This window comes from Gossypium hirsutum, chromosome A10, assembly GCF_007990345.1.
Source record: "Gossypium hirsutum isolate 1008001.06 chromosome A10, Gossypium_hirsutum_v2.1, whole genome shotgun sequence".
NCBI lineage: Eukaryota > Viridiplantae > Streptophyta > Magnoliopsida > Malvales > Malvaceae > Gossypium > Gossypium hirsutum.
The window spans coordinates 19,510,826-19,582,248 of record NC_053433.1 but is presented as its reverse complement, the minus strand read 5'-3'; the positions used below and the strand labels follow the sequence as shown (position 1 = coordinate 19,582,248).

General features: G+C 32.4%; 6 protein-coding genes across 14 annotated transcripts; 2 read left to right on the top strand and 4 right to left on the bottom strand.

Moving 5' to 3' along the window:
- Nucleotides 1-11,700: 11,700 nt before the first annotated feature.
- LOC107916323 (GTPase ERA-like, chloroplastic) lies at nt 11,701-17,255 on the bottom strand. 6 transcript variants are annotated; one of them, XR_005903393.1, is made up of 11 exons: nt 16,728-17,245; nt 16,121-16,266; nt 15,776-15,916; nt 15,590-15,703; nt 14,759-14,884; nt 14,348-14,446; nt 14,153-14,254; nt 13,672-13,752; nt 13,024-13,132; nt 12,667-12,728; nt 11,701-12,097 (listed from the first exon to the last, which is right to left on the bottom strand). XR_005903393.1 is itself a non-coding variant. In XM_016845565.2 (10 exons), the coding sequence occupies exons 1-9, from the start codon at nt 17,098-17,100 to the stop codon at nt 13,046-13,048; spliced, it is 1,269 nt and encodes a 422-aa protein (XP_016701054.1). In that variant the 5' UTR covers nt 17,101-17,245; the 3' UTR covers nt 12,555-12,728; nt 13,024-13,045. The 6 variants fall into 6 exon arrangements, 4 of the variants coding, with proteins under 4 accessions (XP_016701054.1, XP_040934884.1, XP_016701053.1 ...); XR_001689463.2 differs by lacking the exon at nt 11,701-12,097 and adding an exon at nt 13,411-13,471 and having other exon boundaries at nt 12,555-12,728; nt 16,728-17,247; XM_016845565.2 differs by lacking the exon at nt 11,701-12,097 and having other exon boundaries at nt 12,555-12,728.
- A 707-nt stretch (nt 17,256-17,962) lies between these two features.
- LOC107916324 (uncharacterized) lies at nt 17,963-21,191 on the bottom strand. Its single transcript, XM_041078949.1, has 4 exons — nt 21,012-21,191; nt 19,288-20,075; nt 18,521-18,949; nt 17,963-18,420 (listed from the first exon to the last, which is right to left on the bottom strand). The coding sequence occupies exons 2-4, from the start codon at nt 20,069-20,071 to the stop codon at nt 18,224-18,226; spliced, it is 1,410 nt and encodes a 469-aa protein (XP_040934883.1). The 5' UTR covers nt 20,072-20,075; nt 21,012-21,191; the 3' UTR covers nt 17,963-18,223.
- A 10,164-nt stretch (nt 21,192-31,355) lies between these two features.
- Nucleotides 31,356-34,284, top strand: LOC107916325 (transmembrane protein 53). 2 transcript variants are annotated; one of them, XM_016845571.2, is made up of 4 exons: nt 31,356-32,118; nt 32,231-32,333; nt 33,427-33,608; nt 33,780-34,284. In XM_016845571.2, exons 1-4 carry the CDS (start codon nt 31,505-31,507, stop codon nt 34,039-34,041), a joined length of 1,161 nt encoding a protein of 386 aa, XP_016701060.1. In that variant the 5' UTR covers nt 31,356-31,504; the 3' UTR covers nt 34,042-34,284. The 2 variants fall into 2 exon arrangements, with proteins under 2 accessions (XP_016701060.1, XP_016701059.1); XM_016845570.2 differs by having other exon boundaries at nt 31,360-32,118; nt 32,225-32,333.
- A 362-nt stretch (nt 34,285-34,646) lies between these two features.
- LOC107916326 (laccase-11) lies at nt 34,647-37,133 on the bottom strand. Its single transcript, XM_016845572.2, has 6 exons — nt 36,927-37,133; nt 36,694-36,845; nt 36,368-36,612; nt 36,159-36,287; nt 35,156-36,079; nt 34,647-35,065 (listed from the first exon to the last, which is right to left on the bottom strand). The coding sequence occupies exons 1-6, from the start codon at nt 37,032-37,034 to the stop codon at nt 34,935-34,937; spliced, it is 1,689 nt and encodes a 562-aa protein (XP_016701061.1). The 5' UTR covers nt 37,035-37,133; the 3' UTR covers nt 34,647-34,934.
- Nucleotides 37,134-54,589: 17,456 nt separating this feature from the next.
- LOC107897628 (tubby-like F-box protein 2) lies at nt 54,590-58,030 on the top strand. Of its 2 annotated transcripts, XM_016823142.2 has the most exons (5): nt 54,590-55,220; nt 55,439-55,822; nt 56,424-56,511; nt 56,814-56,943; nt 57,026-58,030. In XM_016823142.2, exons 2-5 carry the CDS (start codon nt 55,478-55,480, stop codon nt 57,690-57,692), a joined length of 1,230 nt encoding a protein of 409 aa, XP_016678631.1. In that variant the 5' UTR covers nt 54,590-55,220; nt 55,439-55,477; the 3' UTR covers nt 57,693-58,030. The 2 variants fall into 2 exon arrangements, with proteins under 2 accessions (XP_016678631.1, XP_016678632.1); XM_016823143.2 differs by having other exon boundaries at nt 54,590-55,822.
- A 1,063-nt stretch (nt 58,031-59,093) lies between these two features.
- LOC107897627 (U-box domain-containing protein 5) lies at nt 59,094-63,230 on the bottom strand. 2 transcript variants are annotated; one of them, XM_016823140.2, is made up of 6 exons: nt 62,437-63,230; nt 61,944-62,006; nt 61,642-61,827; nt 61,413-61,520; nt 60,163-61,322; nt 59,094-60,037 (listed from the first exon to the last, which is right to left on the bottom strand). In XM_016823140.2, the coding sequence occupies exons 2-6, from the start codon at nt 61,989-61,991 to the stop codon at nt 59,263-59,265; spliced, it is 2,277 nt and encodes a 758-aa protein (XP_016678629.1). In that variant the 5' UTR covers nt 61,992-62,006; nt 62,437-63,230; the 3' UTR covers nt 59,094-59,262. The 2 variants fall into 2 exon arrangements, with proteins under 2 accessions (XP_016678629.1, XP_016678630.1); XM_016823141.2 differs by having other exon boundaries at nt 61,642-61,763; nt 62,437-63,229.
- Between the last annotated feature and the right edge of the window lie 8,193 nt (nt 63,231-71,423).

Below are 71,423 nucleotides of genomic sequence, written 5' to 3'. Positions count from 1 at the left end.
ACCCTTATTACCATCTTTAACCTTAAAATCAAACCCTAAACCAAAAAATCATTAAACTTTAAACCCCATTACCATCCCTAAACTCAAAATCATCTAAATCCCAAAATCATTGAATCTTAAATCTCTATTATGATTCCTAACCCCAAAATCAAACCTTAAATTCTAAAATCAATAAACATTAAGCCCCCTTCATCATCGCATTTCATCAATACCCAAACAAATAGTTGGGATTGTAACACTCCCTACCCGTATTCGTTGCCGGAATAGGGTACGAGGTATTACCGGAGTTTATGAATTAATTTAATTTTTTTTAACTCAATATAACCCCATATAGATATCTAACATTCCCTGCAATTTTAAATCAAGACCAATCCACATCAACCAATCCAATTCAACATATTTTCAAGATAGATTCATGTATATTTATAAGATAACCTCATTACCTACCAAAACCAATATTTGTTAGACATACCAATAGCTGACCTTACAATCATTTCACATTAACATTTACTATATTAGTTTATACATGCCATTGATTTCCAAAGTAAAGTTTCTTTATATACCGAAATCTTGAGGTTGATAGTGTGATATGTCTCCGACCGAATCTGACCTCTGAGCTCTTAACACTATAAAATAGGGGAAAAAGAAACAAGGTAAGCATTTTGTGCTTAGTAAGCACGTGTAACAAGAATTATACTTACCTAACATTTTCAATACAATGCAATAAATATTCAAATATCCATTCAATGCATTATTACCCTAACATGCACAAACTCAACATTCAAGTTAGTCCAATAATTTTCATATGACAATAATATATATACCATGATTGATGAGCTCATCAATACCATGATTTCCATTCCCTTATTATTTTTCCATATTTATCCCTTTGAATTTCTCAGAATTTTTAATGGATTCTTAGAGGTACACTTTTAGTGTACAATTTCTGGGTCCATTAATTCATATTCATGTGCGCACATTTCCATTTCAGAAAGCACACTCCCGCGAACCTCATTCTTACAACGGGATTACCAGTCCATGCTAAATCCCCTGCAACGACAATTACTCTAATGAGCTTGGATCTGAATTACCAGTCCAGGCTAAATTTAGACCCTAATTTGGATTACCCATCCAGGCTAAATCCATTTCACACATATTCTTTAGGAGGGCTATATCAGGATAGGATCATCCGTTCGGGCTAGATCCTTTTTACCGTCAATTCCTTTTCAGAGATCCATCGAATTTTCCTTTCATTCAACCGAGATTTCTTCCACTTTTTATCAAATATATCAATGTTACATCAATTTTCATACAATGAACATTCAAATCATATTCACATCAATAACATACATTTCAAGCATTTAAGAATACAATTCAAGTTACACGAGCTTACCTCGATACTTGTTTGTATACACAAATCTATTAATCCCGAACTTTTTCTTTTCCTCGATCTAGCTTCATATTTGAATTTTCTGGATCTAAATAAATAAATTTAATCATCAATTTAATACATTTCATGTTTATATGCACCATTCTCTATAATTCCACTATTATTTGTAGTTCATTCAAAGCTATCTACTTGAGTTATAGTCACTAAATTATTTTTATCTTGAGCTACAGAACTCTAAATTAGGATCCCCTAATTTTTCCTGAAACTAGACTCACATATCTTCTTACCATAAAATATTTAGAATTTTTGATTCAGCCAATAAGTACAGTTTATTCTTTAAATTAACCTCTGTTCTGTTGTCTGATAGTTCTGACCCTTCTTCACTAAAAATTAATTATCTCTTCATACAGGATTTGGATGATGTTCCTGTTTATTTCTCTTGAAAATAGACTCATTCAGGATTCTAAAAATTAAATTTAAGCCCATAATTATTTTTCTTCAATTTTTTATGATTTTTCAAATCCAGAACAGGGGAACCCGAATTCATTCTGACCTTGTCTCACAAAATTTATTATATCTCATGATTTATAATTCCATTGCTTACACTGTTTCTTCTATGAGAAACTAGACTCAATAAGATTTAATTCCATATTTTTTTCATCTTCTAATTTGATTTTCACAATTTATGGTAATTTTTCAAAGTTAGCCTACTGCTGCTTTCTAAACTGTTTTAGTGCAAGATGTTTATTACCATTTTTCCCCAAGCTTTTAATAAATAATAATTTTGTCCCTACTCAATTAGCCTCTCAATTGAGCTGATTTTTCTCAATTAACAATTTTTTATATCACTTTAAACTACTTTATAACCTTTGGGAATCAGAATTTCAGCACTAGACTTTAATTCCAAACATTTTCATAATTAGGTCCTAAAAATCAATTTCTATTGAAATTACCTAATAAAATCATCTCATAAACAAATTAAAGCTTCAATTTCATGCTATTTCATCATAAACTTACAGCACTCAACCATGGTGACTTTCAATTTCATTCATGAAATAAAAAACTAATGAATTTAATAGTAGTACCTAGTTGTAAAAGTCTTAAAAACACAAAAATTATAAGAAAAAGGCAAGGGTTAACTCATTTGGTGCAAAAATTATGGAATACCAGCTTAAATAACACCTCCTATGGCGTTTTGGCTGATGAGAATGAAGAGAAATCTAGATATTTCCTATTTAGTCCTATCTTTATTTAGTTAATTATGCAATTTTCTAATTTTGCCCTTAAATCATCAATTTTCCTGTTGATTTCATGCCCTTGCCGTCCAGCCCAAATAAATTTTGGGTCTAATTGTCTTTTAAATCCTTTCTCATTAGACACTTAAGCTATTTAATCATTCTAGCAACTTTTACACCTTTTCCAATTTAGTTCTTTTCATTTAATTGACTACCCAAACATTAAAATTTCCTAACGAAATTTTAATACCACATCTATAATATTTCATAAATATTTATAAAAATATTTTCGACTCGGTTTTATCAGATCGAGATCTCGATACCTTATTTTTACCCAATTTCTTCAATAATTTCTTTTTCTAACTAACCACTAAATCAGTAAAATTTTTCTATCGATATTTTCATACGATTTTTCTATTATATTAATATTAATGCAATAATTTTTAAAATAATTTATCTTTAAATTGGATTTGTGGTTACGAAACCACTGTTTCGTAACCTTGAATTTAGGCCACTACAGGGATGTTAAGGAAAATCAAATAAATGCGATGATAAAGAGGGTTTAAGGTTTAATAAATTTGAGGTTTGGGGTTTGATTTTGAGGATAAGGATGATAAGAAGGTTTATAGTTTAATGGTTTAGGGGTTTAAGGATTGATTTTAAGGATAAAGATGATAATAAAGTTTAAGGTTTAATGATTTGGGGGTTTAGAGTTTGATTTTAAGGTTAAGAATGGTATGTAACATCCAGATCTGACAGGTCTAAGTTGGCATGTAGGTATGAAGTAACCTATTGGCAAAGTGTTGTCCACCAAAATGTCTCTTTTTGGTGAATAGAATGGACGTATAGGAATTGTCAAGATTGTAAGTAAGGACTTTCTTTCAGAAATTTTGCTATATGAATAGGAGGATTTTATTTCAGAGTATCGATGATATGAGCTATAGCCAAAGGTATAGTACGTCCAGTTAGTTTGAAGTATTGTGCTAGTTAAGTTGTAAGGAAATCTAGTTAGGAACCAATTGGACAAACTGATCTGATATTTATTATTAAGATCCTCATTTATGTTCTCTTTAGAAACTATAGACTGTTAAGAAGGACAAACTCTGAATTCAAGTGACACTTGTTGAATCTCTATAAGTGAGTTAAGGTTATATATATATGTGTGTATAATAGTTTCGAGGGGAGAGGTTCCTGATTATTCTATTCACTAGTTCCCCTACTGTGATTTAATAGTATTTCTACCTCTATAAACTGAAAGGTAAGGATCTAAATCTAATCAATGATTATTTCATCTTTGGGCAAGTATTATAATTATGCATGTTAAGTTTGAAAAGAGTAAGCCTGTAAAAAGTGTATGAACAGTATGATGTAAGAAAAAAGTCTTACATGGGGGTTGTCAGTGTTTGAGATGATGGTAGAAAGTATACAAATAAGTTTTAATAGTGTTTTTATGTTCTGTAAGCAGTTGTTTCTGTTGGATCGTGTTAAATGTCCAAGTATGGAGCTTCGAAATACAGTTTAGGTAAGTCTTTACTCTAACTTTCTTGCATAAACTTTTTAGGTAGAAGGATATATATAAAGGATGTTGGTATCTATAATAGTTGGTAAATGTATGATAATAGTAAGGATGAAATGAGTGTTATGATGATATGTGAAAAGTTCTATTGAGAAGAATATTGATCGGTAAGAATGCATATATGGTTGTGATACAAGAGGAATGTCAATTAAGAATACGATTACATTTAAGTAAGTAGATAATGAGAAATGTCTCATTGTGTAGCCTCTGGTAGGGCAGTTACAATGCTAACCAGACTAGCATATCATGAATTGAAAATGAGTGTAAGACTATAAGGTAGAGACCTATGGCAGCTTAGTATAATCTGGAACCATTTATGATGTAGCCTCCAGTAAAATGAGACTAGAAGGTAGAACACAATATGTTAGACTTATGCAAAAATATTCAGAAAAGAAGACTTTCTTACTTTTTATTATTTCTTATTTAATGCATGTAGAAGTCTCATGCATTTATAGGCATACGTACAATAAAGAAACTGCTAGAACAGACTAACTGCAACTGATAACCATACTAACAGTCTTAACTACTTTGATAACTACTCTAACATTCCCCTTGCTTATTTGTTTTTGTAGTACAAAGATCTTTCGATGGCAGCACTCGAAGAGCACGTCTGAAGGAAGAAAATTGCTTAGGCGTGATTGGTTTTGTAAGGACATCTGCAATTTGTTGAGTAGAGGGAACAAAATTGACTTGTAAACAACCAGCAAGTATTTTTTCACGAACAAAATGATGGTCTATTTCAACGTGTTTCATTTTAGCATGATGAGTAGGATTTTCAGCAACAGATACTGTAGAAGAGTTGTCGCACCAGATGGTTGGTATCTTAGACATTGACATTCCAACTTCATTTAGCAACTGTTGAATAGATAGGAGTTCAGACACGCAGTTAGCCAAGCTGCGATATTCTGCTTCAGCAGAGGATCGAGAGACTACAGACTGTTTCTTTGAACACCAAGCCACCGGATTTGATCCAAGATATACCACATATCCAGAAGTGGAACGCCGATCTTCAATGGAAGAAGCCCAGTCAGCATCCGAATATCCTACCAGTTCTAGTTGTCCTGCTGTAAGACACAAACCATGGTCCATGGTGCCAGCTAAATATCTTAATACCCGTTTGACTGCTCTCCAGTGAGTGTCACTTGGTGCACTCATGTATTGGCTAAGTTTATTGGTGCAGAACGACAAGTCAGGCCGTGTAATACAGACATATTGAAGCATGCCCACAACACTTCTATATAAGTGCACATCAGCAAATGGAGGACTGCCATCAGAAGCTACTAGCTTAGGCGTGCTTACCATCGGAGTTGGTGTGGATGCTGCTCCAAGCATTCCAGTCTTCTCAAGTAGTTCAGTAACATATTTCTTTCGACTGAGCATCAGCCCCTGTGAAGTGCGTCGAACATCAATGCCCAAAAAAAAACTGAGTGCTCCCATGTCCTTGAGAGCAAATTTGCTGTGAAGACGCTGCACAGTATCTTCAATGTCTTGATCATGACTTCCAGTAAGGACAATATCATCAACATATACCATGAGTAGAAGACACTTCCCATCAAACACACGAATGAACAAGGAGGAATCAGCTTTAGATGCTTGAAAATCGAGTTGAGTCACGAGATACTCCTTAAGAGTCTGAAACCAGGCACGAGGAGCTTGTCTCAAACCATACAGTGCTTTATTTAGTTTGCACACCAGTTTCTGACCAGAGGCACTTGGGACTTCAAAGCCAGGAGGTTGGTCCATGTATATTTCTTCAGTAAGCTTACCATTGAGGAAAGCATTGTTGATGTCGACTTGGCGAAGAGACCACCCCTGCATAATTGCAAGTGAAAGAACAGTGCGGATGGTGGAAGCTCGAACCACTGGACTATACGTATTATGAAAATCAAACCCAGCATGTTGAGAAAAACCTTTTGCAACTAACCGAGCCTTGTATCTGTCAATGGAGCCATCAGACTTTCTTTTTACCTTAAACAACCATTTGCACCCTACTGCCCTCCGATTCTCTGGAAGGGAGCACAAAGTCCAGGTATTATTTCGTGCCAAGGCTTGGAGCTCACTATAAACTGCTTCCTGCCAACACTCAAACATCATTGCCTCATGAATATTGGAAGGATCATCTTTTGGGGAAGAAGCTGTTGTACTAAGATACACCTTTGGCTTAAAAACTCCAGCCTTGCTTCTGGTAATCATGTGATGATTGTTGAGTGTCAAGGGTTGGAGGGTTTGCTCCTGTTGTTGAAGAGAAGTCGACACAGGTGCAGATTGTGGGGATGGTACTGTTTGTTGAGAAAAAGGTGGTAAAGGTGATAAAGTAGGTGTATTATGTATTATATTATGGGAAGCAGATTGTGAGTGAGACATTGAATGGGATGGAAAAGGTGTAGTGGAGGTAGGTGTTGAATGTGATGGGATAGGTGTAGTGGAGGTAGGTGGCGTATTTGGTGGAGGTGTAGGCAAAGTGCTAGAACACGACACATGAGGTGAAGGAACAACTAAAAGTTTAGCACTAACTTGTGGACTAGAAATAGGTGATGTGACTGGTGAACAATAACTTTTGTATGGAAAAGTAGTTTCATTAAAGGTGACATGACGGGTGACATAGACTTTGCCATTGGGGTCTTTACATTTATAACCTTTATGTACTGAGGAGTAACCTAGAAAAACACAGGGTATTGAACGAAATTGTAACTTTGTTTTGGTAAATGGCCGAATGTTGGGAAAGCATAAACAACCAAAAGTTCTAAGGTAAGAGTAATCGGGTTTTGTTTGGAATAGTTTTTCATATGGTGAGACATCACCCAAGGGATGAGAGGGTAACCTGTTAATCAAGAATACGGCACTGCAGAAGGCTTCATTCCAAAACATCAGAGGCATTGATGCATGAGCTAACATAGAAAGACCTGCTTCAACAATCTGCCTGTGTTTGCGTTCAACAAGGCCATTCTGAGCAGATGTGTAGGGACAAGTGAGTCGGTGCACAATACCTTGTTGATTAAGATAAGTTTTCAATGCCTGAAACTCTCCTCCCCCATCTGTCTGCAGAGACTTGAGCTTTGTTCCAAGTATTCTTTCAGCTTGGCGATGAAATTGTGGAAACACAGTTTGAATTTCAGTCTTGTTCTTCAGAAAATAAAGCCATGTATACCTAGAATAAGCATCGGTGAAGGCAACGTAATATCGAAAACCATTGGAAGCAATCGGAGCTGGTCCCCAAACATCAGCCACAACCAGTTGTAGAGGTGACGTATACACAGTTGCTGATTTTGTAAAAGGAAGCTTACATTCCTTACCAAGATGACATGCAACACAATCAACAAATTTATTACTATCAGTAAACGGTATATTACATCGTATAAGTGCTTTTGTAAGATTAGCACGACAGGGGTGTCCTAGTCGATAGTGCCAAACACTAAGAGGAAGTTTGACACTAGTCGAAAAACAATGAGCAGACTTAGAAGGCACATGAGCTCCAGTAGACTGATTAATATGAAGCCTGTATAACCCATGATGAACGGAACCACGAAGTAAAATCTCCCTTGTCTTCAAATCACACACCTGGCACTGATCAGGGAAAAATTCAAACATGACCTTATTGTCTTTGGCAAACTTGGAGACAGATAATAGATTTTTAGTAATTCCAGGAACCAGTAACAAAGATCGCATGTACAGAGGTCGAGAGTGAGTAAGCAAGGACGACTGTCCAGCAGACATAACAAGCAAAGCCGAACCATTGCCAACAAATACCTTACCTGGGCCTTTGAAAGATCCAGCATCACCAATGGAGCTGGCTGAATTTGTTAAATGATGCGTGGCCCCTGAATCCGGATACCAAGAATTATCAGCTACAGTTTCAGGGGTTGCTACATACGCCTGAGGTGGTGTTGGAGCTGTGCCAGAGGACGGCATGGGAACCTGTTGTGGAGGACTACCAACAAACGGATTAGTCCAAGTAGAAGATGGAGAAGTGGAAAAACACCAACCTGATGAATTCCATTGAGGTTGAGAAGAAGTGAACCAAGGCGTAGTAAAAGGACCGGAACCAGCCATGCTGATGTTTGCTTGTGGAGGAGGCCTGTAGTTGGTACTCTTATAAGAAGAGTCAAACCGATGATAACAGCGATCAACAAGATGACCAGCCTTCCCACACAACTGACATTGAATTTTCGAGTGAAAAGAACGCCCTCGCCCACGCCCCCGACTCATAGACGATGGTTGATAAGAAGGAATGGAATCATTAGAAACTGTGGAGTCAGACGTTTGATGCGACACCACATTAGCTGAACTAGAAATTTCAGTACTCACAAGCTGTTGTCGTGCTTCAGCATCAAGAAGCATAGACACTACTCCTTGAACCGTGTAGGGAACTTGGCTGGAAGTAACAATGGTAATAATAGATTCATAGTCTGGAGGAAGTCCATTGAGAATTGCAGTGATGTGCTTATGCTCACTAATGATTTCACCACAACTGGCAAGATGATCACAGCAGCCTTTAATCTTGACTAAAAAATCTTTCATGCTCATTTCACCCTTGCGCTGAGAGTGCAAAGTCCGCCGATAAAACATCAACTTGGAAGTGGTTTTACTCCCATACAAGGCGACAACCGCTTTCCAGATCTTTGCACTTGTATCCATGCCAATAAGGTGAGGGAGGACGGACGGACTGATAGAAGATAATAGCCACGAAGCAAGTGCACTATCTTGTTGCTCAAAATGTGCAAACTCTGGATTTTCACAACAACCCCCACTGTCATCGGAAATAAGCTGAGTAGGAGGATCTTGATTCTCATCCAAGAAACGCTGAAGCTTGTGTGCTTTGACTGCCAAAAGAACTTGTTGTCGCCACAACAAATAGTTGCTATCATCAAGAAGAATACTGATCTTCTTTGATGAAAACAACTTACCTCTGATACCATGTTAGACTTATGCAAAAATATTCAGAAAAGAAGACTTTCTTACTTTTTATTATTTCTTATTTAATGCATGTAGAAGTCTCATGCATTTATAGGCATACGTACAATAAAGAAACTGCTAGAACAGACTAACTGCAACTGATAACCATACTAACAGTCTTAACTACTTTGATAACTACTCTAACACAATACATGAAGGTGAGAAAGACCATGTGGTTAAGACCCATGACATGATATAATATGTTTGTATGTATGTTCATGGTGTAGCATTCGATAATATGTAAATCGAAATGGCAGATCACAATACATAAACCTCTGTATAATTTCATGAAAAAAAAACCATGACACCATATGTGAAGTTTGTCAAGACAGTAAATACGAGACTTTGTATGATGCTTCTATGGTATAATCTGTGTAATGCCTTTATGGCGCGTTCTATTTGGCCCTTGTGGCGTGACCTGTTATGTATGTTTGCAAGATGTGTCTATCTATTACTAGGTGAGTTATGGATAAATATGTTTGTTCTGAAATAAGTATGACTCAACTAAAGTACTGTTATGCTCACAATTAAAGGTTGAGTAAGATCTGTGAATTAATGGATTAAGTTATTGAAAACAAATGTGTTTCTACATGATGATAAAGGTATTCGCCATGATGATTTGAAAAGGTTGAGTATATATATATAATTGTATCTATGCGAGATTTAAGGATCTTTCATTATGAGTTTGTTTGGGTTAAGAAATGATTGAATCAAAGTTCTTGGAATCTATCATATTGAGGTTATGTCTGGAATTTAATGACCTTTCCTAAAATCCTATGAAAGCTGGAATATGGGTATTCTGAATATTTGTGGTTTCTAATGAAATTGATGTGGAATTCTTCTGATTGATATATGTAGTATATCATAATCATGGATTTGTGTGATGATGAACTAAGGAATGATTTGAATAAGAGTTTGTGGTAATCAGTTATGGGTGAATAATTTCCAAATGTGTTGTAATCGCCTGTAAACATGTCTTTGAACAATTAACTAAAGCAGAGCGTAAATATTAAAATCTAGTACATATGAAACAGATTTTGAAGGTATATTTTGTAGGGTAGTACTTAAGCAACAAGGAAAATCAAGTAATGTATTAAAGAATCTTCAATAGCCAGATAAGTTAGAATTGATATTTTGAAGAGTATGATTTCTAGCATACATGTGTGGACAAAACTGTAGTGGTATCCATTGTAATAAATGGTTTAGAATAATGGTTGCGCACAATGGCTCATACCAGAATGCAAAGTATTCATCAAGGTATTTTTGTAGTAAAGCTCACTTAGTACTCTAGTGCTTACAATGTTTGTTGTTATGTCACCGGTATTTGGGAAGAGTTTATGCCAGAGGGACGTTGTTAGGTGTGCGTCTAAGTTTCGGCAAAATAGGCTATTATGCATACAGTGGAATTGTGACGTAGTCTTGAAATACGCATGTCGAGTCTGATTTTAAATAAACTTCTATTTTGTAAAGATCCATATCAAATTTAATGTAACAGGTTATTGTATAATACTTCCTTTGTTCTTAGATGTTAAATTTTTTAGTGAAATTGTTATATAAAATAATTAGAGAATTGGAATTTTGTAAACTATTTTTTTTTAAAAAAGGTTTAAGTGATATGTGAGGTAACACTAGAGATCCAGACGCGGCTAATCGTGCCAAGTTAAGAGCATTACATGGTAATGGAGTTTATAATTAATTTTTGAAATATTTAATTATATACACAATTAGTAGAACAGTCGGTAATACATGGCATCCTAGTTAGCTTTTCATTTGAGTTTTAATATAACAGTGACCAAAATAATAATACTTACTAACGACAGGGCTATATTTCAAAAAAAAAAAAAGAATAATCAAAATAAGAATGATGTAATTTTAAAGTGGCTATATGAATAATTTACCCAAAAACTACCATTAATTATTTGAACTTGAAACCGGAAGCTATTAATAAAGAAATTTTTAACCAATGCTCTAAGGAAGTGTAATGTATCATATTCTCATAATATATATTTTTTTCACCATAGGTGTCATATGATCTAAGTAAAATATATTATTATCAATCTATAAACATTAAATATTTAATAATTTATGTTTTAAAAAAATAGAGGTCCACAAAGTACATGTCCCATGAAAATACTTTTCTTTCTAATTCTTTGCTTTTCATTTTTTTCATACAATTTTTAAGTTACACATCAATTTCAATCCTTAATAGACACCTTCCAAATCAAATCTCCCAAATTCTTGCTTCCCTAGTTTTGGTTTTATTAATCTAAAACTTATTTTAGAATTAAATTTATTTTTGTAAAGAGTTTACAAGTTACAATCACAAATATCATATCAACTTATTATAAAGCACAATAAATTAAAAACCCAAAAGGTATCCAAATCTTTTTATTAAAAAAATATATTCGAATGTATATTAAAATAAATCGAAACAGTCCCATACAATAAAACTTAAACTCAAAATAATAATAATAATATAACTTGAATATCACATTTACGACGCCTATACCAATTCAAAATTTCATCAAGATTTAAATTCGTTGAATGGATTAAATTCGTTTTGATATTCATGTCAATTATTTTTTGCGAAAAAAATAAAAGGTACTAATAATTTACCATAAATCCTGCTTATTTTCGGGGTCATCCAATCATTTCTCAACACGTGCATTAAATATTTCTCCCAACAAATCGTTCGATTCCAGTTGAAAGACGAAGCGATTGTAAGCCGATTCCTACCATAAAATTTATGTTTCCCCAGTTTCTCTTCATCTTCCTCAATTGTTTCCTCCAAATTCGAGATGTGGCTTTGCTAAAATTAGCTATAAATCCATTGTTCATGGCATCGGCATTTCACTCATTACAATCCATCCAAGTTCATATCGCACTCTGTTTCAGCTTTGAGAATAACAATGGTGGCGCCCAGCAAAAGCATCAAGGAGGAGGCTTCCAAACCAAAATTGAAGAGTTTGAAAGCAAGGATCCAAGGAATTAAAAAAGTTATGGGAAAGATAAGAAAAGATCAAACAAGCATAAGAGAGGATCAAATGAAAATAGGAGAAAGGCTTAGAGCTGTTAAACGCAAATGTGACGAACTCAGATTGGAAACTCAAGTGATTGCGAGGCAATCGGCTTTCAACCGGATTCAGCTCGGTATGCCAAGTTGGTCACTTTTATAAAGCTGCGGCCCTGAAGTTGTTTCCTTAATTCCGTTTCCAATAGAAGAAAGTTATACTTAATTTATTTCAACGACAATGTCGGCTATCACTAATCTCAAAGGATGTAATATTACAATCTGTTTATTCTTCATAAGTTTGTCTTGTCTCACTGTTTTTCTCCATTTGTTCTTGGGACAAAAGATGGTTTTTAAATTGGAATTGAAGATAGTTCAAACACAACTTACTAACAAATCAACTAGAAAACCAAATTCATATATAGAGATTCGAATTTGGAGTTGCTGTTAATAACTACAAGAATGTAAGAAATCATTTTAACAAATGAAGGAACAAAATTACCTTACAAGTAGTCAACCAACTGGGCAAGCGGCCGGTCAAGCTTGGTCCAATGAGCCCATGCCCTATCGACCACAGACACCGGGAAGTTGAGAAACTCAAGGCAGGAGGCAGATTTCATCATTTGTTCAACAAAGGATATTAACATTAACGGCAAACAAATGTTAGTATAGAAATAATTTAAGACATTTCAAGAAATGATCTGGAAGGGTATATCGGCATAATAATTCACGATATGGGTGAAAAACAAAATTGTAAGATGAAATCTGAAACAAAACCCACATTTCTTGAGCCCCTACTTAGTCAAAACTGATTCAAACATTTTCATAAAACTACTTTTTAAAATTACACAAAAGTGACCTGTATGAAATGGGGAAAGACGCTATAGTGCTCGAATTTGCCCTCCATAACCATAATATCTCAAAAGCCCTTCATCTTGCCGCCAATTCTCTTTTACTTTCACTTCAACCTGTATATAGAATTTGTTGCTTCAGATTAATATGGCTGGCAAGGGCTAACCATGCTTGACCAAATCACTAGGATCAATGAATTTCCTTAATGCAGGCGTTTTGGTTATAATGACAGTGAAAAATGCTGTTAATGACGTGTTAAAAGGAAAACATCTCATATCCGCTAATCAAAGATTGGACTATGACTTGATAAAGTGAGAGCCTTTCCTTATAAGGCAAATTTTCCTCGAAAGATAAACCAAAAAAATAGTCTTTAGACCTCCAAAATGGACAATACCTCGTAATAATTCAGTCCAACAACCCTTGCATAAACAATGGCGCCTCTATGGGATCAAACCCTGGGGAAAAACAATCCCACATCAACTACCCAAGAATTGGACTGTGGATTTTAAAGGCAGGGCCAACCTCAGCCTTTTTTCAAAGGAAACTGTGAGGACTGTTTTTTGACCACCAAAGTAGACAATACCTTAAAAAGAAAGTAAACCATGCACATTTCACCATATATAATTATGAGAAGCATAGTGATTCAAGTTCACACCTCGAGGAAGACTTTTTTCTGTAAGAAATCTTCTATGTCAAGCCGAGCAGCTGTCGCAAGCGTTTTCAGAGCTTTCCCTCCCTTCAATAGTAGAGGGCACAATGCATCACATGGAAGGCTTAGAATATATCATGGACATGCAAATGTATGTTATTTAGATTAGATTATGGCACACCCATGATGTGGGTAAAAAACAAAATCATGGAACAAATATATTTATAAAAAATATATATAAATATAATTTCCCTTGTAAAATAGGGATATTTTTGTTATTGACCAACTAAGTTGGTGCCCAGTTGACTGGTGACACCATACTTAGTAAAGGATTTAATATTAGTAGAGATTGCATATTAAATTAATAAATTTGAAAATATCAAACACTGGTCAGATTAAACTCTTTTTTGTCAAACATATTCAACAAGCTCAAGGGACCACTAAAATGAATAAAGCAAATTGCATAAAGACACAGGATAATACTTACTTTTCCAATGAGAATGATTTTCTGGGAGTCTTTCTCAACAACAATTTCTACTTGTATGAACTCTTTTGCATTTGGCCTGGTTTTGTAGCTCACTACATTTACCTGAAAAATTTTGAAGAAGTTTTGGTTGGGTTGGGTTTTGACATTCTGCTGATGATTATATCTTGCTGGCAAGCGTGATAACTATAGTCATACCTGACATGCGTAAGGAACCTCATTGCGATACTGCATAAATATCTTTTCTCTGACAATTTCAGCTACAAAGAACCTTTCTGGGTGTTCACTTACAATGTCCTGGCAATGCATAAAAAGCACTACAGTTCATATGAACAAAGCAATTTATTTTTCAAGCCCCACAAAAGTTGGGTAAAAATTTTATTTTGGGAGGAAAGTTGGGCAACAGTTAACATGAAGCCAAATAAAATACTAGGTTATCGACATAGTGCAACATTAAAATCATACCATTACCTTAATATTAAACAAATTCAAATATTTGACAAGTTTAAGGTAACATTCTAGATAATAAGAGTTACCACCATTTTTCATTCTTGAAAATAAGTTGGAGAGGAATAAAATCACATACATATATGTTGAGTTTCTACATACCTTTGGATAGTAAGGTGGCCCAGTAGGAAGTTTTGACAGTATCCAATCCTTGATATCATCTACCCCATGTCCATACTTTGCACTCACAGGTATAACCTCGTCGACATCAGTAAATTTCTCATACCACTGCAATGCATAGGATTTCTATTTAGGAAACCAATCTTGAGGACTGAAGAACAATTCGAGGTGTTACAAATGTTAAAGCACAGAACATGGGGAATGAACTTAACAATTTGACAAGTCAAAGTTGAACTCGCATGCTAGGTGGTGATAACAATATGCTGGAGACACTGCTGCTAACATTTTAGAGAGAACACCTTTGCAAACTTTGGTTAAGGGTTTAAGCCACATTTAAGACCAATGTTGGACTAACCATATCTGTATTGTTTCTTTGTTTCATTTCATGCACCATAAATTTACAAAAACTAGACTACAATGACAAGAAAAACTAATTTGATAATTGTCAATATTGCAATATGAAAACATTAACATTTATGAATTTTGATGCATATTACATGGTAGTTCAATTGCAAGGAACATGGCCTTTTGGGACATGGTAAAGCAAATACCCTATACATTGCAAGGAAAACCGGCAAGCACAGCCATTGCCTTTTGTCTTATTGTAGGTCTGCTAGCAGAAAGTAAACACAAAACTTTATTCACAGACAAAGATGAGGTGAGAAATATTTGCAATGCAAAAAACCAAAGGGCAACATAAGAGAATTTCTGTAACTATTTCTCAACCATCCCACTTGTGACACCAACAAATATGCATCTTAAATTTTAAGGACGTCCACATGAACGCACATACAAAACTTGACAGATTCTTACCTCGAGCTTTTTTGCAATTTCACCAGGTTTTATCAGATCTTTCTTATTCAAAACCAGTAAAGTTGGCAGTGTACACTTAAAATCTCCTACGCCTTCTTCTAACACTTCATTGATCTAGACATAAGAAACTGGACTTAGAAAAAGGGAGGAATGTTCAACAGAGAATGTAAAAACCATGAAGCATACATTTTCAGGCACTTTACATGCATCAACAATAACAAGTACACAGTCAGCATTCAAGGCAGCACTTCGGACATTCTTCATCATCATAGAATCCAACTTGTGCATTTTCTTCTCAATAACACCTGGAGTGTCATACAGTATCATCTGCAAGCAAAGCTCCAGGCCATACGAATTAGGAATGGAACATGATTGTCCTATGTGGTTAAGAAACTAGACACAAAAATTTCTACATTATCTTTAAAGTTGTTGACAATACCAAAAAAATGACCCAAAACATGGTAAACAATAGTTATGACAAAAGTTTGTCAAAAAAAAAAAAAGTTATGACAAAAGAACTAATCTTCAAACCTGATACTCCGGGCCTGAACATATACCAAGAACTCGATGCCTGGTGGTTTGAGGTTTATCCGTAACTATCGACAACTTCTGACCTATCATTTGATTAGCAAGTGTGCTCTTTCCAACATTCGGCTTTCCCAGAACAGCAACATACCCTACATTTGACCCACCATCAAGATATAAAACCACCACAGACAAATGAAATCTTTGACAAGTTCGTACTACAACAAAAGGAGTTGAGCGCAATCTGTAAAAATTCAATCTGCTCTCAGTCTCGCCATCTCTTATGGTAGTATATTTTACAAAAAAAAGGCTCTGCTGCCACGGTACTTGTACAATTTGCATTTTGCTTAAAGAGATAAAAGGGGTAAAGTGCATTTCGATTGTAAACAATATTTGTGAGTAACAAAAAGCAAGATTTAACTTCCATATCTCCAAGCGTATTAGAATTGCTTAACGTTTTAATCAATTATGATTTTTTTTCCCTTTTTTTCATAAAAAAAGGCGGATTAAACATGATGTTTCTCGTTGTTTTTTGAAAGACATAATAACCAAAAACAGAGAATTAAATGACAAAGAAACCAAAAAAAAGGAGCAATGAGCTAAGCTTACGAACCGCTGCGATGATTAGTGGGAGAGGTAAAATCAAGCTCTTCCAACTCGTACTCGTCAAGCAAAGCCATGTTCCTATCTGGTTTTTCACTCAAAGACAAAAAAGACGAGTCGTCACCACTTATTTCGTCTTCGTCTTCTTCTTGTGAATCTTCAATGAGATTGTTTCTTTCAAGTACTTGTTGGATTAAATCTAGCCTAGAAATCTTGTTTGGATTCCAGCTCCTGGAACCGCCTTTTCGAGCTTGGAATCGGAACCGCGATTTTCCGTGACGATTTCGAACGTAGCGAGGGAAAACACAAGAGTTATTATTGCTGGCCGTTAAGAAACACTCTCTGGCTAACGTCGGAGAAATGTGCAGAGCTAGTAGCTCCATTACCACCGTCCGTTTCTCTCCGCTGTTCTCTCCGCTTGTTGATAGGCAGCTTCACTGAAGCTGATTCAGCATTTCTGCGTTTTCAGACAATTGGATAATTCATGATTTTTATCGTATTTATTTATCCTTTGATACAGGTTCGCATAAGTAAAACGCAGCGTTTTGGATCCGTCCTTTGAACTTAAATTTTAATGTAGGATATTCATTAGGTTAAATGTCAAATTTAACCATTAAAATTTACATCTTTTTATTAATTTGACCTTTATTATTTTTTGAGATAAATTTAGTCCTCAATTTTTTAAAAGAAATCGATTTCCATCATCATCCTTTTAAAAAAACATAAATTATTATTTTTTAATAAAAACACTAACTAAAACATTACTTTCTTTAAATATGGCAATTAATATGTCGTTATATTTTTCTTTAATTTTTACTAACGTTATAGAATATTTTTTAATTTTTTTAAATATTTTTATAATTTTTTAATATTTGTTAATATGACATGTAAAATAAATAATATCTCATCAATATAAAATAGTGTAAACTGTTATGTCAACATCACTAACAAATTAATACTTTAGTTAATATTTTCATTAAAAGAATAATTTGACTCTTTTTAAACAATGGATAGCTAAATTTAACAAAAATAAATAAATAAAAACTAATTTAACTAAAAAATAATTTAATAAAATATATAAACATCATATTACGTCCTTAATTTCATATTTCATTTAATAAATTTCAACGTGTTAATAATCATTATTATATAAATTCATGTTAATATCCTTAAGCCGGAGTAGCTTTTATTGTTTTGATTGAATTTTATATGTTGCTATTTCTGGGAATAACGAAGGCGTCTTTGTTAAAGAACAAAAAGATGAACTTATGGTTAAAAGTGTTCAACGCTTCAGATTTGGCTTGGGCAACATTTTTTTTTTCTTTCTTTTTGTAAAAAGGAGGTTATAGTTTTGGGATACAAATGGGTGAGGTTACAGAAAGGTGCAGAAGTCGAGATTCAAACTACAAAACGGCTGAATGTCACTTTTATGGAGTGACTATATTAACCAGCAGAATTAAGCTCAAGATTGGGGCTACCACAGCTTTAATGATTGAATAATTTTTTTCACTTAGCTGTTTTTGTGATTGCATCATCACTAACAGGTGCCTGAGTAATGCGGGCAGAAGACGCCGATGATGCTTTTCCTGATGGTAGGTAAGACCATGCCAGCGCTGTCATGCCGAGGGTAATTGCTGCGGCTATCGAACCCCAGACCCATTTTTGTCTTCTTTTTTTCCTTTGTCTATCACGCCGTGCCATCTCTGTAATTAAACAATGATAAATTGCAAATATCAGAAAAAGGAATCCTGTAAATATAATGCATCATTACACTTGTAAACATCATGCTTATAAAACTCTCACCTATAGCCTCTTGGTTCCTCTGAGACATTTCCTGATTTACAGCCTTGTAATAGTGCAACCGGTCCAACAATCGGGCGACTTCAAAGTTCTTCAATTTAATTTGAGATTCCATCTCCATCTGCATCTCAGCCCTTGCAACGCCTCTTCCCACAGATAAAGATACAAGTCGTGCAACACTCTCTTGCTGCCTCAGTTCTTCAACTGGTTTCACCAGTTCATCATCTGTCGCATCAACCGGATCTACTGGCAATGCCAATCCTGCTACAGCAAACTCTTGGCTGATTCTTTGCCACTTGCATCGCATTTGGTTCAAAGTTTCTTCTGCCTTCTTCCTCTTTTCGATCTCTACGAGTAAATTCAATCTTATTTCACGCAGTTCAGCTTCAATGTCGCGAACAAAAGTATGTGGTGCATTATTGGAGCTTAGCTCTGGAGGAAACAAGAAAGGTAGGTAAGCTAGCTAAAAGGACAACAAAATCATCACATTAGTTGGCTTATCCAATGCTAACCAAATAGCCATGGGGAAAGTTTTCATATTTCTCATTAGTTGAACAATAATCTCTACTATAAAAGGGAAACCGAGACACCTATGAAATATGCGCACATGAACATAGATATCATAGACACAATTAAACAAGAAGAAATCCAGCACAATCAATGCTACCATGCTCCTATATATCGAGTTTTTCAAACAATTGGCACCTAAATTATTAGATATGCATCTACATATGAACATTACACGCAGATAAAACTAACACTCTACATACCGTCCCATGCATCATAAAACTCTACCCCTGATGCAGCAGATTTTCCAGCACCTTCGGCCGCAGTATGATCATCTCCATCAGTATTACTTGTGGCACTCGTTGATTCATTCAGATCAAAGAAATCTTCTTTGTCACTATATCTGTCCGAGTTTGGCGGTCCAACGTTTGGCACAGCTCTATCCTCGGCCAAACCATTACTCATCAGGCAGCTTCCAACTTCCCCATTATTGCCTCCCAATTCACCATCCCCAACGCCATTTTTGTGCTCATCTTGAATGGAGCCACCATGGACATTTGCCTTCTCCGCATTGACATGACCATTAAAAACACCATTTCGATGCTTCTCTTCATTAGGTTTACGAACGCTAGAAGTAAAAGGACCATCCTTCGATAAATCAACATATTTTGTTTCTGCCAGTGATGCTTTGTCTGCTACCTTTATTTTGCTGTTAACCTCATCTTCTTCAAGGGTTATTTGCCGTGATAATATTTCGGAAGAGCTCCTCGAAAGGCAAGGTCCACGTCGCTTGTGATTGACGATGTAAGGAGAAGAAGGGAAAAAAGATGTTGAAACAGGTAGTGGAGTTGCATCTGGAGTAGCATACAAGGCAGGTGAAATTTGGGGGCGGTTACCCTTCCTTTCTGCAGCTGATGTACTGTTCCTCCTCCGTAGCTTTGAGTTCGGAGGGATAGGTGGTTTTAAATAACGAGAAGATTTATCAACAGATTTTGAATCTCCAGATTCAATTAACCTATCCAAAGCTATAGCAGTAAACGGTGGCATGGCCCTGCATAATCAAACAAACAAAAGCAGAAGTCACTAAGCCATATGTATCATTATCCATGGAGAAGAACTAGAGGAAAGCGAAGGACAAGAATATCATTCTTACTACATTTTAGAACATTATATTTTCCATGAACTTGAGAAGGTTCACTTAACTAAGTTACAGCCAGGGGCGTTAGCACATTGACCCCACTAAAAAATCTAAACTTATACAGGAATATAACACCATTTTTATGTTTTTCTTGTAGTTTTATCTTTTGACACCATTAAAATTAAATAAGAATCCAAAGAAAGGGTCAAAATAAGTGAAATTTCCTCTTTTTAACGACAATGAGTATGTAGTTTCAAAATCAAAAAAATCTTAAAAAACTCTTTATTTTAACTCTTGCCTGCAATAAGTAAAAGACGAAAATAACGGACCATTTAAACTCAGATTTTAGTACTTGTTAACATTTTCCTCCTGCCTCGGACTGTGAGCTAAACATCAACCATAAATAAGCAAAAGGTCATATAAGTAAATGAAAAGGTGAATAAAAAAAAGTGCTATGCCTATTAGAAACAGCAAAGGCGAAATGCATGAGAGTTCCTCTTAATTTTAACAGCAACCAAACCCAACAGAAAAATAAAGAAAATTAATATATATACATGCCAACTACATGATGAATCTATTAGCAAAAAAAGTTTACATGATGAATCCAGGAAATGGAAAAGAAAACTAAAAAAAAAATCACAAACCGAGAAACAAGACGACCAGCAATGCAAAAATTGAAAAGAAAAAAACACCGTGTAAACAATTGCCTCTTCTAGTTAACAACAAAAAAAAATAAGAAGTAGAGATAAAGAAAATTTGAAGAATCCAAGACTCCTTTTCTTTTGCGAAGGCTCCGTTTGGAAGCGGAGAAAAGGCTAAAACAATGGAAGAGGAGCGACGATTCATTACCTTATACGTACTTATAGAAGAAACAACTAGGTGGGAGCGGCGGCGATGGTGATGGAGACGACGGCGCGTCGAGAGAGAACCGGATCAAACAAGAGCGCGCGAAGTAAAGAGATGCCACGGGAGGCTTTTTATTTTTAGATTTGTTGCAATTTAAGACCGCCTCAGCTTATCCCCGCAAATGTTTCGAACGAAGTTTTCTTTTTTTGGCTATTCCTAGCAGAGCTGCCTAGCTGTGAATTAACTGAAATGTCGAATTCGCCCTTTATAGTAAGGGTAGTTTCGGGATTTTAGGTGTAGTATATATGGGATGTCTCCAAAGTGTTCGGAAGATGGTTGTCGTTTTGGAAGGTTTGTGTTCTTGTTGTCAAAAGTTTGAGATGTGGAACTTCCTTTCTTCCCAAACACAAAAAATCTAAAATTTCGAAAATTGTTCCTAAATATTCAAATTTGATTTTAATTCATAAGTTAAGCAATCAAAATGATCCAACAAAAACATATTTTGTTTTTTTATTTAATTTTAATTAGTTTTCTATATTTATAGTAATAAAATTTTATTTTCAACTTAAATATTATTTGATAAATTGAAAATTTAAATACTAAAAATTTATGTGTTAAAAAATTAAGTATTGAAAATTCTAAGTAAGTTATAAAATTTGTTTGTTATACCTCTTAAAATTAAGTGTAAAATATGATTAGACAGTTTGATATATATAATTTTAAAATTTTTAAAGGAAAAATATTTAAAGGATAATCATTAAAGAAATAAAATAAAATTATTAATTGAAATTAATTTATTATTAACTTACATACTAAAACATGATAAATAAATAGTACTCCTACCAAATGTAACATAAGTGATAAGTAATCATTTATCATTTTTCACAACTTTTCATTGAAAATATTTTATCATTTAATTTTTATTATAATATGTTAAAAAATTAAATCATTAAAAATATTAATTTTTTATTTTTTTAATGAATTATCAAACAAACCGTTGAGCAAAATAATTAAAATGTTATATAAAAACAGGAAAAGAACTTCAAAGAAATGGACGAAACCTATTCCAACTAGTGGATTCAATTCAATTCGATGACTTACCACATGTATTTTGATTTTTTTAAAATTGGATAAACTGTTAAAATAATCTCTCAATCTTAATTAATTTTTTATTAAATTATAAAAAGTTACATTTTGATTAATAATATTATCAAATTATAACATTTTGGTCATCATTAGTTAATAGTCGTTACAACCTTAACGGAAAAGTGACGCGGCACGTTAGTTCAAAGGTTAATATCTAATTTGATCCTTAAAACATAGTTAAAAATATTCGATTTGGCACATTTATAACTTTTTTTAACTATAATTCTAAATTATATAAAATTCTAGAAATATCAATAAAAAATCTTTAAAATTTTAAAAATTCATTATTTATTTTTTAAAATTGTACTTATGTAAAAAAATTTAAAACTAATCAAATTTTATACATAATTTCTAAAAAAATTATATAAAATCTAAAAAAAATTATGTAACATATTTTCTATATTATAAGGTCTTAGGGTCCCAATTGACGTAGGCAACCTAATTTTTTGCCACATGGATGCTGTAATAGCCCAAAATTGGGTCTAGTTGGAACAGAGGTTTCGGGACCACAAAATCCGAGATAGAAATAATTATTTTATGATTATTTTGAGGTCTATGATATGATTGCATGATTGTGTGAAAATTTCGTGAAGAAATTCTATGCATAAAGTGCTCAATTTGAAGTTAAGGACTAAATTGAATAAGTTGCAAAACTTGCATTCTAGAAGTTTCTAGTATGAAATTGCTTTGAAATATTAATTAGGAGGTCTTAAATAGAAATTTGACCAATTTCTAAGTGATGGACAAAAATTGGACATAGATGGAATTTTTGAAAGTTTAGTAAGGAATGGCATTTTGGTCATTTGGTAATTAAAAGAAATAAAAAGGGAAAATAAAGCCAAAATTGACTCATCTTTCTCATAGAGGCCGAAATTAGCATGGGGGAAGCCATGGCTAGGGTTTTCAAGCTTTCCAAGCTCAATAGTAAGTCCGTTATAACCCCGTTTTTCAAGTTCTTTACGTTTTTAGAATCCCGGTAATTTGATTAAGCTTATTCTAGCAATAATTTAAGCTAGGGTTCATATTTGGAAAAATACCCATAGGTGAAATGTGTTTATTTTGCTGTTTTATAATATAATATGAGGTTTTAAATTATGTTAGACAACTTGTGCTACTCGGTTTAGAGTGAAAACGAGTAAAATGGCTTAATCAGTAAAAATACCTAATAGTCATAAGTATATGTTAGAGTGAGAATTTGATGTTTCCATAGAAGGGAAAAGTGATCAGCATGTCATAAAACATAAGAATAAGGGATGAAGTTTAATTCCCGAGCCTAGGGGCAAAAGTGTAAATATGCAAAAGTTGAGGGGCAAAATTGTAATTTTTCCAAAGGTTGAGTTAAGGACTGTTTTGAATAGTAAATTGATTAAATAAGTAAAATATGATGTTTTAGATCCCGAAAAATGAGATTTGAACCTAGAATGAGAGAAAAATCGAAAATTGGGAAAGTTGGTAAAATGGCCGTTTTAGTATCGAGGTAAGTTCATATGTATAATAAGCATTAATTTATGCATGTTTCAATGTAAAATTGATATATTCAATATGATTTCCGAGGTGTTGAAAGTATGTAAGTTGGTATGATAATAATACAGCAATAATATTGTAATTTATATTTGAAAGTTAAATTTAGTGAATTAATTGAATTATATTAAATTAAATGATTATGGTGCCAAGTTTATGAATTGATTTAAAAATATGTCTATGGTACATGAAGTGCATTGAATTATCATACATAAATGTGATTCTATGATTAGGGATATTATGGGAAATTGTAAGTTCATATGATTTTTAATAAGGCAAAGTGTAATTTAATGTTATTGCCTTGATATTAAATGAGATGTAAGTTTATATGTAAGTAATACATCAATATTACTTGTATTATGATATTTTATAATAATATTGGAAATATGTTTGTGGATAATTACTTGATTGGTGAAATTGTTAGAAAAGAGAGAGAAATCCCGGTTGAACCTTCGGAAAGATTGGATGATACAGATAGTATGTAGCTATGTCACATGTATGGTGCTGAGTGCACATCATGTGTACAAGAGAGCTACAAGACATTATGATGTAGCTAGGTCGCATGGGTGATACTATGTGTACACCATGTAGACAAGAGAGCTACGGGATATATGTAGCTAGGTCGCATGCGTGGTTCCAAGTGAAGGACACCATGTAGACAAGAGAGCTACGAGATAAATTGGCTAGGTCACATGGGTGGTACTGAGTGTTCACCATGTGTACAAGAGAGCCAAACTATATGATGGGTGGAGCTATGTGCTGAAACCACCAAGTATCGAGGATTGATCCAAAGTGTTCAACGGGAGACTCTCTATGTATTGCTTTGTGAGTTTTGTGATAAATAAGTGTAGGAACTTGATTATGTGAATGATGTGTTCATTAAGTGACCAGGATGTGGTGAGGTTATAAACAAGTAAGTTATACATGAGGATGATTTTATGGTGACCTTGTGATCATGGGCCTATACTTGTGATGTATGAAATGTGGTGAAAATGATTTGTGATATGTATGTTAAAATGAGGTTAATACAAAGAAAGTGTGAATGAGTGAATTAGCAATAAAACTGTTTTGGACAGTAGTAGTGACGTGATTTTGAAAAATCACCAAAAATAGTAGAATAGAATCAGAGACTGAATGAGATATCAAATTAAAGCTTAAAGAGTCTATTTTCATATAAAAGAAACAGAGCAAGAAAAGGAGTTCTATATTTTGAGATATTTATGTTTTTGTGAGACTGGTTTAAAATGATTACGTGATCCCCTGTTCTGACTTTGGAAAATCACAAAATTTTGGATAAAAATAATTGGAGGCTTAAACTTATATTTTTAAAATCCCTAACAACAAGAACATTATCCGAGTTCTGTACTGTGAGATAATTAATTTTTAGTGAAGAGAGGTCAGAACTGTCAGAAAGTGAAACAGGGGAAATTTTAATGAATAAACTGTACTAATTGGCTAAACCAAAAATTATGAAAATTTTATGGTGGAAATATATGTGAGTCTAGTTTTAAGGGAAATTTACGGATCTTAATTTGGAGCTCTGTAGCTCGAATTATAAATAAGTAAGTGACTATGACTCGTGTGGACAGTTTGATATGAGCATTTATTAGTAAATTGTGAAATCGTACTTACAAGAATGCTATATACGTTAAGGATGTGGAATGGAGAGGAGGAGGAGGAAAATAAATATATGTGGAATGCATGGAAACTATGGTATATGAAATATTGATATAATGAAATAAATGATATGTGTTTATAAGAAAACAGAAAGAGAATGATATGTATCATGACATGTATATATATATATGACTAGTCTTAATGTAATGCTTGTTGGGTATGGAGTTGATTGAAATGGTTCAGGCAAACATGTTATTTTGCGTATCTGAATTGTGGTATTTTATAAAGATATGATCTAGTTTTAAATATGAATGCTTGATGATTAAGCTGAAGATATTTTGTAAGATGATAATCTTGGTATAAATGTATAAGTGGTACTATAGTAAACAAGGTAAAATGAGTATGAGAGACACATGTATGATGACATACAAATGCTATGTTTGTGGTTTAATTGACGATATTTAATCATTAAATGAATACCATGTTATATGCTTTTGATTTTGTATAAGTGTGTAAGAGATTAAGGTTGACCAAAGCTTGGAAAATAGCCTAGGTATATTCCACACAGGTAGAGACACGACCATGTGTCTCAGTCGTGTATGGAACACGACTTTGGGACACGGGTGTGTGGAGCCTTAAAGCATGAAATTTCCAAGATTTTCGTAAGTTCTCGGTTTAGTCCCGAACCCTTTCTAAAGTATGTTTTGGGCTTCGTAGACTCAAATAAGGGACTATGTGTAAGTGAATGAACGTTTTGAAATATGAATAAAATTTTATGGCCTGTATTTTAGTTTAATGTTTGTATGTTTGTCCGGTAACGCCTCGTACCTTATCCCGGCCTCGGGTACGGGTAAGGGGTGTTACAGATGCCAAATCACACACACACATATTTTTTTGCCACAAGGTCCTAGTGTCACAACTCATTGATCAAATGCATAAAAAGCGTCTCATAGAGGTCAATTGTAACAGTCTATTTTTTATTGGTGTCAAAAATAGTGGTTTCGGGAACACAAACCTCACAGTGATTCCGTAAATATTATTATTTAATATTTACGATTCAAATAGAGTATTATATTGAATTTTAATATGACCATTTGAATTATATTTTTTTTTGCTAATTGAACAAATATTTAAGTATAAGTGGTTTTGAAAAAATGAGATATCGAGACCTCGTTTCTATAAACCAAGCTTGTTAATATTTTTTATTAAATATTTATAGAGTTAATATATTAGTATATTAAAATTTGGTCCAATAATTTTAATGTTTGGCTAGCTAATTAAAGAAAAATGATTAAATCGTAAAAATTACAACTTCACTCACAATTGGTTTTTATTAATTAAATGGCTTATTTAGTTAATGGGTGAGGACTTTTATAGTAATTAAACCATAATGATAAAGCATGGACGGTTAATGGAAGAATTGAATTAAGATTAAGTGTTTTATAATATTATTATTAAATTAAACAAACGTTAAAATAGTAAAACAAAGTTTTCATTATATTTATTTGATTTTCCACCGAAATACTAAGGCTAAAAACACCATGAATAGAGCTTGAAGTTCGAATAATATAAGATTCATGCATGTAACTGTTCTAATTATCGGTTTTTCATAAATTTTATATTTTTAAGATTGTTGTGGCTTAATCTTTCTAGCTCAAGGATTAATTTGTAATTTTATTAAAGTTTTCAAAACTTGCCATTTATATTTTTGAAGTTTTTTAGTTGTTAATGGTTTTCTTTGAAGCTTGACGATGAGTTTAGACTAATTTGTAAAGTGATTTTGCATAGTTTTGAGTTTCAGGACTAAATTGCTAAATTGTTGAAATGGCATGAAATTCTTGTAAATTTCGTGACTTGAGGCTATTTTAGGATGATAATGAATTCAACACAATAGTTTTGGGCTTAATTATGAAAAATAATCTTGTTTCGGTTTTAGAGACTAAATTTAATAAAGTGCAAAATTTTAGAAAATTGTGAAAAATGCTAATAAAGGTCATTTGCATCAAATTAGATGTAATTTTGTAATTGAAGCTGATATTTGAAATAAATTATTGTTTAGATCAAGAGCCGGTTGATAATTGTGGAAAAGAGAAAATTGTTTATTAGTACCTGACATTACAATCTTTGTTGTTTAGCATTGGTAAGTTCATATGGTTTATTTTAGTATAATTTGTAATATTATATTGACTTGTGAATTGTACTTCATTGATTATGTGTATATATAATAAAATTTTCATAAATTGGTACAAGGCGAGAAAGTAATTGAATTGTAAAATGTTATATGATTTTATGCATTGAGCCCGGATGAACGTAGGATAAGATACAATTGGCATGTCAATAAGTTATTTTGTGCGCTGTACGAGATTGACTTATGATGAGATGATGATTCTTGACTTGTTATTATACACTAAATATACTAGAGTCTAGCATTTGTTGCGAATTACCAAGTTATATTTACAGTGATTCTGGCGTGTTTCTAGGGGCAGATGTAAAGCCTATGGGCTTGGCACTTGGTGTCCAGGCGTGTTTCTGGAGGAATGTTAGCCTACGGGCTAGGCACTTAGTGCTCAAGTGTGTTCTTGCTTGGATTGTCTCAATTGAGCATTTTGGCGTGTTTTTTGTGGATAAACACGTATCTGTATTTGTTCATATAGTTCATCAAGCTAAAGTTCAATGGTTAAATGATAGGATGTTGATATGTTCTTAATATTTGGTTATAATGCATTGTTGATGACTTTATATGTAACACCCTCAACTCGATCTAGTTCACCGGGTCTGAATCTTGGGTATTCTAACATAGAACACAAAACCTATAATAGCAAACTTTGGCTAACAACTCCAAATTACAAACAATCCTAGTTTAAAATTACATTCCAGAACTACATTTCGACAAATCAACAATATATTTAAATAAAAATAGTTATACAAAATAAATCGTTCTTAACACAATTATTTGATGAATACAAGCTTATTATATTAAACTCCTACCTAATAACTCTACAGCAGCACTATATGCATAATAATCCAATGTGCCACTTTCTTGGCGTAGTCCTGGCAGTATCCTTCTAAGCGCAGACCTTTGTTATAAAACCTGATACATAAAAACGAAATGAACAAGTTCAAAAGAACTTAGTGAGAGATAAATCGTTGTACCTTTGGCTAATATTTATGTAATGCAAGCACTATTACTCGTTTACTTAGCTAGAGCGAATACCATCACAATTCCAGATTTACTCATGTACACCAATTGTTGCATTCTTACTTGAATCAGGTCTTCAATCTATCAAATTAACTTATAGTCTAAACATACGTTTCTATACTCTTCTCTTGCTTAATAACCTATGAATTATCCTTTCCCAGACCCTTACATACTTAACATATATTCTCTTATTCAATTAAATCAAAACAACTATCACAGACAATAATCATGGGCATATACTTACACGATTGATGGATACCTGTGCCATTCATTTTCCACCAATTCACTAAGTCTTATACCATCTCCCACTGTCCTAATAATTTCCTTTACTATCAAACGTTATTCGAATCATTATAACAAAATATCATTGTTTTTCATATGAAAATATTATTCAGTTATCATGACCTCAAAGTCAACATTGTATAGTCAGATTTGGTGGATACTTTTTCACATATACGAGTTTTTATTGCTATTTACGAACATCTTCTGTCTTGTACATTTACACACTGATCTGTTTTTCTCAGTTAACTTCAATTAACTTATCCTTCTTATCAACTGATCAAACTTATACTGAACTCATCATACAATAGTCAATCACTTTATTCCATACTTATGGATATGAACATGTTAGAGATCCAAACAGAATACGTAATCTAGCTATACTAAGAATATACATTAGAGGCAAACAAACGATATACAAAATACGCCATAAGGCCTTATTATAGAATACGCCACAAGGGCAATTATACAGAATTTGCCATAAGGCAATCCATTCAGAGTACGCCACAAAGGTAATCCATTTAGAGTACGCCACAAAGGTTAACATGATGCACTTAGGCACCCCAAGATTGTTGTGTTTCCGATATGGATTTGCCTAAACTCACATAGCATGAGGTTTGCCCATCACCGCATTAGGGTGCAGAGAACCCTATTAGATAAATGTCGTTCAACAGTAGTGTGCCATGGTCATGGACTTTTTCTTCAGAATTTCATATCAAAGTTCGTGTTTATTATCCCGCGGATTTCATCAATTACCCCCGTAGTGACCCGACTCACTTTTCAAACTCTTTAGACTCAAACATATCCCAGACTCAATATTTCATATTACTCATTATACATCCAATAGAACTCACATTCAAACAAACTAATTTATTTCTTAACCTTATCATAACTCAATGCACATTTCTTCATGTATTTGGACTTATCAGATTTCATATCCATTATGCATACCATCTTCAACAATCATTCATGTACTCAATCAATTTTAACATAATTTCATTCCTATAGTCATATAAGTATCATATTCATACTATTTTATCCATGATTTCCAATTCATAGTTTGATCATTTTCATGTGGATATACTTTAGTATGGACAATATACATGCAAGGGTCAGAGTAGAGACTCACCTGACACTCACTTACAGAATCTTGAACTTTAGATCCAACTTCCATCATGAAACAACAACAACACCCACCCTGCTTACAGAACATAAGAACATCATTTAAACTTATTCAAATACCTCTTATCATTTTGTTAAACACTGACAATTTCCTTGCAAAACTTTAAACTTACATCTTACTGTTTATGCACCTCTTACCGACTTACTCATTTAGAATTTAACATGCAAAATGGTAATACTTACCCAGGGATGGAATAACCACTGATTAAATCCAGATTTTGAGCTTTCAGTTTACGGAGGAAGAAATATTGTTGGATCACAATAGAGGAACCAGAGAATAGTATATTCAAGAAGAAGAAAACTCTTCTCAAGGACTTTTCCACAAACATATATAGCCTTAACTCACTTACTATAATTCAACTCAATTGAATTCAGAGTTTGTCCTACTTAATGGTCTACAAATTCTGAGAGTAACATTAATGAGAATCCAAAAATAATAAATATCATATTAGTCTATCAAATTGATTCCTAACCAAAATACTTACAACGTAACTAACACAGTGACCTAGACAAACATGGCGTTATCTCAAATCATATATTGTTATAATAATATATCAAAACTTTTCCTTCTTTTTCCATAAACCCATCAACTTGGCTTGTATTTTGTTAGTTGAATGTTTTTAACAACAAATCTGCATTAACATTTTTATTGAAATAGTTAAAAATTTTAATTATTTAGATTAATTAATATTGTTATAATAGTAGTAGAGGGATTATTATTTGTCTAAAAATCTTAAATTTATACATAGTAAAGGATTAAAATCATAATATGACTAAAGACTCTATACCTAACATAAATTATACCAAATAAAAGTATAATGATTAAAGCTCAAATTTAAGTATGTTAAAGTGATCAAAACAATCATATATTTGAAAATAAACAGTAGCTAACAAATCGTCCCTAATATATTTAGTATAATAAAAAAATAAATATTTGATACTATTCCATCTATTTTTCATGGATTTATATATTGTAGGTTGAACTATTAGATTTATTATTTGAAATTAATTCATAATGCATATGAATGTGGGCAAAAAAATATTTATTATTCAAATTGACTTTCATTTTAATACAATATTTTATTATCAAAATTCAAGTTACTTAAAAAAATAAAAATTTCAATAAATTACTTCAAAAAATTTAATAGAAAAAATTTAATGGGTTTAACCTCAATTTTTAATTAATCTAAATTTTAAATTCAATAAATAAATAAATTAAGTTTTTAAAAATAAAAATATTAAGATTAAATAAAAACATATTTCAACCTTTAAATTTTTTATTTTTTTCCTATAATTTGCTGAAAAAAAAATTAATTAATATAAGGCTAACCATAGTAGTTTTCTTTTATAATAAAATAACACATTAGACTATATATAAAAGAAAAACCAACACCAAACAAACAGGACAGGAAATTATTTTATTAATTTTCGCTTAAATTTCTCTAACAACATCGGATATGACATTTTTCTTCTGAATTTTCTCATCTTCAACCTTCCAATTAGTAGGTACTATAGTCTATTGTCCTCTTAGTAGCCCTTTTAGATACTTTCAATGTGGAGAAGGCCAATATATAAACCTTTCCCTTTTCTAAATCCTCAGCTCAAAATTTCCACCATGGGAGCTGCTTCCTCCAATGCTCTTTGTTTTTCTTCAATCATCAGCAAAACGGCTCCAACACCGTCGTTTCTTACTAAACATACAATAACCCATTTTCGCAAACTCCCTCAAAGGTTTCGAAACGATGCCTATTCCAGCGTTTCTGCTAAAACCATTCATTCTTCTTCTCTCAACGCATTCCTTCAATCCAATGCAAACGACACGGCCGTAGCTTGGAACAAAGCGCCGGAGATTGTTATCAATGGAGATGGAAAAGCTGAGGCTTTTGGATGCAGGGACAAGGTCGTAATAGTGGTTCTTTTGGGATGGCTTGGGGCTAAAACCAAGCATTTAAAGCGATATGTGGAATGGAACAATTTAAGAGGAATCCACGCGGTTACTTTTTTAGTAGATGTTAAGGAATTGCTATGGTTTGATATTGGTGCAAGGCTTGAGCAGCGTGTATCTGAATTGGGAAATGAGTTGGCCAAGTGGGTTATGGAAGAAGAGGAAGATGGTCGTGAAAGGTGCTTCATTTTCCATGCTTTTAGCAACACTGGCTGGTTCCTGTAAGTTTAACGAATGGTTTTTTCTTCTCTTTTTCACTTTAAATTTTGGCTTGTGGAAAGTAAATTTGGGTATCGTTTGTTTTTGATTTATTTTTTTGGGGGGGAGGGGCAGATATGGTTCACTTCTTGACAGCTTTCAGAGAAGAGAGGGATTGAAAGAGAAGATAAGAGGAGTAATTATTGATTCAGGAGCAGCTGACCCTTTAAATCCTAAGGTTTTTGCTTTGTGTGTTGATTCTATGAGGTCTAATTACGATGCTTTAATGTTAATTATGGTTTTTGATCCATGAATTTGAGTTTTGAAATAAAGCTTTATCTCAAATTATGTACTTGAGTTCTTTATCTGATATTTACTAAAGACCTGGTTTTAGGTAGGATACAATGGAATTAATAAGATCCAAGCTTTGGGTATGATGGATGGGTGATGGATGATTACTGAGTTCGCTTTGAGTCTTGAAATAAATCTTTATGTCAAATTTTGAAGTTGAGTTTAGCTGATATTACTATCGATCTGGTCCTAAATAGCATACCATGAAATTAATAAGATTCAAGCTTATGTAAATAAAAAAAATAAAAAAAAATGATGGATTGTGATTAATCTGGCCTTTGATCCAAGAGAATGAGAATGTGTCCAGGTTGTGGATATGAACATTTGGAAATTTCTGCAGCTGGCAGCTCTATATATTTGATCGAAGTTAACATCTCCGTGTAATGCTTTGTTTACTCTCTCTTGAAACCTTGGATTCAGGTATTAACAGTGGAAAAGACTGAAATGTGTATTAGATTATCATATTGGTTCTGAAAAATTATACCTGCGACTACTGATTTGCAGGCAGATGCAAATGTTTCTGTCCTCTGGATGGTCAAATAATAGGCTTCCAACTTTTTGACATCTTTACTTATTCCAACTTTGTTAAGTTCTCTATCATACTATTTTGATTTTTTTCCCAAGACTCTCTGTAATTTTACAATAAGAGGTTAAAGGCATCAACGTCGGGAGCTTCTTGGACAGGACTCTCATCCTATCCTAGAATACTCACAGTATTTGAGCTGACTAGTTGTTTCGGTTTTCTTTTGTTCCCTTAAAAAATCTGGGAAGTTACACATTGTATCTCTAGCATTAAAATAGAACACAGTTAAATTTCTTTGACCTCATTTGCTGCCATATAAGATTGTAGGTTTCCGGCCTTGGACTTTGTAATATGATTTTGATGAAGTAATTGTATGCTCATTTTGAAAACAATGGCCTTTCTAATTAAATCAACTGGGAAAGTAGTGATGATTTACATATTCTCTTCATCTTTGCAGGTCTGGGCAGCCGGTTTCGCTGCTGCTATACTGAAGAAACAGAGCTCTTTAGTAAATGGACTAGAAAGTGTAGAGACAAATTCAAAATTACAGAAAGTGGAACCTGGGATAATTGAATCTGTGCTGCTATCTGCCCTGGAAAAGCTCTTCAAATTTGTTCTAAATATGCCCGATGTTAACCGGTACATTTCCCTTTATGCCATTTATTGGTTTCCATATAACGTTAAATGACCCTAAATATGCTTTCACACCTACATGCCATACAATCTACGCTCTATGAATATGATCATATCTTGTAATTGCGAGGAATGATGGACTAATGCAAACTATTACTTTTTCCTCGTTATATGCAGAAGGTTAAGAAAAACGATCAATGCTATCATGCAGCACACTCCTCCCTGTCCTCAGCTATATCTTTATAGCACAGCTGATAAAGTCGCTCCGTATAAATCAATCGAGTTGTGTATTGAAGAGATGAGAAAGAAGGGGATAAAAGTATTCTCCTTCAACTTTGGCACATCTCCGCACGTCGACCACTATCGGGCTTTTCCAAACATATATTCATCTCAGCTTCATAATTTTTTGAAAGAATGTTTTGCTGTTAAACAAAGATGAACCCTCCAAATACTTGAGTCAGTCCATTTGTTTTTTCTTGTATTCTGATATTTCTTCCAGAACAGCCCCAAAAAGATACCATGCATCGGCGTCTATTATTATATGGATGCATTCTTTCAGTACTCATAACGTTGGAGGCAGATTGTTGAAATATATTAGATATTTTAGCCACTGCTATAAACTCTACTGCTGTTTGTAGCCATGGAAATGAAGATTATGATATTTTTGTTGATTTCATAATTATTTTTTGCCTAAACTGGTTGAGTTAGGTTGGCTTGTCATTTGGGTTGCTGTGGTTATTTAGCTTGTGTTTCTTGTGGTTAAAAGCCACACTAATGCTAACAAGATTTTAGTTTGGCAAAGAGTTTTTAATGTCGAAATAAATAAGGCTTTTATTAGGTAATTATACATGATTAGAGCCAACTGTTTAAATGCAAGTGGGTGGCCAACTTTTAGAATGAAAGCAACTTTGAAGTTTGGGGAGAACAAAAGTAAAAATTTTGTTTAAAAAAAGACTTAAATTAAGTACTTGATAAAACTGATATTGTTTTATTTCGTGCATAATCTTATTGTGTGTAGTGCTTAATCTGCCATAAATAATATAGTAGAGAAATATTAACATATTCATTTTCCTTTCCAATAGTTCATTGCAACTCAACTACATCACTGAAACAATAAACTTTCTTGGAGTCCATTACAATTGGGATATAAAAACAATTAGAAATTTTACTTTTTTCTTTTCTTTAAATTTGATTCCTCATATGTGCTGCAATTTTTGCAGAACATACATATAGCATGAAATACATATCATAAACAAACTTGGTTTTTGAAAATACATTTATAAGAAAACTTGGGTGGTGTTTGTTGAACATTGAGAAGCTCTTTCTAACAGTTTAACATGGTGGCAAATCCTTGGGTGGAGGCAGAATTGATTGATCAGCTCCTTTTCCATCTTCAACCTCAAATGCCATTTTCAATCCCCACCCAGTATGGAGCTCCAAATGACAATGCATAAACCAAACACCTAAACCAGCAAAATCCAATGAAATTTGAAGTTATATTACTTGAACTCGAGCAATTCAATAATGAAAACAAATTGAGTTCGTGATGGTACCTGGATTGTCTGCTCTAAACCGAATGGCGGTCCAACCTCCAGTCGGAACACCAACTGTGTTCCTTTCAACAGGATCGACCAAGTTGTACTTTGCCGGATCTTTGACAGGATCGAAGTTTCCGATACCGGTTCCAACCACGAAGAAGTTATAGCCATGGAGATGGAATGGATGTGACTCAACTGTAAGGAGATTAGTGTCTTGTAGCACTAGCTCAACTGTAGAATTGAAGGCTATTTTGCTAAGCCTTGTCCCATGTGCAGTGCCAAGATTGGCTGTTAAGGGTGCACCAGTATAGTTAAATGGCTTAGGAGGTTTATCAGGGAAATCAGTTCTAAAAACTCCACTGATGTTGAAGTAATGAGCTTGGAGAAGTCCAATTTTAGGCATCACAAAAGAAATATTGTTCAACGAGGCTAAGATTCTTGTCCCATTAACGCATGTCGGGCAAGAATCTTTGCCGAAACCAACCGTGTAGAACAGTTTTCGATCAACCTTAAGGGGAACATTTGCAGGAAAATTTGCAGAGTTTAAGCTCTTGAGCTTTTTGTTGTAACTCAAAGCGAAATCTGTGTCATTGGAAGCTGGTAACTGAGGAAGTGTAGGAAGAACAGTGTTGGGGATTCCGTTGTATTGGAATATCCCTGTCGCGGTTTTGTTGTCTACAGGTATTGGAGCATCCATGAAAGGCCTAGCAGCCATGAAATATCTCCCAGGGGATTGGTTGGCTTGTATTAGAACGTTCGTGGTTTGCCCTGGTGCAATCAGTATCGCTTGAGTGACGAACGGTTTTGTATAAACTGCGTCCACCTCTACTACTGTCATGTTATGACTGGCAATCGCAAAGAAAAGCTCATCGTTGAGGGCAGCATTGATGATTCTTAGCAAGTATGTTTTCCCGGATTCGACTTCCATTGCAAATGTATCTGAAAAGTGAAAACATTAAGGATTGAACATGTAACAGAACATGTTTTCCAACAAAATTTCTTCAAAGTTTCAACTTACGTTTCTCAGAACATGGAAAAAGAGGTCCAGGTTTCCCATTGATAGTGTGTGCATCCGACATGTTTGGTGGCAATCCCATGTTATTTCCTTGCTTGACAATCTCTTCAACATCTTTGTGCCACCATTCCCCTGCACCATGAATACAGTTTTCATCATCATCACAGAAAGGAACTCGTAAATCAATCAAAAAAATCAACCCTGGAACCGACCTAATACAACAAGCTGTTCCATGTTCGGCTTCGGGAACGGATATGGCATTCCTTGTTTCGGCATGATGACAATGGCTCCATACACCGTAGCCCTTAGCCAAAGAATGTGTGCATGCCACCATAAAGTTCCTCTTTGCCCTGTTACATTGAAGTCGTAACCGTAGCTATTCCCTGTCTTAATCGGACATTGTGTTATGTAAGCCGGTCCATCCGCCCAACCATTTCGATATTGCTTCAATCCATGCCTAAACAGATCATCAAACAACAAATTATAAGAAACCTTGTTGCAATGTTTTTTTTTCCTGCATATTAATAAAAAATCTTACCAGTGAATGGACATGTTATATTTTGCATGGTTTGTAACATTGACAATAACTCTGTCTCCCTCTCTAGCATAGATTGTAGGCCCTGGAAACCTCCCGTTTACCGTTACGATTGGCTTTGCATGGCACAGTCTGCTAACATTCTTCACTTGAATCTGTTTAAAAACACATCATCAAGTGAAACAGCTGAAATATTACAAAAATTATATAAAATGCTCAGTTTTTGATTGACTCACATCAAACTGGTACTTCCTTACAGCAGCTTCTGCTGGAAAAGAAATGAATGCAATTAAACCGACCAGAAAAAGGGTCGTTTTGGAAACGAAATCACCATTGATAGCCATTCTAGCTGAGCTAAAAGCTTTTAAAACTTTTCGGTGCTTGTATGGATATGAGACATGAAGTTGAACATATCAAGTATTTGTATAAGCTTTAAAAGAAAGGGGTAAAATTATAGGAATATAAGAAGAAGAGAATGAAGCTGATTAGGTAAAAGTTGCATAGTCTCCATATGTCAAAGCTTGTAAGCAAAATACTGAAAGAGACATTCAGTGCCATTGATAGGCGTAGAGGTTGAGATTGTGAATCTAAGGAAGGAAAATGCTGAAAGAAACTCCCCGTATCCAATTTTTTTTAAAAGATTCAAAAATTTGAGATTGAAAGGTATATACCAACCTAATCCTACATACAACACCAAGCTTTACCGCTAAGGAAGGCACTTTTTTTAACCTCATGTTGCATGCTCCTTTCTACTTTATAAAATGATATGTTATATTTTAAATCTGGTTTACGGAATTCAACAATCAATAATTAATCGAATTAACCAAAATTTTTAGTGAAATTCTTTTTAGCATTGTTTATTGATTAAAAAACTAATAGAGAGAGGCTTACTTCTAAGCATTTTGTAGCATTTCTTTGTAAGTCTGAGTTTGCTTATTAATGGGCACATATGCTTTGCAGAGAAACTTTGTATTGCTTGTTACCAAACCATTTTGAAAATAGAAAAGAAGTATGGAAATGGAGGAATATCAACCTTAAAGTAAAGAAATGAGAAACATTGTGTGGAATAGTTGTTTTTGGATGGATTTATTATAATCATGAAATACCTGCTTTTTATTAGCAATTTTTTCATTTCAGCTTTATCTTTCTCACTCTCCTTATATGGGTTTCACTAATAATCACAATCTTGCTTCTCAAACCTGTAAATAGTAATCGCATAAATATCAAAATCCAAATTATAAATAAAAATTCATTTTTCAATAAAACTTTATTAAAAAAAATACATACAAAATCATAAATTTTTTTTTTCATTTTCTAAGGTGACATTTTTTTATTAAAATAATAATTTTATCGTAAAAAGTACTTCTAAATATTTTTTTTATTTTTAAATTTTAATAATCAAGATTAAATTGATAGAATGTGTAAAATTGAGGGTTTTTGTTTTTTTAGAATTAGAATTAAACTGATAAAATTTGTAAATATTGAAGAGATAAATTTATTATTATGTCATTCCATTAGTGGTTTATCGGAAGAGTAACCAAAATATTAAATTTAGGTAACATTAAGAACTAATACAGAAAAATATAAAACTAAGTGACCAAAAAAATATATTAATAATTGAGTGACTTATTATAGAATTTATCCTAATTTTTGGGTTGCAGCTATCCGAAGTTGGATGCATTGCCCGCAAAGACATATTAGACATCCAAACATTTAGCAAAGCCCAAACTGTTTAACTTATATGAGCCTAATTAGCCCAAGAGACCAACAAAACCATATCACTAAGAGGGCCATTGTTGAGCACTTTGCATCAAACCCACAAACCTCTCCCTCTCGCCAACTTCAAAACTTGAGGTTTTGGCGGTGAGATTAAAAATAATAGGTGCGATGAGATTAGTTATTGCGGCAGTGAGATGAAATATTGTAAAAGTGAAATTAAAAATAGTGATGAGATATGTGTTTGGATTCAATCACAAGATGGTAGTAATAAATGACTATAAAGAATAATAAATTAAAATAAATATATATAATAAAAATTAAAAAATATATGTATTTTAAAGTTAAAAAATATTAAAGTGTTTAAAATATTAAAAACATTAGTTTAAAATGTTATCGCTGCTCCTTGCTATCTTCGTTACATTAAAAGTTTTATATAATTCAATTTATAAATTATTTGAAAATTTAATACATAATTAAAAATTTATTGTAACATTATTTAAATATTTTAATCAATATATAGTAATAATAAAATAATAAATAAAAAAGTTTAAAAACCTCTAAATCAAAATAAGTAAAAGTAAATAAATTGCAATTGGAAACGGAAATATAAAAATGCATTGGAAACCATATGTATTAATTTATTAAAATTAAATTAATAAAGTTATTTTAAAAGTTAAAATTCAATAAAGAAAAGCAAAAGAAGTTAGAGGAAAGAGAATGATATAAATGGTCAATTGAATCTTAGTTCAATTGGTATAGACATTGTTATCAATGTAGGAGGGTATGAATTTGATTGCACTGAAACGCATTATCCTTCTATCTATACTGAAGTTGCATTTCAATCATCAATTCCACATCACTTACATAAGTTATATGTTTAAAATTGTGTTTTTGGATGCAAATCTTCACATAATTTTTTATCACTGAGTTCTTTTTCCTTTTTATAAAGACATAGCTTATGGAGTTTTATAAATTTGAGAGATGAAATTAAAGTATAGCAAGTGTTTCACTTGTTATTTGGAATATTTTAACACTATAAGTAAGTTGAAATTTTATTATGTATTCTTAAGTTGTATCTAAAAATAAATAAACAAATAAGACATGTGACCAAATCTCAACCTCAATTTTTACTACTCATATATCGAATATATATTTTTTAATATGTATTATAAAAACACATATCTTACCCTTAACTTGCTTTTCTGTATGGGATAATCTTTTTCCCTTTTAAACACAAATTTGTAATAGATTTGATCTTAAAATATAAGATTTCCCTTGATTTTTGATTTTTTAAAATATTTTTCTTTCCTGGAAATTGAAAAACATATTTAGTAAATAGAAATAAAAAAATATGTTTGATACTTTTATGATAGAAACATAAAAAATTAAAATAAGGGTTAGTTTTTACTACACTTACTATGTCCTTTTTTAGCTCTGTATATATTTTTTTATATTTAGCTCTGTTTGTGAAATTGTGCCAAATATTTTCTCATGAAATAAATGCATTACATTTATATGGATTCAAACTATGTTAATAAAGTTTGATGTTTAAAAAATATTGAAAAAAATTATTTGTGTTTTATATGAATTTAAAAATGGGTGAATTTACTTTTTAAAGTTACAATCCTCAACTTTTTTCGGTCTTACAAAATATTTGTAGTGAAAATAATTTTTTTTTGTTTAATTTTCATTTTCATTTTTTAAAGAGTATACTAAATAGTTTTTCTTCAATATTTTTTATTGAGAAAATATTTGATAAATTAAATTTTTAGACTTTACAAATAGGGTTAAGGGTTGACGAGTTTTCTATAAAAGTATAGCAAAATATTTAAAAAAAATAGTTTTTATAAAATTATTTATGGACTATAAAAAAATTTTGTCAATGTATCAAATAGATAATCCTTTTTTATTTACTAAAAAGACAAAAAAATAAATTTTTAATTCCTAAAATCAAACCCAACCTAAAATTTTAAAATTTCAAATGCTTTTTTAGATAAAATTAATTTAATATCAAGATCCACACAAAATTTATTCATTTCAATTTTTGGTCCATTGTTTAGAAAAAGACAAACAGAATTTGATGATGTAATACATTCAAGAAAAACTAAATAGTAAATATCAAAGTGTGGATGTTGTTCTAGAAGTTGGCACATGTCATTCAAAAACATCCACTTACTCACCTGATTTAGATTTTATATACTCTTATTATTAAGTGAAGCCGTTGTTGTCATTTGACTAAGGATCTCATCTCAGTCTAACCTCTCTTTAATTTTAACCTACTTCCATCCCCTGACACAATATCACATGCATCCTTCAACTTACACATCTCATGTGGTTCGGCTACTTATTTTGACCCCTTTTTTTTTATTAGAAAAATCAATTCACTAAACTTATATAACTTTTTCAATGAAGTTTCTTTTCCTTTTGCAATCGACCAACCCAAAAATAGACAGGGCATAAAAATATGTAGACACAAGGACATTGAATACTATATCATATAAAACAAACAAATTTGATGTCAAGAATCACATAATTTTAGAAAACAAACACGTGGTTTAAGAATAAAAAGAAAATTGAAAGTATGATTTAAAATTATTAGTGTTTGTTGAAGTAAAATGAGTTAGAAAGTTGTTGAATGACATTCCACAATGTTATTTACAACCATCGAAATAGTTAAAATTTTATTTTATTTGATTTGATAATTTTATGAAGAAAATTTTTGGACTTGATTATGTATTGTTTTATTGAAGATATTCTTGGTCTATTTATGAAAATTAATCCTTAGCATTTAAATTGGATTTGTGTGAATCAATTAAGTCCTTAAAATGCGGAGATGTGATCGAGATAGTAGTGGTGATTTTGGAGAGCATATCTTCGAGTGATTTTATTTTGATTGTCATTGATGTAATAGCTATTTTCAAGAAGTTACTTTGTATTAACTTAGATTTTACGTTAGTAACCGAAATTGATATATACTTTTGGGGCTTGTATAAGTTTTATAAAAGAGTTTATTGAGTGTATTCCAATATGTTTATTTGAGGAACTATTTTGTGAGAGAGTGCAAATTGAACTGTAAACATTGTTGAGTGTTAACTGCCCAAGTTTTTAGGGGGAGGATTTGGAGGTTAATTGTAACACCTATTGCCTGACACGATCACCAAGTCTAAACTATAAGATGTCATATTCGTTGTCGCAACAAATATTGTCAAGTACACCGTAAATAAATCATTCAAACATTTCATCATGTCATAAACACATTCATAATATGATATAGAATTAAACTCGAGCCTTAATCGAGATTGCAAAAGCTCAATTGCTATTCCAAACATGAAATAGGATAAAATTACAAAATTTCCAAAATTTCCAAAATAGGTATTGATACCCATATAGGTACTAATACCATTTTAAACTTTGATGTTTTAGAAAAATTGAATTAAGAACAAATGTATCAATATCAAGCATAAAGTACCAATACCTTTGTCAAGGTATTGATACCTTATCTCTGTACCAATACCATTTTTAGGTTCAATGTTTAAAAATGAAAAAAAAAACATTAATGTATTGATACCCCTTTTAAAGTATCGATACCTCTGTGCCAAATGTTAAAATCTTGCATTTTGGTATCTTTCTCATGCCAACAAAACAAAACCAATCCAATTTCACAACATTCCATCCAATGTGCCACAATTTGACACCCAATCAAACCAATTTAAACCATTTATTCATTCCCAGTCAACAAATTCAACATAGCTTTACTTTTGCACAAAGCATACTATTTTAACTTATTCAATTATACATCATTTATCCAACCATTTAATCATCCAAAAATCAAATTTTATTTCATATTAATCTATAAGCATTCACGCTATTTAAAATGTCAAACATAACCTAATCATATTACCAAAGCACACCATTTCATATAGGCATTAACCTCACCAAAACCAAGCATTAAAGGTTTCAAACTATACCAATATCTATATACATGCCACAAAACCAATTTTTGAAACGATTAAAATACTACCAAACCAATAACGTGATAGTGTAAGCTTCTCGATGATTCGCTTGACACACTCAACAAGTTGGTAATCTATAGGGAAAGGGAGAATAACGGGGTAAGCATATCGAATGCTTAGTAAGTTCATAGGCATCAAACAACTTGCCTCAGTTTATGATTTAATATGTTAAACTACAAGCTTATCAAGTTTGCCTAACATGGCAACCACAAATTAACAAGGTGAGTTCAAAATTTATCATACCATATAGTAATTCAAACATATAACATTCTAGTTCACTTAATCAATCAACACTTAACCAATTCTGTAACATCCTCTACCCGACCCGACCCGAATCTAGATATTGGATGTTACAACACATAAGCTCTTAACAAAAAAATTTACAACTAGCGTACAACTATTTTAAAACGTACTTAAAGTTTTAAACAACGTGCAACATTACAACATAAAACTTTGTTAATAGCAGACTCTTCTTGGCGTAATGTACTATACGCCATACTCCTATGATGCCCTCTGTATACATAATATTGCAACTTACACTGCTACCATAGTGCAATCCTAGCTTGGCCCCTCTTGGCATACCCACTTTTTACAACAGAACCTAAAACATAAACAAACATTTGTAAGTTCAAACGAACTTAGTGAGTTTTAACCTAGATTACCTTGAAGCATTTCTGGTTAAATTCCACATCTTGAAGTTTTTGGATTTCACATCTGTCTTTGGCGAATACGTTCCTAATATTGGATGTATACATATACACCAACTTCTATACTTGACCAATCCACCCACAAGTCATTCTTTGAGCTAATTCCAAATTTCACTAATTGATACAAATCTCATTTCCTTCTTTGAAAGACAAATGTAATTCCCAGAAGGATATCAATACAGAACATACCTTCGGCGGATTCTCATTCAAGCAGATGTAGAATACTTCACCCAAGAAGGTGTTCTCATAGATCTTTCAGGATGATGTTCTCACAAATATTATTCTTCGCGAATACATATACTAATTGATCTTTTAAGTTGACCTTCATACGGGTCTTACCTTTGGCGAACTCTCATACTGTAGTTGGCAACTATCAGAATACCAATCAAATTATTTCTTGAAACAACCCCAAATCATAACCTATTCTGATGATTGAAACGATCTAAGTCATCTACAAGAATTCCAGACAACCATGTTATATATATCACGAGAGCACCTATCTTGGTGGACAACTTAGATTCTAGATAAGCACTATACGTAACATGAAAATACTCAGATTGGCGAATACCATAGAATTTTGATAACCTGCATTCACAGTGTAGACAAATCCAGATCTAGTGAGCACTTAAATCATTTACGTATACACCAAATTCTCTATACTACTGGCTACTGTGGCAGATTCACTCTTCAGAAACACAGCTGAGAACTATTTTAGGAAATACCTTAGGTCAATATAAAATTTCATCATAAGGTTATCCAACCGAGATATCCTCAAACTTACTCAGATCGTTTCCCCAAGAGTAGTTATCCATATTTGGCCTCAAAGGCATTACAGAATATGCCAAGCATTATAAAATATGCCACACAAAGGCGTTATAATAAATGCCACAAAGGCGTTATAGAATATACCACACAAAGGCGTTACAATATATGCCATAAAGGTGTTACTAAATACGTCACAAAGGCGTTACAGAATGTGACAAAAAGGTTTCATAGAGAGTTACGTGTTTACTATCCCGACAAACTAACTCAAAGGATGCCATGGGTTTCTCCCTCATGAGCTTATCCATATCTTCATATTATGATCTGTCAGCCCGATTTACATCTCAACAGATGCACCGCCATGAATATTTTCATTGACATCAGTGTCATGGGTCTTAGCCACATGGTCTTACATATTCTCATGTTGTGTTCTGTCAGTCCGATTTACATCTCATCGGCACCATGATTGTTTTTGTTGTCACCGTGATTTACCTATCTGATTAGCAATATACCTGCCCTACCGGAGGTATCACAAATGAATGTTTTACTTACTTAGTACTGAATCCACTTAGCCAGATTTGTTCACTCACCTGACTAATTCATACTCTCTCATGCTTGATTTCATATGCATAAATACCACACATCTCCTTATTCATGCAGTAACTGATATATTTCATTTGTAAACATGCAACAACTTTATGATGCTTCACACACACTTACACTCACCAAACATTCGAAATGACATCAACATATGATTTTCCCATTGTAAATTAATATGCATGAGTCAAGATGAAAGCTCACTTGAAACTCACATTTACTGTAACTTGAAGTTCCAAATTCGATCGTCCTTCTCGAACTAGTAGCAAAAACTGTGTAAAAGAACATTGAATCACCATTAAAAACCTATTTACAGACAATTTACTATCATCTCGATTATATACGACCCCCATGCAGGGCCTCTTATTCATATCTTACTATTCATATACTTCTTAACATCCTTACTCTTTCAAAATCCTAACATGCAGAGTTACCAGACTTAATAGAAGGTTGAAATATCCATTGATTACCCCAGAAACTTTAGCTTCCAATTAACGAAAAAGAAGAGAATATTTAATCTTATGAAAAACTAAAGTGTAAAATAGAGAGAAGAAAACCATCCAAACGTCCCTTTCTTACCATATATATACCTAGTACCTTTTAGTGGATCTTAACAAGTTTCAAATGCATATAAAAATTTTCCCTTGAATGTCCTACAAAAATCGAAAAAAATATAAAAAAATTAAATGTTGATGCTATTTGACCAATCAATCTATTTAGTTGACTCCCAACCGATCATGTTAAAGAATCCATCTTGCATATCGATCGAGCAAACCGACGTACCATACCTATGGTGGTAACTTGTATATGGCATGTCCTTAAAGATATTATAGTCGCTTACAACTTTAACATATACTTAGTAGGTGTATCATGCTCAACCAAAACTCTGAGGGGTACTCTTCGCTTGTCGTACTCTTTCTTCAATTCAAGTATAATATGAGAATAAATCCTTAGATACTTCTACAGTGGATACTTTCGCCAAACTTTATTTCGTTAGAAGCCTATAATTTGGCAGATTATGCTGCTATAGTATGCCAAATAGATAACTTCACATTTACACGCCTTCTTCTCGATCCATTAAATATTGGGTGTGACAAATTCACTATCATATTCTACAGTAGATACTTTACGTCAAACTTTAGTTCACCAGAAGTTTGTAATTTGGCAGACTATGCTACTATAGTACGCCAAACAGATAACTTTAACATCTACATGCCTTCTTTTCGATCTGCTAAATTTGGGGTATGACAAATTCACTATCAATTCATATCATTCCATCTATTTATCAACAATACATCCAATTTAAAATTAATGTCAATCACTAATTTGTTTCGTTATTCAAATTCCAAATCGAATTCATTGCTTCGTCACATTTCCATATCAACTCTCCGAGCTTGTATAATAGGTTCATATGATCTTTCACATACTATCGATATTTGTATATTGCAGTATGTATTTGTATCATCAAATCATAATATCAACTCAGTTCGTATATCATTTATCCAATTTAAATTTTTTACCCCTATTAAAATAACTAGAACTCGAACGGATACACGGATCCAACCAACACACCAATTTGACACCTAGTGTCTCATCAGACAATGTCGATGTAAATAGTTCGCACCCAGTGATCTTTGGTATAACCAGAGTAAAATTTGTGTCCGATACTCATTGACATGTAGTCAAAGTAACCCGTACTCTATCTATCCTATGGCATGCCAACTATATCCGACTTTACTCGAACAGTTAACAGGGTAACAATTTATTTAAATCATCATTTCGTTAAATTCATAATTCATCAATTCAATTCATAGTTCAAATCATCAATTCATCACATAACATGTCATATTGTAGTCCATTATATTCAATTTATCAGTCAATTTATCATTTCTTTATGATATAGTCTATATTTCACCTTTTTACCAAATCGTAAACAATCCAAATTTCAATTAAACATATATACGTTCATAATTTTAAATACATAACAATTTAACACAGACATACCATATGAATTTACCTTATTAAATTAGCAAACAAATTGAATCGCAAAGACTAATTAGTAATTTTACCTTTTCCCCGGTTATCGTCGTTTTGGTTCAAATCCCGATCTAGATAATATTTCAATTCAATTTTTCAATTATATAAATATTATATCATCCTATTATAAACATATATCAATTCAATTTCATTATTCGAATGCCCCTAAAATTTTACATTTTATTTAATTTAGTCCCTAAAATTGAAGTTACAATATCTTTCAAATTTGAGCTTCAATTTTGAAATCAATCTCAATTACATCCTTCTACTATCCATAATTACATAAATTCATACCAATTTTAAAATATTTACACTTTAGTCCTTATGTTCAAAACTAACAATTAAATTTTACAAACTAGTCCTTTTTCACTTCTAAGCTTAAAATCTAACAAATTAATACCAATTTCTTCAAGAATTCATCAATAGAAACTTTTAGAAGCTTTAAAAATTTTAGAAATTGATACTCGAGTTAGCTAAATCAAACTTTTGAGACCTCAAAAACATAAATATTACAAGAAATAGACTAGAAATTGTTGGTCGAACGTTGAACACTTAAAACCCTTGTTTTTTTTCTTTTAGTTTCGTGGGAAGAAAACGAACATACAAATGGCTTATGTTTTTCTTTTAATTTTAACTTATATACTTAGTTTAACATATAATTAATTATAATTAATTTAATTAAACCTTATTAAATTAACTTAAGCTTAATTAACAATATTTGGTGGCTGTTTGTTGTTATCCAACACCGTTCCACTAAATAATAGTGGCCTATTTACTCAATTAGTCCTTCAATCAATTAATAAAATAATCTTTAGCGATTAACTTTCACCATTTTTAAAATTTAGTCCTTATATCTTAATTAACTACCCATTTAACAAAATTAAATGACCAAACTTCAATATATTTTTATTTTAACCTCTTGATCATTGGAAATGGGGTTCCGAAACCGCATTTTTTGACATTTCTAATTTTTGGGTTGTTAGATGAATGTTTTAGTCTTTAGGTACAAATGTGATATCTCTATACTTGGAGAGTGATAGAATGCGAATTAGTTGTTGTATTCGTGAGAAAAGATAGTGAAATTATTTACTGAATTAGACTTCACAAACATAGAAAAATCGAATTGCGTAAACAAACTTTTGTGTTATTTCTATTTTGTTTGCATAGTTTTTAGCAGTGCCAAGTCGTAGTGACTATTGCAGTCGAGCACTTCCACTATATTTATTATTTTAAGCAAACAAACAACTTAAAGTAACATGTTTTTTTATACTGTATATTTTTATTACACTTTAAAAAAATGTGTCATTTTTAAACTTTATTTATCGAATAAATAATCTTTTAATAAGAAAAATAAATGTTAAGGTAAACTAAGGCTTGAATTCCTTAAATTCCATTTACATTGAGCTTTATTCACTATTTGATTTTTAAAATATACTCATTTGTTCACTTTCGTATTTAAATATTTTAATTTTAATTTAGTATTTAAAATATTATTTTCTAAAAAATTCTGAACAATTATATCGTACTAACTATCTTTAACTTTCCATTTCTAAAAAATATTAAATTTAATTAATCGAAATTCAAATTCTATCTATCCCAAGTTCCCAACGTCCCTTTTCCATATCACTAATATTATTTTAAAATCATCTTCTTCTCTCACTCGCTTCAACGGTGAAGGTTTTTAAATTTGTGATTTGTTGAGTAATATTCTCTTGTATTATATTAAGAGAAATACATGGGTATTTATACACATTTTTACTGTTATTATTACAGCTCACAATAAGGGCCATTATTTTGTTTTGGTCTTTGGGTCGAGGGCACTGACATTTCTTCTCCCTGGTATTTACATTCTCTGGGTTTCCTTTAGGTTATTGGATGCTTGCCTATAGAACACACGGTCCTTTTTGACCCTGGGACTAACTCTCCCAGCAAACCTCGCACCTGTCAGTCAAGAGCGGGGATTCTCTTCGCAGACAGGGCTCGCGACCTCATCCTTGTGAGGTTTACGCGAGCTCTCCTCTTGTGACCTCATTTGTGCGAAGCTTACGTGAGCTCTCTCTGTGAATATATTGCATTCTTCTTTCGAGTCGGAGGTCCGAATCCTATCGATTACTTGGACTGTCGGTTCCCAAATCCTAACAAGATTGATTTTGGGTTTAAACTGCAAGTTGAAATACATTTCATCTCCCTCTCTTGACTTGAACGACGAAGAAAAGCATAATGCGTGTTCTGGATGGACACCCATGTTTTCTTATTTGCTTCCTAAGAAGCTTAAAGAACAACAATAACATTTTTGAAACTTTGAGCTCAATGTTGAATTAATAGATTTTTTTTGACATTTTCTAAATAATTAAAACCATTTCAAAATTTCGTTGATTAATAGCTTTTTCTATGGATTGTGATATTTGATATGCAAAAGTGTGTACCAAATTTCAGATTTGGGTTCAAAACCCATAAAGTATTTACATTTTTAATTTTTTTGGTTAAAAACTTTAATTACTTCATATAGATTTAGAGGTTATAAATATTTTTATAATTTTAAAATTTTCTATTTATCTACCTTTTGATATTTTTGTTTCTATTTTTATAAATTTTTAAAATTTATATATATTTAAATAAAATAATTTTTGTATTTTTTAACTAAAAATGCCACATTGCGTTAAATCGGACCAAATGGTACTTTAAAGTACTAAATTAGATAAAAAAAATTAAATATTAATGTGACAAAAAATATAGATTAAATTGTGAATTAATTATATAAAACCTCAATTAATCAAGCAAAAGATTTTAGTTCCCTCCTTAATCCATAGCCATTAATTTAAAGAGATTGCATTTGAGACATTTCTTTTGTTGCCTTTTTGCAAAACTAAGTTTGTTTCCCTAAAACTTTGTTATATATGATTCTCACAATAAACACACTATTTCTTTTAAATGATGGCATAAAGTGAAATTTTATTTTATTGTATTCATAATTGATTTAGTGACAGGTTTCGAATTTTTTAAATTTTACATAAATTATTTATATTATTCAATTTAATGATTGATTTTAATGATTAATAAATTATTATTTTTAAAAATTTTAATATTATAAGAATGTGATCACAAGTTTCAAAATTCATCTCCCAATTGAAGATGTGCCCATGACCATAGGGCATGAATATGATTTTTATTTTTATTTTTATTTTTTTGGAATTCAGCGCATGAATATAATAGAATGGTGGGAATGGGTACCTAACCTTATCGAAAAAAGCTAATCCAAATTCACACACAAAATGAGGAGAGTTGGAGCTTGAACCATTGAGTAGTCCCCCTTTCATTCAATTATTTTTTCTTAAATTATATATTTGAGAGAACCCATCAGCATGAAAAACTTAATTTGGACAACTGCGGGTGTGACTCATATTTTCGGTCAAATAGATAACAATATTACGACAATAAATTTCTCAACATTGTGACGTGGCAATGTATTTTCTATTAAGTCGGGTTTTTTCTCCTAGTTGAATTTTGTTATCTTTTATCAGTTAAACTCTGATTACTCTAAAAATATTTTATTATGATTAGACCTCTACACTTAACCTATTTAAAGGGGTCTTGTATTTCTATTTTAAGAGACTAATTGAAGGGCAATTAAAGATGTAGTACTACAGGACTTTTCTTTTGGGGCCAATAAAGTGTAGTTACAGATGAGTTTTGGTGAGAGTTTTCGTGATAGCTATGGAGAAAATTTTGTTCTCGAGTTAGGACTTTATTTTGGGGTTTGGGTTGGTAAGTTTAGTACATTTAGGTTTATTTTTTTTCCATATTGTACTCTCGTTTGTTTACTCAATTAATAAAAAGCCGAAGCCTCCTTTGCTCGTGATTTTTTCGAAGGAGTTTTCCACGTAAATATTTGTGTATTCGATCTTCTCTATTTTTTTTTATTTCGTTGTTTATACAGATCGATCCCCAACAACATCTCATCTCCTCGAACTAAATTTATCACTCTTAAGATAACTTACTTTTAGTTAAAATTACAAATTTTATATATGATAGAAGACCCAAATGGCAAGTTCTTAAAGATTAAAAGATGTGATATAATTAATGACACATTGTTGTCTTCAAGTGTCCACCGTTGTTACCCAATGGCACATCTCTTCAAGTTCAAACTCTTGAACCTGCCTATATAAAAGTCTCTTTTTCGATTTATAAGGAGGTCTTAGGTCGGAATATGAAAAAGTACACTTTTAGCGACAACTTTGAAAAGTGAATAAATGTTTAAAGAAAACAATATAAATAAGGTTCTAACAATACTTGCGCAATGCAACTTGAGAGAAATTGAAGAATAATGAATCGTTTCACATACCCTTAAAATAATATTACTTTGAATCGAAGTGTGTTTAAACATTCAAATCCCTACACATACAATCATGCATGGAGACATGTTCCACACCCACTAGTTACAATTAATCTTTTCGGTCTTCACTCTAATTACATGCCTCGTTTTTTGCCTTAAATTTCTTGTATTTGATTGAGTAGTGCACCCAAGACTTTGCCAACCTGTTTTTTATTTTCAAAAATAAAATAAAAATTATTTAATAAAAGAAAAATATTGGTCAAAAAATATATTTTCTTTTTGCAAGACTTTCGTCGTAGAAATGATCTTTAGTGATGTTTCACAAACGTCACAAAAACTTTAAAAAAAATGTCACGAATTAACTTTAAAAATATAAAAAATCATTGTTGAACTATTCGAAACTTTTCGTTTAAATCAGAGGACTGTTAAAATCGTTACCATACGACTTTGTTCACACCGCTTACACCAATCGAAAGCTCTCATTCCTTTCTCTTCTGCAATTTAGTTTTTTTTTCATGAAACAACTTTGAATGTCACAATTCTGCGAATTAAAATTCAATCAACTTTCTTCTCTAATCTTTAACACTAACCGTCAGATCAACTTGAATCTTTTGAGTCTTCCAATATCTAGAGGTTGATTGTTTTGCTCTTGTATCTTCAAAAAGGAAAAAAAAAAATCTCTGAAAATTGTTTCTTGGAACTGAAAGAGTGTACTTGGGTTCTCCCAATAACTAAAAACTGTATCATATCTGAATCTAATCAGGGTTCGTGATGGTGGAGAAACTGAATCGAAAAAAAGAGGGATTTTAGTTGTAAGATATCTAATGAAACCGTTGTTCGAATTGATATCTCATTTAAAGAGAAAGATATCAAATATCTGGAATTCTTTTTGTATATTATATAGATTACTTGATCGGTTAGGACCATGATTGGGAAGTTCTTGTAATAGCTAATAGGTATTAATCTACCATATCGATCCTCGTTTGGAGCTCGTTACCCTGAGTTTTTTTAAAAGTAATAATCAAATCATTTAAATAAAACTTTTGAATAATTTAGTGACTTAAATGAAAATTTTTAAATAATTCTATAATTATTTTATAATTTTTTAAAATTAAGTAATTAAAACGTAAATTTAATGAATTAAAATGTAGTTGACCAAAATATAATTCAAGAATCAATTAAAGTTGAATTAAAACCCAGACTCTTTTTAATAAGAAATATGAATAAAAAATTGTGTTTAAATACGGATCCGATCATATAAAAACACGTTCTTAGAAACTTGTGAAGGGATAAAGTGTTGGCTTTTACAAAAAGGTGGTCCGCCACTGGTTATGGTTGTTGAGCCAGGGTTCATCCTCAAGGCTGGCTGATGGGGCCGGGGCTCTGGCTGCCATGAATTCACCAAAGGGTGGGGTGGGGTGGCTAGGCCAGGGCTAGACTACACCATTGTCTCCTATCAATGGGGCGAGGCTTGGATTTGGTTCCATAAACCAACCACACATTTTCGATTGTTTAAGTTTATTTCAAGACAAGATCACAGAAATTATTGGGATTTTAAGATTTTTCTTTTTCATTTTTTTACATTGTTTGTATTTGTAGATGTCAATTTGAACTTTTGTTTTAGGTCTTGTGGTAAGTATTCGAAATTGAAATTTTAAATTATGCATTATTTAAATAATGGCATCATTTTTCGGTTTCTTTTTTTTAAAAACTATAATTATAGGGTGTGCTTCATATTTTTAAGAGGTTTTGTAGTTATTTAAGAAGACGACGACTTATCAAAGAAGATTTTTTCCCTAATCGAAGGCTTTTTATATAAATATTTGTTTATTTAATTTTCTCTATTTTACTTGTTCGTTATTTATACAAGTCGAACCCCAACAATAACATCTGTCTTAGCATAATTTTAGGGGCATGGATGATAGTTTGTGTTTTTAAAATTTGAATTAAATAAATGTTTTGTTTATTTAAATAAAAATGGATAATATAATAAATTATTCATTAAATTCTGTTGATATATTTAAATTAGATTCTAGTAGTTAATTCTTTTTAACAAATATATACTTAAAAATAAATAATATGAAAAACAAATGAGATTTTAGTTTGAATGATAAAATTGAGACTTTGAAGATTGTGATGTACTTAAGATTAAGTTCCATTATGTGTGGGTATTCTAGTTTGAATTAACTCTTATTGATTTTATATAAAAATGTATAAAAAATCTTGTTAATGTAAGTTATTCTCCAATTAAGGGTGTGTTTGATAAACTGAAAAAATTAAGTATTGAAATTTTATTGTTAAATTTTATAAGTCCTAAATTTATATTAGAATTTTTTTTGGTAAACTAGTAAATATAAGTACCGAATATAATTATATTGTTTGATAAAAGTGAAAAATTATTTAATTTTTAATTTTAAACTCATTAATATAATATATGATATTATTTTGGATAAAATATAAATATGGTAATTTAAATATCTCAATTTTTTAAATAAAATAAAATAAAATCTAACTTAATATTTTCTAATAGGTAGCTACCTCCCTATTAAGTATAAAAAAATTAGAATGATTATCAAACACATTTAAAATATTAAATATTGAAAATTTTTAATGCTTTAACAAATACACCTTAAATTGATGTTCAATTGACTTATAACATTACCTCAATCAAACATTTAAAAGATAATATAGATAAATAAATCATTATATTACACTTAATTAAGCTTTCAACTTTAAATAGAATCCAAATAAACCTTTTAATTTTTTAACTTTTATCTAAGTAATCCCTTAAATTCATCTTTATTTTATTCTTAAATAAAAACCAATATTTTGTTTAAAAATAAAGCTAAATTAAATCAAAATACTAAGGGTTTATTTGGGTACAACAAAAGTATAAGGAGATTATTTAACAAAGTAATTTTAATTTATGGATTTATAAAAATATAAACAAGAAAACTAAAATTTTGTGTCCTTTCGCATTAAGGCCTAAGCATCGCTTTTAGACGTAAAAGCAAGGTCAAACAACCAGGTTTTTTTTTTTTAATCTAAATTGGATGTAGAGGTGTTTTTGAGTTGGATGAAAGTTCGAATCTTAAGAAAATTTTCTATTCCAAATTTAAGCTTAAGTTGTTAGGTCTATTTAAGAGTGTTTAAATAACGGTTAAAATTAAATTAATCTATTAAACTGATCTAATTTAGTTAATCGATCTAATTCGATCGAAGGTCCGTTAATATTTGTTAGGACGGTCGGTAATCGGTTAATTCGATTTAAAATCAAGTAATTAACTTAATTAACTAAACTTCATAATTAATAATACAAATTATATTTAATTTTAATTCGGTCAAATGAAGATAATTTATTTTTATATGTTTGATATTTTTTTAACCAACCGATCAAAACCATATAAATTTCAATTCGATTAATGGTTAAAAAATTAAAAAATTTACAGATAATACACTTTAATACGTTCGAATTTATGTGCTCTTATATTGGATACAATATTAATACCGATCCAGATAAAACTTAATCTGCATAAATTAATTTATGTGTATTATCAATTGATTTACATAATTTTAAAAAACCATATCCAAATCTAAAACAGTCGAAATAATAAATACTAGCTAAGTGATATTTTGAGAAAAGAGATTTTCTTCTATTTTAATAAATTTGAAAAATGAATTTAGGGAAGGAGGAAAACATTGATTTGAAAGCTTTTTTTTTTTTCAAAGAAGATGTCCCATCACATACTGATCCGATTGGAAGAATTATTATCAACACTTGATTGATTCATTCCCACGTGTTTTAACATCATATTTTTAACTCTTAAAAAATGGTCAGTGTGAGTGATAAGACTGACATATCATCTCCATTGCAACAATTAATCAAAAACTCATCCAAAATAATACTATTATTATTATTATTCTAAACCCTAAAAGAAAAAAAACTGTGGATCTGCTTTTAAGTAACTGAAAAGTGAGAGAGAGACACAGCACTTTGACTGTCTGATCTCGGAGAAAGCTGGTGGTTGAGGTGGTCGCGCAGGTTGTTGGAACGCCGGCTCTGACGGTGGTTGAAGGGTGGCTTAGGGGCTTGCAATGACCTAGCCATCTCATGATTCCCACTGATAAAAAAATTAAAAGGAAGAAGAAAAGTTGGCATTTTTTTTACCATTTATAACAATTTCTTTCACTGCTATATATATATATTCCTATTGGTTTGACGTATTGCTTATACTGTGGGCCGTGTGGGGATGTATCTGAGCTGTTTCTGTTTTGGGTTGATTGATTTGAACCGGTGGGCTTAGAACTGGTTTCCACATTTCTTTATTCTCAAGCTTTTATCTTTTTGGGTTGATGATTCAGGTAAAAGGAGATTCGTTTATGTGTACTTTTATGTCATTATTGGTGTTTTGATCTTTGGGTTTCAGTTCTCTCTGTTTTCTGGGTGCTATTGTTACCAAAGTTGCAAAATTTTGATCTATGGAGTTTGATTTGATAGAAATTTGCTTTTAGTTGAGCTGAGATATAAAATAATGCAGAAAATTTTATCTTTTTGGTTTTCTCTTGTTATATATACGCAGTTGATTATATAGAGATTGGCCTTGGTATGCTTATAAAAGATGTTACTGAAGATTATGATGCGAGAGTTGAAGGAAATGAAAGATGGGATTGGGAACATATCAAAGAGAGGTGGAGAAAGCAAGCTTTGGCGAAGCCGGACACGTTCCCATGTCGTTCCGGACCAGCCACAGGAATGTGCCGAGCAAAGCCCTTGGTCGAATCTGCCCCTGGAATTACTCTTAGATATCATCCACAGAGTGGAAGAGAGTGAAACAGCTTGGCCTGCTCGAGCTGCTGTTGTTTTTTGTGCTGCAGTTTGTAGGTCTTGGAGGGAAATTACAAAGGAGATTGTGAAGACTCCCGAGCAATGTGGGAGGCTCACATTTCCAATCTCACTGAAGCAGGTTATACACTTTTCCTATTGAAATTTTTTCCATTTTGATTCCAAACTAGAGGATTTGTAGGTAAATTATATTAAGGGGACGGAAAAGAAACACTCCCATATGTGTTTTGGTCCCTTCGAATAAAGGATAAACGAAGCTGCAAAAGGTTGAAGAAAGTTAGGAGGGTTGCCGGAGTTGGTTCCCGGGCGTGCTCTGATTTAAGTCAGCGGATATCGGGAAAGTGCTCCTTCCAATATTTGCGGACTTGAGCATTAGATCATGTTTCGGATTATTCACTCCAGTGCCCATCGACTTTCCTCTATTGTTTGTACAATCTTTCCAAAAGACCATCAACAATATGCATCTATGTCAAGAACTTACTAATTTTTTGTTATTTAATATGTCTTGCTCTGGCATTTCTATCATGAAATGATCATTGGGGTGATAGTTGCATGATAAAAACTTTCAAATGCAGCACATAAAGCTAAATCTAAATTTTCGTTTCCTGCTGTGTAAGTTGGCATTTGACGATTAGTCTCATGTCTGTATAAATAATGGGAATTACTATTTTCTTGTTTCTCAACTTAAAAAGCTTATATCTTTTGTTTGTGCCCATGAACAGCCTGGTCCTCGCGAGTCTCCGATTCAGTGCTATATTAGAAGGGACAGAGCAACGTCTACATATCTTTTGTTCTATGGTCTGGTACCATGTAAGTTTGTCTCCATTATACGTCCTTATTTTCTACAATTCATGATAAATTTATACTTCTCATTATTATCTGAAAAATAATCTTTCCAGTCATTGTGTTATTTTGAACTTATTATTGATTTTTGAAGGTTTTGTGTTGTGTTGCTTCTACTCTTCATTTTTCTTGAATTATTCATGTCTGACACATTCGAATATGAGTATGGGGATATGATATGGCTTCTCAAGGAGCCTCCAGATACGTTGAATATGAAGTTTCCTTATGTTTTGAGATGTAATGACTTGTGTTGCTTCTTTGATATGCAGCTGAGGGGGAGGGCGATAAATTGCTCTTGGCAGCTAGAAAGGTCAGAAGGGCAACATGCACTGACTTTGTTATATCTTTGGCTGCCGATGATTTTGCTAGGGCCAGCTATACGTATGTTGGTAAACTAAGGCAAGTCTTGTGATTCGATATTTTATGTGTCCCTGATTACAGTTGCTTCATGTCAATGATGACATATTTGGTTCTTTTTCAGGTCTAACTTTTTGGGTACCAAGTTCACCGTATATGATAGTCAACCTCCATGTGACTCCATGATCCCATTGACTACCCACCGAAGATTCCACTCTAAGCAGGTATCTCCGAGATTACCTGCATGCAACTACAGCATAGGTAGCATTACCTATGAGCTCAATGTTCTGCGAACCCGAGGACCCAGGAGAATGCATTGCGTTTTGCATTCAATTCCTGTCTCTGCTATTCAGGAAGGAGGCACTGCCCCAACGCCGTTGGCATTACTGCAATTCTTTGATGAGCAACTTTCTCCTTTACCTAGTTCAAAAGGAAAGCAACCGCTGATGGACACCAGCTCCCCGAGCCCGGCAGTCACACCTTTATATTCGCCAGACTCAGGAGAGCCATTAACCCTTAAAAACAAGGCTCCTAGATGGCATGAACAATTACAGTGCTGGTGCCTTAACTTCAAGGGTCGTGTGACGGTGGCCTCTGTTAAGAATTTCCAGCTTGTAGCAGCTGTTGAGCCAGAACATAATGTATCACCTGAAGATCAAGAGAAGGTAATCTTACAGTTTGGGAAAATTGGTATGGACATCTTCACCATGGATTATCAATACCCTCTTTCTGCGTTCCAAGCCTTTGCAATCTGTCTAAGCAGCTTTGACACCAAACCAGCTTGTGAATGATGCCACCGGAAGGAGATCCATTGATGTGCCATGGATTAGTGCCATTGTTCCTCGTTTTCATTTTGCAAGCCATTGTAAGTCTCAACCTACCAGAGCAGCTTTATGCCTAACCGGCAAACCGGCTGGCATGTAAATGGTAGCAGGTTGTAGATGGGAGATGCACATCTTTCTCAGATCGAATGCTTCCTTTATTCCAATTCCTAGTGTTTGTATTCGGATGGAAGCGTTTCTTGTAAGGACTTTGCTCGGCTGATTTCTAGCTTTTCAGTGCGTCATGTAATCTGACTTGTATGTTGTTTGGTCATCTTAATTAGAATCAAAACTGAATTAACAGCAAATTGCCTATTAAAGTTTAGTTGCTGAACCCAAATGCTATATGGTGCATCCTTATGTTCGGTAAGTTGTATTCAAAGAATCTTTTGACGATTGGAACTTCTACTTAGGTCCGACAATATATCACTCATGAATAGCATATATGAGAACTTGAAAGAGAAATCAACTTCATACCTATGTCCCATTACATATCACACATGAATATCATGTGTGAGAAGTTGAACGTATGTAGCTTTATAATTATTTCATAAGGACGCATTGAGCTCCGAAAGTGAGGTGAAAGTGATAGAATGTTTATGCAACATAGGGTAAAAGGAAAGGTTACATAGCCTGCTCTATGGGGGCTGAAAATTTCTTTTCTGCATTCTTACGGAACATAAACTAGATTTGTGTAGTTTTATATGGCATATACAAGACTCTTGAAGATTAGGGTGGAAAGCTATAAACTTTGTTACTCGAGCTCGAACATAATCTTGGAAAATTGCCTTAGCTACTGTAGAAAGAAAAGTCAAAGCAAGTTTGCTCGTTTTTCTCATGTTTTTTTGGGTGAAATCGGAAGAAAGTTTTGTGGAAAGAAGCTTACGAGGCTTGGGAGCTCGAAAAAAATTGGGTTTGAGGGTGATCAGAAATGAAGAGGATATTATTAAGAAATTGGTTGAAATCGATTTCACATGGACATCTAGGAGGATTGTTTTCTCTTAGTTGGAGTGGGTGATGGAAATTCCTTACTGGACTCAGAAAGGTTGGTTGTTTGGCTGTGTTTGCGCTGATTCATCGTGGTTGCGGATGTGTCCTGCTTTGGGATCGTGCTGGTTTGATGTCTTAGGGCATGATTTAAGACCATATGTTGGTTTTATTGGACTTTTAGGATTGTTAGGGGTCTTGTATTGTTGGTTTGAATTAGGTTCTTCTTTGTTGATCGTGAAATCACGTGTAATGTAGCTGCTTAATTCTAAATTTTAGTTGTTGAATTGGATGAAAGATTTGCATATGCAAATATTTTTATTTTCTTCTTTCCTTTACTTAAAAACTCCAACAAAAAAGAAAAGAGTCAGAAGCAACATAGAATACAGAAAATGGCTGCAGATATATCATTCTAAGAAAAATAGATCATGAAAATAAGTGTTGGGACCGGACAAAATCATTTCCTAACTACATTTACTTACAGTATGAAGATACCTTTGCCAAATCCCATTAGATAAGCACAATTGATAGAGAAAGCAGATAATTCCAAGTTTCATTTCTTCTTTTTTGGTGCCGTGGATCTTGAGAACTTTGGTAATTTCACTCCAAAAAGGGTCTTACGAGACATCTTGTCTTTGGAATAGTTGTTAGCATCTTCGGATTCGACAGCATTGAAGTTTGAGCATTCTTGTTTATCAACATCATCATCAGCATCATGTTTGGTATCTCTAAGGAGCCGTAGCAATTCCAGTGCACTTGCCTTTCCTTTCTCACTTCCCTTAACGGATACATCAAAAAGGACAGGAAATATGCAACACTCATCCATAACTAAGTGACAGTATTCGATACTTTGCGAGCACAATGTAAGGAGAATAGCCAGTGCATTCTCTTGATCCTCAAAACCACCACTCTCGAGTAACATAGCAATCGAAGCAATGCAGCCAGGTGTTTCAGTGATCCAAGTCCTACCCTCTTGATTACTACACAAGTTTCTCAGCACCACTATGCAGTGTTTAGAAAGAGTGGTGTCTTGTAAATACGGAATAAGTTTAGGGATGCATTCTGGAGACACCAAATCAGAACAAATATCGGTGCTCGAAGAGGACAGATTGCTCAAAATTTTGATGATTTGATCCTGGAAATCTTTGATGTTCGAATCGAGAATGTTTAACATGGAAACAAAAGCACCAGATGCTGAAATCTTAGATTTACAGCTGCTATGTTCAGACAATACTTCCATGATGTCAAGAACCTCTCTAGTTACTTCCGAGTCTATAAACAACGATAGCATACTATATGCATCTTCGTCCAAGTATCGTATACCATCCCTGCAAGAAGCTCAAAAAACAAGGAAAAAGGCCAGCATTAAGTCCTCTATTTCAGAATATCCATGATCATAAATAAGGTCAAGTAAAATATAATGAAATCCAGCTGCACATGGAACGACAATTACCTGTTTTTGCTCAGAAAGGTTGATAACAACTGAATTCCAGCTTTCTGTGCTCTTATATCATGTGAATCATGAGCACCGCTCAAAAACTTAAGCAGAGGCTCAAAGAAATTCTTGGATGACAAAGAAACACAATCTAGATCATCACATTTCAAAAGGTTTTTCTTGTCTTTAACCATCTTGTATTGTGCTTCTCGATCGAGCATTGCAAGGCTAGATAGACACTCCAAATCAATCTTACTTCTTGTGCTGCTGACCGATTGTTGTTGCAAACAATCATCACCATTTTGCTCAGGCATCAAACTTAAGCCACCTGCAATCCTGTTATGAGATCTGTCCGAAGTATAACTCGTATCTAAAGATCCAATTGATATAGTGCTGATGTCTACCGGAAAGCACAGATCATTCATAGAACTGCCAAAACTAGCTATGGAAGCAGAAGAAGTTTCCAATGATTGAAGCACATCTGGTTGCATGCTTGGGTCCTGAATGGTGATTTTATACTTCATACACCATTTTGATATCAGATCCTTCATGGCAGCATTTGGGGTCAATGAGAGATGGTCCAGTTTCATCTTAGTTTTCGGGCACGTACCGTTACCATCATCAAACCACTTCTGGATCCATGTCCTTTCAAATGTTTGTCCAGAAGCAATGACAACAGGATCATACATCAGCCTTGAAGATATGGGGCACTTAAATTCCTCAGGAGGTATAGCTTTATTTAACGTATCAGCTTGAACATCAGACTGCTTATACTCTGTATGAGGTTCGACATCGGCAGAGCGAGTATGTGTAAAACTGGTACTCAGGCTTTTAACTGCAAAGGCTCTTTCATTGTCTGTTTGAGCTCCAATAATCAAGTTAGCATACTTCCTTAACAGGTAGTAAAGATATTTTAAGATCTTTTTCTTTGGTTGGTCACAGTCACTGACTTTCTCCAGCAACTTCTTTATAGATCTTTTCTCTATCAAGATAGCTTTCGGAGATGTAATATGAAGTCGTGATGCTGCAGATTGAAGAGCTTTCATTTCGGCGTATTCCATTGAATCAGATGCCGCAGCACCTCGATGGAGTAATTCGCGCACAACTTTCCCGGCCTCTTCATCAAATTTATCAGGGACAAAATTTGCAGCTCGCAGATCATCGACAATTTGACATATCTGCAATAACATTTCAACATAAGCTTGTAGAAAATAAGTTATGATTTTATCAAGAACAAGCTATTGAAAAGCACATGGGATTTTACGAACCTCAGCAACCAGCGTAACTGGAACCATACTCTGAATTTGGCATAAACCTTGTTCCAACAAATTCTTCATTTTTTGAAATCTTGCAACCATGGAATCAGTGGTTATAGCCTGAAAAGTAAACCAAATGAGTGAGACAAAATAGGTGAAAAGGAAAAAAAGGATCATAAACACACAATCATTGCAATAATCACAAAAGTATGTGATTAATTTAAAAAAAAAAAAGGGGCACCAGATAAAGTTTGCTGGATTCACTGCAGTACTGAAGAAGTAACTTTGCTCTCTCAATTGCACTGTTCAATGAGCAGAGTGCCTTTATTCCTAAGGAGCATCTTGGTCGAGCAGCTTCAATTTCTGGAAATATATTCATAATCCTATCAACAAACTTCCTAAGTTCTGTGCACATCAAGCGATGCACCTACAATCATTCAGCGGTGCAGCAATATTAAGCATATCAGACACCTTAAAGCAGTGACATGGGATGATGTTATGATCCTTTATATGAAAACTGATCGACAAAATTTACCATTTTACCTGAAAGGAACAAGGATACGATGAAGTCTCCACTGCTTCAGTCCCCATTCAACAGATAGTAACCTGATAAAAGAAACAGAAATTAAGTCAAGCAGGTCAATTAAGATAAAGAAAAAGCAAAACAGCACGGGTTTACGTAGAAACTTATCACAATGATATAAATGGTTAGAAACGATTTACCAGAGGTCAATTAAGATAATAAAAAAAGAACAATTAAGGGATGAAAAGGGTTTTTTTTATAGTGGCATCACCGTGAAACTTGCAGTCAAAGAAGAAAGATATGCAAAACATATCGACCAGACTTTTCTATGTACCCCACACACCACCAAAAAGAAAAAGATTATGCATAATTAGACTTATTTTAAGTATGCTTTTGAATTTTCTTTCATAAAGATGTAGGATTTTTTTGTTCTTTTTTATATTAATTTTGAACTTGATCATGATACGGGAAGGGGGAAACCAGGTTGGGAGGGAAGGGGAAGAGAAAACTCACCTTAGTGCAAGTGGAAGCTAGAGCAATGATAAAGAGATGCTGCTTGTTTTCGCTGTATGTTTATTTGTGAAGCTATAGACCAACACCAAAAGAGATGCTGCTTGTTTTCGCTGTATGTTTATTTGTGAAGCTATAGACCAACACCAAATATAGAGAAATTGAACCACCGGTGCCAAAGACTAGGTTTTTGTAAAGCAAAATAGCTACAACTTTAGAGAATATATCATTTAGCCCCCAGAAAAAAAAAACGAAAAAGAAAACAGAGACTCTCACTAGCAGAAAGTGTGTAGAATTCAAGGCATCAAAAGTAGTTGTCTTGCAGCTCTTCCATAGATAAGCAGGGTGAAAAGGAAACAATAGTTCAGAAGAAGCTTTAAAGATGACCAAATGGATTGCATGGTCTTCTTGATCACCAAAAAAGAAAAAGAAGCCACTTTTTTTTTGCTCTTGATGACAACACCCAACACTCAAAAAACCATGTTTACCACCATGGATGAAAACAGTGGTTAAAAAAAAAAAGAAGTAAGAGATTCCCAGAAATGAAAACAGAAAATTCCTCCAATAAACCAGCAAGAGAAGTGAGTGACAATTAGAACTTGTAGGGAACTAAGAAAACCAAAAACCAGAGATGGAAATTAAGAAAATCTTTATATCAGGAAAGCAGAAGTTGCCAATAAAGAAGCTGTTGATTTCGTTTCTTTGGACAATGAAAGTCTTTTTGCGAATAAGAACTGGTTAGAGTCGAAAGAAAAGGAAAGTTTCTTGTTTTTTATTTTTTATTTATAGATTTAAAAAATAATAATAAAATAAAATAAAAGGAGTAGTCTATGGCAATGCTATCAAGAATCAGGTTGTTCTTGGTCGGCTTTAAGCCAATGACAGGTTAAGACAGTGATGCTCTCTAACTCTACTCGGATTGACTCACACGTCTGTGATGTCTGTGATCATTGGATACCGTTGGATGATCATGAATCGATGGTTGATTGAAGGATAAGCGGCCGAGTCCGGACACGCAGTCTTGATTTGACCAAGAGTTGCGGATGAGAGAAAACCCAACACATTTTATTATCCAATTTAATTAAACACAAAAAAATTAATTTGATGATATAAGTAAATCATCCCGCAACGCGGGATCATTTTCCTAATACCCCAACTTAACTACCTAAACGCAGAATCCAAAAATTAAAATAAGATTACATCAACCCTACACAATTTCCTAATTAATTAAATTGATATCAAACTTTTCTCACTTATCAATTATTTAATATAATAATTTTATCTTAATCCGATAATACATGTCTTTTCCCAAATTTCTTGCCTTCTTATTTTACCTATGCTTTCTTTTAATTAATATTTTTAGAATATGATCTAATTAACTTTCACTTTGAATTCTTGATTTTTAATTAAAATTTACCGTTTAATATTAATTTTCATGATTTGAAAATAATATTTTACTTTAGTAATTAACAATAAATTAATTTATAAAATATTAAAAGAATTTTTATTTCATAAAAGAAAGATTTGAAAAATAAAAAATATTAAGTTTATTTTATTAGTAAAAGTTTTTATCAATTGTTGATGCTATATTAAGTTATTATTTTAATATTTATTTTTATTAAATTTGTCTTCTAAATTAAAATTAAAGAGTAAAACTCAATCAAGAATTGAATTTTAGTGACGAAATTCAATTAAACAAAAAATAAAAATTGATAAAATTCAAGATAAAATTAAAATATAATCACAAATTTATCTTTAGCTTAAAAGCATAATGATAAATATTAATAAAAATAAAGTACAGTGACAAATTTCAATATTAACTTAAAGTGACAAATTTACATATTAACCTTTTTATTTAGTATAATCAAACAATAAATAATTCAATCAACAATTATATAACAATAAAATTTATGATTTATAATTTGGTTATTCTTTATTTTATTTTATAATCTTAAAAGGTGTAAAATATAAAAATTAAAAAATTATTGAACCAAATCTAATAAATTCGCTAATTTAGTTTTAACAATAGAATTAGTTGGATTTATTTAGTTACGAGTGTTTCGTCAATTTATTTAGTTATTGATATATAAAATTTGAATTTAATTAAATGCACACTCATAAGTTCGAGTTTTGTCAAGCATAAATAATCTCTTTAATTTATTATGAATTTATATTTTATTAAACATGAGTTCTGATTAGATTTACTTTAATAATAAATTATATTAAATTGATTTTTAATTATAATCTGTATTATTGCAGTCCTAGTTTTAAGAAAATTCAAAGAATGAGGTTAAGGGGCAGATTGTATAGATGCACAAATATAAACTCTAAAATGATATATTAATGATTAATGAGTGGTGTTATACTAGAATATACCCTTGGACAATCAAATCATACTTTTTTTTATGAAACTAATATTATATTATTTTTTATTAATGTGTGATAATTTAATTTTTAAAATTTTTAAAAAAATGTGAAATATGAGATGCAAAAATTCAAAATAATTAAAATATTTGTTAACATCAAAAGTAAAATATACACAACAAAACTCTATTATGTTTTAAATTTTATATTTTAACAAAATTATTTTTGGCTAAAATGCCAAATACACTCTTAAAATAATTTAAAAAATCAATTAAATCTTTTGTGGGAAAATGCATTCATTTGATCCATTTGAATAATAATTTGTACCCGATTAAGCCTATTAAATTCATTTTCCTTATTGAAGCTCTGACGGGTTGTTAAGTGCTAATATGACAACTAACGTGGTTGTTTAAATAGAAAATATGATATGGTAACTAACATGGCTAGTTGATGTGGACAAGCGACAACATGGAATGCTTATTGATTTTTTTAAAAGATTTAATTGATTTTTTTTATTTTTTACGAGGGTTTAATTGATTATTTAAGTAAAAAAATTTACTAGAATTCTAAAATTTCTAATTTTAAAAAAAAATATAAATTATAAAAATCATAAAAAAATTATTATAAAAATTATAGAAAAATTTAAATTTCATAAGATTTTAAGAAAAATATAAAAAAATTCAAATAATTCAAATATTATAATAAATTAAAAAAATATTATAAAAATTAAAAATTACTGGACATTTTGTTTTCTATCTTACATTGTTTTACATCATACATCAAATCATCCTTATCAACTTTCCTCACATCATCCTTTTTCAACTAAAACATTATCCATCACTATAGATATTCATGAGTTGAGTTGAGCTTAGGCTTGGTTTAAAAAAAAATTCAAGCTGAACCTAATTAGGCTTGGCTTCTTGAAATGATTGTTTCCACTATATTAAAAAATAATTGTTCATTTAAATTTACTTATAAAAATACATTATAATAATATAAAATTATTACATTTTTTTATTTTTTGCAGAGTAAATTGAATTGGCCAACGAACACTTTTACCCATCACTCACCTTATGTCATCAAATATAGAACTCATCATTGCTCAAACAACTCACTCGACACTCTCACAAGTCTGACCATTTTCGCACTTCAATCTCCTAATTTCCTTATTACAAAACCAAAAACACCAAATCAATAGAATAACAATTTTTTTTATAATTTTTATAAGTTTTAATAAATTTTAAAATTTTTTATTTTATAAACTTTTAATGAAATTTACTAGTTTTTGTAATTTTATTAAATTTCTCTAATTTAATTGTAGTTTTTATGTATTTTTAATAATTTATAATATTTAATCACATGTCAATACTTTTTGTAATTTTTATAATTTTTTTAAAAAAATTAGAATTAAATGATCAATTAAATCCAAAAAAATCAATTAAACTGTCGTAAAATAATAAAAAATCAATTAAGCTCTTTGACAGAAAAATGAATTTAATTGAGTATAAACCATTACTTAAAAAACTCAATTGAGTGCACTTTTTAACAAAGGGTTTAATATTGTGTATATATATATATCCAACATGTTGGTGATAAGTACATATTTACAATTTGACTGTGTAAATTTTAAATATAATTCATACCAAAACCAATTAGCATTCAACATCAAATAAATGGCCAAGCTAACAAAATAACATGATGGATATAATATTTATACTTTATTCAATTAAAATTTATTAATTTAAAGAAAAAATTAGAGATTTAGTAAAGAAGAATCATACCAAGATATCCTACTATTCCGAAGCAGCTTCTCTTCTGTCCACATAACCCACACTCTACTATGTATAACCAAATATCTAAAATTTTTAAATTGTGTTTACCTCTCAAAACAAAAAACACGTTACCTTTTCATAAAATTATGCTCTCAATTTCTGAGGATTTTATTTATTTATAATTTTTAAATTTTTAAATTACAAATTAAAATGATGTCAAAAGAAAAAGTGTTTACGAAATGAGTTGAACTAAATTGAGGTATAATTTTAGAAAAGAAAAAAAATTAAGCATGAATTTGAGTTTGATTTGTCCAAATGACTCAATGTACTCTTTAAAATAATAAATTAATTATTTTTATTTAAATTTAATTATAAAAATAAAAATCTTAATATAAAATTAGTTTTTATAAATAATAAAATGGGCAAAGTCGGGCCGAAGTTAAAAATACAAACTTAAGCTCAGCTCATGAAGAAGTTAAAATCAAAATGTCTTAATCTATCCATTATTATCTATCTAAATCTATATTAGGTCAAATTTTCTCCAAGTCCCTATATTCTTCGTAAATTTAAAATTTAGTTGCTCTACTTTTATTTTGAAGAATTTAGAATTTTTCAAATTTCAAAATTCAAATCCAATTGTTAAAGTCATTACAACTTTTCCATTAAATTCGCGTACACCTTGAAACAAAAAAATAAAAAGACTCACTTGATATCTATATAATAGAAAAATGATGTTATAATGAACCTAAATTTTACAAAAGAATTTTAACAGTGTTAACAATTGGACATGCATTTTTAAATCCAAAAAATAGATGAACCAAATTCCAAATATATGAAGGATACAAGTGCTTGGAACATATTTAAACATTTGTATTGTTATTATGATTGAGAATACCATTTGTATTATTGTAAAATCTTTTTTTAGAACAAAGGTACCATTCAATGTTTGTTTTATGGTCTGATTAATCTTTCCGAGGATTGTAGTTGCCCCTTTTAACAATGTCATTTATTAGATTCGAACTTAAACTCTCACTAAAAATATGATGTACCTTATCATTGCACCAACAACTTGTTAGTTATTATTCATTGTGTTGATTTATCAGTTAATTGGTATAAAATAGAGTCACTAGAATGTGCTGAACTTCTACTTTAAAGTCTACCTGGTTCGTAAGATCAACTAATCATCAACTTGACAAACAACATCCTTACAGATTATCTAGTCTTCGATAATGTTACAGTTGCTATTCTAGAAGAAGAAAATCAGTTCAAAAACAAGGAAGACAGCCAAGCAAATCCACAACAAGCAGAGGCTTTAACGATGATGAGAGGAAGATCAATAAAACGTGGCCAAAATGGGAGTCACAATCATGATAGATCAAAGTCGAGAAGTAAGAAAATTTTAAAGTGCTATAATTGTGGCAAGAAGGCGGTAACTTGAAGAGGGATTGTTAGAGTTTACTTAAAAACTCCATTCCTCAAGGAAATATTGCAAACAATTTAAATGATGGAAATGCTTTCAGTTGTGAAACATCAATGACTATGAACGGTAGAAAAAGATTTGCAGATGTATGACTTATTAACTTGGGACCACATATTACATGATCTCTAGAAGAGACTGGTTCTATCATTATGAACCTTTCTCAAAAGGATCTATGTACAGTTGCAATGACCACGTTTTGGAGATTATTGGCATTGAGACCATCAAATTAAAAATGTATGACGAAATAATTCAAACTGTTTGAGAAGTGCGACATGTGAAAAGCCTAAAGAAAAATCTATTATCCTATAGATTGTGGGATAATAGTGCTAGTAAAATTGAAAGTGTGAAAGGAGTCATGAAAGTGTTTCATGGAGCACTTGTGGTAATGAAAGGAGAAAAGATAACTGGAAATTTATATATGTTGAAGGGAGAGACTTCGCAAAAAGTAGAAGCATTTGTTGCCTCGTGTAGTTCAAATTTTATAATACTATGACATCAAAAACTTAGACACATGTCAAAACAATGAACGAAAATCCCAGTGGAACAAAAACTACTTTTAGGTCTAACAAATGAATCACTTCCTTTGTGTGAACATTGTATTACAAGTAAGCAGCATCGTTTAAGTTTCAACACATCAAATTCTAAAGCAAGACTGTTCTAGAACTAATTTATTCTGATGTATGGAAAGAACCAGTTTCATCCCTAGGCGGAGCAAAGTATTTTATCTCATTCATTGATGATTACTCTAGGAGATGTTGGGTTCACCTTATCAAGAGGAAGTCAAATATGTTTCGACCTTCAAAACTTTCAAAGCGCGAGTGAAACTTGATCCTGAAAATAAGATCAAGTGTTTCAGAACAGAAAATGGAGGAGAATATACAAGTGATGAATTTGATGACTTTTGTAGGAAAGAATGCATCAAATGATAGTTCACAGTAGCATACACTCCTCAACAAAATAGAATGGAAAAGCAGATGAACAAAACTTTGTTAGAACATAAATTTGTTAGAAAGAACAAGGGCAATGTTGGAAGTTACGGGCTTAGAGAAAAGCTTTTTGGGTAGAAGCAGTCAATACCGCTTATTATTTGGTGAATTGGGCTTCATCAACTACAATTGAGTTTAAGACACCAATAGAGATGTACTAGTAAACCAGTTGATTATTCAAACCTACATATATTTGGAAGTATTGTGTACATGATGTACAATACCTAAGAAATTACAAAGATGGATCTAAAATCCAAAAAATATAAAATCTTGGGGTATGCTGATAGAGTAAAGGGGGTATCACTTGTGGGATTTCACTGCCCGCAAAGTTATAATAAGTAGGGATGTTATCTTTTTAGAAGATAAGCTACAAAGAAAAAAAGAAGATGATAGCACTTCAAAAGAAAAGTCATAGGCTACAATGATACAAGTGGAAAATAAGTTTGAAGAAAATGATTCTTTTGAAGTAGAACTTGAGTACGAGGAATTAGAACTAGAAAATTCTAAAGCTCCAACAATTCACCATTCAAATCATGTACAAAAGACGTCCTAATTGGCACTCAGATTATGTTATGAAAGACAATATTGCATATTGTCTTTTAATAGAGAATGGAGAGTCATCAACTTTTTGGGAGGCAATGAACAACTCAAATGCTTCTCAATGGATGGCAGCAATGTAAGAAGAAATTGAAGCTCTTCATAGAAATAATACTAGAGAACTTGTGTCTCCACTACAAGGAAGGAAGCCAATTGGTAACAAGTGGGTCTTCAAAATCAACCGAAATGAAGACAATCAAATAGAGAGGTATCATGCAAGACTGGTGATAAAAGGATATGCTCAGAAAGAAGGGATTGATTTTAATGAAATATGTTCTTTTGTGGTATGATTGACAATAGTTCGAGGAGCCTTGGCAATGCATGCTACATTTAACTTGCATCCAAAAGAGGTAAATGCTAAAACTTCTTTTCTTTATGGAGATCTTGAAAAAGAAATTTATATGCTTTAGTGTAACACCTCGCTTAATTTATTTATGTTTCTGTAAATATATGACATAAATGAGTATTTGTTTCAATAGTTAAGTGTTTTAGGTGTGTGTGTGAGGTCTTGGGTTCAAGTCTCACCTTTGCCAAATTTTGTTATTTTTCTAATCCTAGCCTTACCTTTGCCGAGTGGGCTTATGTAACATTTTCGATTAATCTTTATCAGAATGAGTTTGCTGGTTCGAGTGGTCAGGGGATCTGTTGTGTTGGAGGTTCTGTGTTCGAATCCTTGTGTTAGTGAGGGTGTTATTTTTGCTCGGGAGTTTGATAGAATTTCGATTGAGTTAAAATTTTGAGTGAGTTGTGAGTAGTGGTTTAGTGACAAAAAAATATGGGATTTTGTTAGCATATTTTTTATTTTCTTCTTTTCAAATTTTAATTAGTTTTTCTCATTTTTTTCCAAAATTGATGTCGGTTTCTGCTTCTTTTCAACGTTTCTGTCAATTTTATTTTTGTTCTTCCTCTTTCTGGGGTAATTTTTGCTTCTCTGTTTCATTCGATTTTCTTTTTTCATTATTATTGTTATTCGCACGGCTTTGGTAAGCCTCTCAATTCTATTTCGTTGTAGTAGTGTAGCGATTATTGTAGGAATCTGAATTCAGCGAATGGCTGTGTAGTTGAAGGTGGTGAATCTGTGGTTTTCACTTTGATGGTTTAACTTTCGTGTGTGGACGTCTTTGTGGTGGTAAGTTTTGAGTGTTGCTCGATTTTAGGTTTGTTGAATTTGTTAATTATTTCTAATTGGGAATTGGGATTCTATTTTTAGGTGCTGGTGGTCTTAGGGCTAGTTTCGCATCAAAACTATAACATGTGTGTTCTCAAATCACAAAAAATAAGGCTTCGACGAAAGCTGAAATTGCCTATTATCGACGCCACACGGGCGTGTGGGTGGCCGTGTGCGAGACAGGGCCGTGTGTTTAACAAGGGCATGACCGTGCGCAAGACATGACCACGTAGATTTTAAGCCAGACCGTGTGGGCCACACGAGCAAGGCCAATCTGGGCGTGTGGGCCACATGAGCATGTAGGCCCATATTTATGAAATTTTCCCTAGGGTCGCACGGATTGCTTCGATCGACTGTGGGCCTACCGTAAGGTCAATAAGGGCTAACCAAATCCTAGATTATGTGATTTGATATTCTGATAGTATGCTTTGAGTAGGACATTTTTATGCATGTCTGGCTATTCTGCTATATGTATATCTGACATCTGTACACAAGTATGATAAGCATGTTATATCTGTATCTGTATCTGTATCTGTATCTATATTTTGTATCTGTTTTTGGGGTGAGATTGTATATATGGAGGAAATGTTTTGAAAGGTAACATTCACTCATATTCTGGTAGC

Excerpts from the sequence above, each read along its gene's own strand:
- LOC107916323 (XM_016845565.2), bottom strand. The coding sequence starts at position 17,100 with ATGGAGCTACTAGCTCTGCACATTTCTCCGACGTTAGCCAGAGAGTGT. Across the intron at positions 16,267-16,727 it reads TCCCACTAATCATCGCAGCG|GGTATGTTGCTGTTCTGGGA; the intron begins GTTCGTAAGCTT and ends GGTCAAATGTAG. Across the intron at positions 14,885-15,589 it reads AAATTGCAAAAAAGCTCGAG|TGGTATGAGAAATTTACTGA; the intron begins GTAAGAATCTGT and ends TATGCATTGCAG.
- LOC107916324 (XM_041078949.1), bottom strand. The coding sequence starts at position 20,071 with ATGCCACCGTTTACTGCTATAGCTTTGGATAGGTTAATTGAATCTGGA. Across the intron at positions 18,950-19,287 it reads GTTTTATGATGCATGGGACG|AGCTAAGCTCCAATAATGCA; the intron begins GTATGTAGAGTG and ends TGTTTCCTCCAG. Across the intron at positions 18,421-18,520 it reads GAGGAACCAAGAGGCTATAG|AGATGGCACGGCGTGATAGA; the intron begins GTGAGAGTTTTA and ends GTTTAATTACAG.
- LOC107916325 (XM_016845570.2), top strand. The coding sequence starts at position 31,505 with ATGTGGAGAAGGCCAATATATAAACCTTTCCCTTTTCTAAATCCTCAG. Across the intron at positions 32,334-33,426 it reads CTGACCCTTTAAATCCTAAG|GTCTGGGCAGCCGGTTTCGC; the intron begins GTTTTTGCTTTG and ends TCATCTTTGCAG. Across the intron at positions 33,609-33,779 it reads AATATGCCCGATGTTAACCG|AAGGTTAAGAAAAACGATCA; the intron begins GTACATTTCCCT and ends CGTTATATGCAG.
- LOC107916326 (XM_016845572.2), bottom strand. The coding sequence starts at position 37,034 with ATGGCTATCAATGGTGATTTCGTTTCCAAAACGACCCTTTTTCTGGTC. Across the intron at positions 36,846-36,926 it reads TAAGGAAGTACCAGTTTGAT|ATTCAAGTGAAGAATGTTAG; the intron begins GTGAGTCAATCA and ends GTTTTTAAACAG. Across the intron at positions 36,288-36,367 it reads GGAACAGCTTGTTGTATTAG|GGGAATGGTGGCACAAAGAT; the intron begins GTCGGTTCCAGG and ends TTCATGGTGCAG.
- LOC107897628 (XM_016823142.2), top strand. The coding sequence starts at position 55,478 with ATGTTACTGAAGATTATGATGCGAGAGTTGAAGGAAATGAAAGATGGG. Across the intron at positions 55,823-56,423 it reads TTCCAATCTCACTGAAGCAG|CCTGGTCCTCGCGAGTCTCC; the intron begins GTTATACACTTT and ends GCCCATGAACAG. Across the intron at positions 56,512-56,813 it reads GTTCTATGGTCTGGTACCAT|CTGAGGGGGAGGGCGATAAA; the intron begins GTAAGTTTGTCT and ends TTTGATATGCAG.
- LOC107897627 (XM_016823140.2), bottom strand. The coding sequence starts at position 61,991 with ATGGGGACTGAAGCAGTGGAGACTTCATCGTATCCTTGTTCCTTTCAG. Across the intron at positions 61,828-61,943 it reads CGTATCCTTGTTCCTTTCAG|GTGCATCGCTTGATGTGCAC; the intron begins GTAAAATGGTAA and ends GAATGATTGTAG. Across the intron at positions 61,323-61,412 it reads CAGTTACGCTGGTTGCTGAG|ATATGTCAAATTGTCGATGA; the intron begins GTTCGTAAAATC and ends ATGTTATTGCAG.